Genomic DNA, 72089 nt, shown 5'->3' with positions numbered 1-72089 from the left:
GATGATTTACATAATCAATCCATATATTTAATTACTTATTTTTTGATCACTTAATTAATTCTAAATTAATTCTTGATCAAACTAATTAAATAATATTATTAATATATTAGAACTTATAATATATTAATAATCCCCAAGTGTTATTTCTCTCATTTAGTCCATCCAATTGCATGGTGCCATGCAACCCAAATGGACCATGCTGGTTCGGGTCAAGTACATACCAGAAATAGTTATGGACTTAGACACCTTATCCAACAGTCTCCCACTTGGATAAGTCTAATAACTATAACTACAATACTTCAGGAACCGAACGGCAATCGTAGTTCTTTCAAGGTCTCTCGGAACTGAGAAGATGATGATATGCCATTTAAGGTAAGTGATCGTATAATCCTCTGTTCGAGATATCAGCCGGACAAATACATGGAACAATGTCTTACTTATTGTCCAGCAGTTTGTTTCCCGATTTTCAATTTGTTTGACAAAGAACTTAATTGAACACATCAAATTAGTTTTGACCGGGCTCGGTACATAGGTAAAAAAAATCATCGAGGGGCCCATATATCAGCTTCTAATCCAAGAAGGAAAAGATAAATTCGACTCATATGCTTGTTTTACCGCTCATTGAATTATACACAAGAGCACGTTTTATAACATCGAGTTACCAATGCGTTTTCGTACAATCAATGCATAACCAACTCATAAGTAACAAATCATATCTCTAGGTTTGAAGACTTATATGATATTACCGTCTCACGATCACTCGAGATAAATTACATGAAGTGATTCCAGTGAGCGTGGGTTGAGTCCAATGCTCAGAACTTATGAGCACTCATGATTGTTGTAGCCATGTCTAACACCTTAGACCTCTGCAACCAATCATGACAGTCATGATTCATACCTACTTCCGACATATGACCGACAATGGAGGTTTGAATAATATGATATACTAAACATAATTATTCTGGAAGTCAAAACATGAAAAAGAAATATAGTAAACGATCGACAAGAGATAGCAACACTCTACTCATAAATAAAACACCTTTTATTCATCATCTAATGTCAATTACACTTTACAAATTTTAAGGTTATCTAACTACTAAATCTAATATCATCCTTCAGCCCTATGCTCCGAGCATGCTGGATATGCTTAACCCGAGTCAGTCCCTTCGAGAGGGGATCTGCTAGATTCTCATCCGATGATACCCTCTTCGCCACGAGGAGTCCTTCTTCTATTCGATGTCTAATGAAATGGTATTTTCTGTCGATGTATCTGGATCTCCCATGATCCCTTGGTTCCTTGGCTAAGGCAACTGCACTTTCACTATCATAGAAAATTTCCATTGGCTCCTTAATAGCTGGTACAACTCCAAGGTCTCCAATGAACTTCTTCAGCCATATTGCCTCCTTTACTGCCTCGCTAGCTGCAATATACTCTGATTCGCAAGTTGAATCAGCCACTGTCTCTTGCTTGGAAATCTTCCAAGAAATTGCTCCTCCGTTTAAGGTAAAGACCCAGCCTGATTGAGAGCGGAAATTATCCCTATCAGTCTGAAAGCTAGCATCACTATACCCTACAACTCTCAAGTCATCACTCTCACCGAGGGTAAGAACCCAATCCATAGTCCTCTGTAGGTACTTGAGGATATTCTTTACCGCAGTCCAGTGTGCCTTGCCAGGGTTCCCCTGATACCTACTAACCATGCTCAAGGCAAAGTCTACATCAAGTCGAGTGCACGTCATAGCATACATGATCGATCCTACAACCGAAGCATAAGGTATTCGACTCATTTCTGCTATCTCATCCTCAGTACTAGGGCTTTGTGTCTTACTCAATCTAGCGTTACTCTGGATGGGTAACTCTCCTTTCATGGAGTCCTGCATGCTGAATCTCTTCAGCACTTTATCCCTAGAATATAGGTAGCTTCTCCTAGGTCCTTCATAGAGAAACACTTCCCAAGCCAGGACATAACTTCCTGCAGAGTTGGGATGTCATTTCCTATGAGTAGTATGTCATCCACATACAATACCAAAAATCTAACTATACTCCCACTAGCTTTGACATATATACAAGATTCATCTTCACTCCTAGAAAAGCCAAATTCCTTGACTTTCTCATCAAAGCAAAGATTCCATCTGCGAGGTGCTTGCTTTAACCCATAAATGGATTTCTCAAGCTTACACACTCTATTAGGGTACTCTGTATTGACAAAACCCTCTGGCTGACTCATGTAAACATCCACAACCAACTTTCCATTAAGGAAAGCGGTTATGACATCCATTTGTCATATTTCATAGTCATGAAATGCGGCTATGGCTAACAGAACCCCAATAGACTTAATCTTGGCCACTGGAGAAAAGGTCTCATCATAATCAACTGCCGGAGTTTGTGAGAAACCCTTTGCAACCAGTCGTGCCTTATAAGTGTGTACCTTACCATCCATGTTATTCTTCTTCTTGAAGATCCATTTGCACCCTACAGTTTTACGACCTGGTACATTCTCAACCAAGTTCCAAACTTGATTGTCATACATGGACTGAATCTCGTTGTCCATTGCCTCTTTCCACTTGGCTGACTCAGGGCCTGCCATGGCTTCCGCGTAACTGTTAGGTTCATCCAGACCTATCAGTGTCTCATCACTGATAAGTGTATCACCTTCCGCAGTAATATGGAATCCATAGTAATGCTCAGGTGCATTCCTAACCCTTGTGGAACGCCTTAGAGGTACAAACTTGTCAATTGGCTCAACAGGAGTTTCCTCCTCAAGTTGAGTGCTTGGGTTTGAAGTTCCTTCACCACTTGACTCTTGAATTTCTTCAAGGTCAACTTGCCTCCCGCTGTTTCCTTGGCTTATAAACTCTCTCTCTCTCTCTCTCTCTCTCTCTCTCTCTCTCTCAAAAGAACGCCCTCCTAGCTACAAAGACCACATTTTCACTAGGTTTGTAGAAGAGGTAACCAAAGGATTGTTGTGGGTAGCCGATGAAAATACACCTCTCACTTCGAGGTTCGAGCTTATCATGAGTCTCGCATCTCACGAAAGCCTCACAACCCCAAATGTTGATGTGGTCTAGTTTGGGTACTTTACCAGTCCACATCTCATGAGGATTTTTGGCAACTTTCTTTGTAGGGACTAGATTAAGGATATGGGCGGCAGTCTCTAAGGCATACCCCCAAAATGAGATTGATAGCGAAGCTCGACTCATCATTGAACGAACCATATCCAACAAGGTTCGATTACGCCTCTCAGCCACACCATTCAAATGCGGTGTCTTAGGAGGTGTCAAATGTGAGACAATCCCACATTTCCTAAGATAGTCGAGGAACTCTGAACTAAGATACTCACCACCTCGATCAGATCGAAGCATCTTAATGTTACTGCCCAATTAATTCTCGACTTCCTGATTAAATTCTTTAAACCTTTCGAAAGTCTGTGACTTACGCTTGATTAAGTAGACATATCCATATCTACTGTAATCATCAGTAAAAGTCAAATAATAACGATTAGCATCCCTTGTGGCATGTTTGAAGGGCCCACACACATCCGTGTGTACAAGATCCAACAAACCTTCACCCCTCTCACAAGAACCTGTGAAGGGTGACTTTGTCGTTTTTCCAAGTAAGCATGATTCGCAACTATCATCTGACTTTAGGTCAAATGACTCGAAGACTCCACCCTTTTGGAGTTGGCATATGCGTTTCTTGCTTATATGTCCAAGACGACAATTCCATAATTATGCTTTAACCAAGTTATTATTATTAACAGAATCAATACACAATACATTATTTCCTAAGTTATCAACCACAAATAGAGTTTCATACACACCATCACAAGGTAATGCTTTAAAATAAAGAACATTATTAAAGAAAGCATTAATCGAACCAACTTCATTATCAAATGAAAAGGTGAAACCTTGTTTATACAATGTATGAAAGGAAATAATGTTTCCCCCATGATTATGTTTATTCTTCCTTGCTCCACATTCTCACTTCTTCTTAGTCCCTACAAATCAGAACATATATGAATACCACAACCGGTATCAAGGACCCAAGAGTTAGAATGGGGTGAGTTATTAGATAAGATAATGTAAATACCTGCATGGTTGGGTTTAACTTTCCCATCCTTCACATCTTGCTGGTATTTTGGGCAGTTCCGCTTCCAATGTGACTTTTCATGGCAATAGAAGCATTCAGCCTCTTTTGGATCAGAAGGAGTGACGAAACCTTTCTTGGTTCCACTTGAAGAAGATCCATAAAGGGTCCTAGCCTTGGTACCCTTCAAAGAGCTCTTTCTCTTCTTCCCTCGACTTTTCCCGATTGCCAAAACTGGGGAGGAGTCTGGAGTAGGAGTGTTAACAACCGACTTCCCCTTAAGACCTGTTTCTACGGTCTTGAGAAGTCCCTGAAGTTTGCTGAGTGTGACCTCTTCCTTATTCATGTGATATGTCATGCGGAATTGATCATAGCACGATGGTAAGGAGTGCAAAATGATATCTATTGCAAGCTCCTCAGGGAAGTTCACATTAAGCTTCAGCAACCGATCCACATACCTTTGCATTTTCTGCATGTGGCTCGTGACAGATTCCCCGTCCTTCATCATGGTTGTTATCATGGAGCAAATGATTTCATACCTCTCTTGTCGTGCACTTTGATGGTATCTTTCCATCAGATCTTGGTGCATTTCAAAAGGGTAGAAGTCCTCATAGGACTTTTAGAGTTCCGCTGTCATGGTGGCCATCATGATGCATGCCACTTTGGTAGCATCCCTTTCATGTGCCTGAAAGTCAGCAGTCTCCTGAGGAGTTGCAGTGGTCTCGTCAATCTCCTTAACCTCCTTATCAAGGACATATTATTTTTCCTCGTAGCGGGTAATCATCCTGATGTTTCTGAGCCATTCATTGAAGTTGGATCCATCAAAAGTGACTTTCCCACACAAGTTCATAAGGGTAAAGGAGCCATTAGGATTAGAGCCAGAAGCAACATTTTTTGAAGACATCTGAAAGAAGAGGACAAGAATTGTTTAGATATTAAGAGAGTCCTTAATAAAACACCCAAATGTAATATTAAGGCTAGGATCAAATCACAATATATTATAACTTAGAAAAGGTATGTCGTAATCCAAGCTATAACATATTTGAAAGGTAGGTGAATGACGATTCACCAAATTCCACCATGAAAAATGAAATATTAAATATTAGGATTTTGATTGGTTCTTAGAAATTCCTAGATTCTTTTGAGATTCAATGAACTTTTCAAAGGCATGTTTCAATCTCGAGTGTGCCCTCCAAGTTTTGTGACTGGGATACCGAGGATCACAAAACGAGGTGTAAAGTAACCATGCAAATCAGTTGGTACCCTTAAAGTTTATCACTCAATCGATGTGCCGGTAAACCACACACGCTCCACCGATACTATGAAAAACCTTAAGTCACCCTTTACCTACCTTGTTAAGTCCAAGTTAGTGTGCCGGTTAACCACACACGTTCCACCAACGACTTAAACAAAGTGTAAAGTGTAATTTCATGGATTAGCACCTTATTCACATTTTTCCTAAAGTAACTAAGATTGGGAATTTAATAAAAGCATTTAGTTACTTTATAATATTCATCATACTTTTAATGAGAATTTATAAGTCCTTGTCCTACCCGTTCGGCTAACGACCCTCCACCGGTCAAGGAAGCGGTGGGTGAGAGTGGACACCCATTAAGTTTCCATTTTATAGGCAACAACCTTATACCCCCCTTATAGACCGGCTTCGTGAATGAGGCGTACTAGCGGTAATACGACTTGATCTTATACATACATACATACATACATATATATATATATATATATATATATATATATATATATATATATATATATATATATATATATTAACTTATAATATTATAAAGTATAAGCGTTGAATTTTAACTTTTAAAATTCTAAGGGTTGGAACTAAAGTTTTAATCAAGACTTTACTTGTTCCAAAACTTGAGGGCAAGTTTTGTAAACTTTCCAAACTTTTTATTTCTTATAACTTATGAATTTAATTGAGTAATAAAAATGAAGACTCTTCATTTTTATAACTCTAGTGTTCTTTTAATGGCTTTAATAAAAGTGTGACTTTTGGTTTTCCATAACTTGAGGACAAGTTATGGACTCCATTAAAACACTTTATGATCATGAATTAAACTACCATGAAGGTGACAAGCAATTCTTATGATCATCTAATCTTCATAAGTTCAAGAACATGAATATGAACATTTTCAAGAATAAAAAATTACACTTAAAAACTTTGTAATTTTGATAATTGCCATTGCAAATGGATTAGCATAAACATTACACCATCTAAAACAAGTTTTCAAGTATCAAAACAGTTTAGGGTAATGTTTCTAGTCCATTTCCAGCAACAAAAGTCGAATTTCTGAAAACTGCAGCCTCTACTCGTCGAGTGCAAGAACAGACTCGATGAGTAGCTTGCATTTGTTCATGGACTCGTCGAGTCCCCCCATGGACTCGGCGAGTTCATACGAGCAGAAAACAGAAAAACAATTTTTTTCAATAGTTTGCACAAAAAATCAACAAACAAGCCTAGTCTCTGATACCACTGATGGGTTTTGAGCATTCTAACACTTCCTAAGTGTACATGCAACCCTAATAACCTTGGATCTATATTTGTCTAATTATCATGCAAAGTTGAATTCACTACTAGAAAAACAGCCTTTTACGATACTCATTGCGCGTCGTAAAAGGCTCAGACGACGCGCAAATGCGCGTCAAGGAAGGCCCTATCATAAAGAGAGACGACACGCTTGTGCGCGTCGTCTATAGACGACGCGTATTTACGATGCTCATTTATGACGCGCAATTACGATGCGCGTTTACGACACGCAATGCGTATCAAGGAAGGCCCTGTCATAAAGGAAGACGACACGGATTTGCGTGTCGTAACCTTACGACGCGCGTGTTAATGACACGCAATGCGTATCAAGAAAACCCCTGTCAAGAAAGGCCATGTCATAAATGAAGATGACACACATTTTTGCGTATCATAATTTTAAATGTTTAAAAAAATATATTATTGTAGAATTACTAATTTTCAAATTAAATTTGTATTTAATGTCTCATAATAGAAAATAAAATATCATATACAAAAAATACAATCCATTGCATAAAATTTAATGTCATACAAATAATCGTTCCATGGAAAGATAAAACAAATCAATAGTTGAAACAAAAATTTACAAACTAATTAGATACAAGAAATATAAAAAAAATATACCCTCAAATTCTTTTCAAAGTCTAATCTCCATGTCAGCTCTTCAACTCACTTCTCTGGTTTGTCCTTAGGTTCTCTAAGGGTTCCAGCATCTCTTGCAGTTTCAAAGGCACAAAGAAGAACAAAACGTGATATTATTTTGCCACCTAGATGTTCTTCAGTGATGTGATGAGAATCATACCCCTTCAAAGGCACAACAAGTAGCCAATAGCACTTGTTATGTCAAGCACAAGCACAGATAGAAATATGCCACTTTGAGTAAAATCAGTGTAAGTAAAGACTAGAAAGAAGATAACAACACATACCAAGTGATGAAGGCTTTGTTGCAAAGTGAACGACCAAGTCATCTACAAGAAACATGGCTAAAAGTTCCAAAATCTTCTGTGTACCCATATCCCTCTTCTTTTAAAGTTTCCAGAATGTTTAGAATGCTCTCCTTGCCCTGTTATTTCAAGTGTCAGGGGAAAAAAAGTCACAAAGTAGTAGAAAGTAACTATATTTATTGAAGAGTATCATGTAAACTTGTATCAAGTACATATAGTCATATATACATGCAAAATTCTAAACAGTACCTCTTTAACGGAATGGTGTTATTTTTGTAATCCAATAATACAAAATGAAACCTGAAATTCAATTGGCATTATTGTTCTTCCTTTCTTGGACAATTTATGCATCACACTGTATTTACAGGAATGGTGTTATTTTTGTAATCCAATAATACAAATTATATCATCCATGTGTTATGTCTAAGCCAAGAAACCTGGATATATGGAAAGTAGATATCCTTCAATTTGCATTTGAGTTGCCTTTATGAAACTACCACCTGGAGCTAACTGAAGTTCATCCTTCATAGGGTCTCGAAGGCTACCATATGTCTAGATTGCAATGTAGAATAAGGAAACAAACATCAGATAATATAAGTAGTGAAGGGTAGTTTAGACATTTACCTCCAAAAAATTATCTTGTTTACATAGTTGCATGTTATAACTTTCCCTAATAGGTAGGCTCTTGATCCAACTACACGTTTCACCATCTAATACCCCTCTTAAACAAAATTATCATTCAACATCACATATTTAAAAACCCTAGCCAAATATCAAAAAAGATAAAAATGAATACATCCACAGTGCTTGGAATCAATTTGAATCTTGAATCACGAAAAGTGTTTGTTCCATTAATAAATATTTCTAGCAAAGAGTCTTTGGCTATTGGCCTATCAGCAACAAAGTGGAGAAATAGGTTGTAATTCGGTTTAGCTAGCACCTGAAGAAAAACAAGAGTTTTCACCATTAGCAAACACTTAATATACAGACCTGGAGCAACTAACTGTCATAGTGTTCTTCTATATATATATTCTTTGCCATAACTCTAAAACAGCACAAATAGAATATAAGGGTTAGAAACTTCGAATAATTGGTTCTATAAAGAATTGCTTATGGAGATCGTATTTGAAAAAATGGAAAAACAATTGTTTAAAGAACTATTTTTTTTTTGTTAAAATAGAAATTTATTTACAAACATTAAGTTAAATAGGTTGCCTCATCTGGGCTGAGCTCCAAACTTACAAGACATCGAGTTTGCTGCTTATAGGGAAGTTAACCAATACATTTGCAAATGGTCTGAATACTTTAGGTGCTTGTAAAAGAGTTGAAAAGATATGCAGAAGCTGTGTATTGGATATCATGCATTCGAAAAGTTCTGGCATGCATAAGGAGAACATGTCCATCAGGTCTTGAGGCTCCTACTCTTCAACTTTTAATATATATATATATATATATATATATATATATATATATATATATATATATATATATATATATATATATATATATATTAAAAGTTGAAATGAGATTTTTGGGATAACTAAAGTCTTAGGAGTTAAAAATTGAAATGCGAAGAAATGCTATGTAAGTAATAAGATAAAAAGAAGTGGAAAGATATCCCAAATCGACCAAAAATAAAAAGTATGGAGGTGTTTTTCCATTATATAAACTTCTCAAGCCCTCTGCCCTTTGCATGGACGCACAACCCAAACAAAGGGGCCCACAGTAAATACATTGACATTTCTTACTTAGTGGCATCTAAAATTTGTAGCTTTTTTAAAGTTCAAAATTTTCAAATCCGGTTTTGTTCGGTTCAACCAAAACGGTTTTGACCGGTTTTTTTTTATTAAACCGGCGGTTTTTTACCGGTTCAGTAACAAGCGGTTTTTGAGGCCAATTAAACCAGTCTGATGTCCGGTTCCCGGTTTAACTAGTTGAACCGGCCGGTCTGGTCCGGTTTTCAAAACAGTGGATGTTTCAGTGTTGTCTTTGGGTGGACAATCACAGGTGTTGTTAATTGTTCCAAAGTCTTAGTATATATTAATAAATATATGAATATAAAATAAATAAAAGTTTGAAATATGATTAGATAAAGGGTAATATAGTATTTTTTACATGGAATATGGACCTCATTCATTAGAATACTTCAGACTAATGACTAAAAATATTAGTGAAAAAACATTAAATGATGACCAAAATTTGCCAAAGAAACCTTTTTTGGAAACAAAACAACAATGTAAGGTATCTAACTGATCTTGTTGCCTAAGAACACAAAACAAAACAGAACAGGAAGGAAGGAAAGAAGGGAAAAAACTGCACAACAAGGAACAAGAAACAGGGGCGATAACATGGAAAAAAACCGGGATTTGTGATTTTGCTTGGTTAAAAAGAAACTTTATTGCAGAAAAAACTTCATCCTAAACACCTATAAACGTAGCATATTTATACTAAAAGAAACATTTTGAGCCATACTCTAAAACCGGGAAACAAAAAAATAATAAAAGCAATTTTCCTGAAATGCCCCTGTGAGCTTTTTCCTGAATTACGCCAACATGCAATACTCAGGGACCATCTATGTAACTTAATCTTAATTGTATGAAAAAATGGATGTTTGAAAAATACTAGATGTGGCATAAAAACTAAAAGTAAATCTTTTTAATTTTGATGGAGAAATGCAGCTAAAGAGGATTACTTTTGTGGCACGTTCTTGATGCTTGCTTCTTCAAGTTCTTTTAAAGCTTTATCACCAGTCCAACTAAAATAGTAGTCATGCAATATACAAATCATATATATCGCTTATAAAACAAAATATATGATAACATGAAGAAAATTTCAAAAAAAATTATATATAAGAGAACTGACCATGATGCACTACGTTGAAAACTATGCTTCCCTAATGAATTTTCTTCCCCCTGATCCAACTAATAATGCCCTGTCATAACAAACAATTTAAAATAAATATTAAAAGAATAAATATAGTTGTAATATACGAGTATGAGGATTTAATCTAAGGAGTAGTACCTCTATCATTTCACATAAGGGCTTATAAATCTCTACTTGTTCATCTTGTGTAACTCGATTACTATGACAAAGATTTTCCAGTTCCATCTGTAATTCTTCCATATGTACAAACAAAATACAAAATCAACATATACATTAAAGTAAAGGGAGGGTAAAAATGGAATAAAAAGATGCTTACGAAGTAGAACAACTTCTTCAACATCTACACTACCAGCATCCCGAGCTATGTCTTCTATACTACTGAAAAGAGGTAAAAGAAAAAAACTATATAAACTGTCATGTGAGTGTAAAATATATATGTGGAAGTCCTAAACTTTTCATATATTCCAAAATTGCCCCTAATTTTAAGACTTTAGGGTCATTTAGGATTTCCAAATGGACATAAGAATCACAAAATTTTAACCTTTGAGTAAATTACGAAAATGGTTTGTTATTTTACTACGTTAGTTTCAAAATTGGAACTTTTTTTAGTTTTGGACATTATTTCAAGGTTTCATATCTATTTTGGTCCTTATTCCAAACATTATATGTTAACACCAACTCTTCCTTTTGCAATTGATTAATCATTTCCAGCTTCCTACTTCATCCATAACTGACTCCTACGACTTGAAGTCACAACAATTGGCTTAAACACACATCCAGACATCCCATATGTCATAATTCCAAATAGAATGTTGGTTTTCATAACTAACCTTGCATTACAACAAATTATAAAATGATTATCTGATACAACTATTAAGAAAAAGTGTGTTTCAATACAAAAGTTGTTATTTAAATCCATGATCCTGGAGGTATATGATCACAATTTCCCAAATTAAAAAAAATCCAGCAGTAGATCCTATAAGTTTGTTGTACGCTTGGTTAAGAGATTATAAACCCTAAGAAGTAGTTCCTATAATAGTTTTGAACAAAATCAAACTCAGTAGGCCAGATCAAAATTAGAAAAGGTGAAAAACATAACCACAATTCATATGGTGAAATCTACATAAACAGAGAAAAATTACCTGACAGTGATTCGTGATTACTCTTGAGGGATAGTGGCAAAGTGGAGCATCATCTATGGAGGATAGATTGTCGTAAGGCGGTGAAAATCAGTAGGCGAAATAAAAATTAACAAAAGAAAAAAAAGTAACCACAATTAATTAGGTGATTGAGGGACTCGATGTACCAGATGTGGGTGAAGATCGAAGCTGGAAATCACCGACGGGAGACAGAGGAGCCGTTGATAATTAATTAATTAGACTAGGAAGACAACTTTCATCTTCGAGACCTTATGTTGACCTAATCATCATATCATAATAAAATTTCACCCGTAGAGGTGCGAATAGAGTTCTTGTATGCCAAAACCCTAAATAGATGTGACATTGAAGAAAAAAAGCGTACGTGAGGGAAGTGTTTTTGAAACTCTGGATGAAAATCACGACTCCATGTAAGGGGGAAATAAAAGCCCTAGTTGCTGGTCACCATTTTGTGACGTTCAAGAATGGACGTGCGTTTTTAAGAAAAAAAAATTATAAAACGATTATATGAGTTGTCGGATATGTATAGCAGAGATGGTATCTTGATTAGGGTTTGTAGAGAGAAGGGAAGAAGAGAACGAAGGAGATCTTCAAGCGGGGTATTTAAAAATTTTAGAATTTTAAGTGGATTTCATTTCCCCCTTTGAGAACGCGCGTTTTGAGTAAAAATTATAAGGCGATGTTTATTAAGGTCGCACAAGTGCCCTCCGTGTTTTTAATTTTCTTACATGAGACACTAATTTAAGGGCACGCAATAATGCATGACTAAAATCCTTAATTTTTTGAAGAGATGACACTTTTTTAATGTTACTCTCTTTTGCGTAACATAAATCAATAACTGTCGTGCTTTGCGCGTCGTAAAAGGGTTTTTTTCTTGTAGTGATTCCAAGGTTATATTTCTATCTAGCATACATGGGGAACAATTTTTAACTTGAATGAAAGATAGAATAACTTACCTTGTTGTTGCTTATGATCCTTGAAACCTTGTGAGCCTAGCACCCCAAGTGTGATGCCTCAAATGCTTCACACAACACCAAATTCTTTTGGAATGACTTTAGAGAGAATACACACTTCTAAAATCGACCTAGCCCTCATGTTTCTTATGTGTAGCCGATTTTGGTGGAGAATGGGTTTCTTATATAGTGTTGACACATCTAGGGTTACACCATGTAAACCCTAATGTGTCATGACTCTTCATTTCCATGACCCATGGGTTTCTAACTCCCATGGAGCATCTTATGGGTTTAACCCAACTTGATAATCCATGGAGCCTCTTAGCCCACTATACAAGTTATGGATGATTTACATAATCAACCCATATATTTAATTATTTATCTTTTGATCACTTAATTAATTCTTGATCAAACTAATTAAATAATATTATTAATATATTAGAACTTATAATATATTAATAATCCCCAAGTGTTATTTCTCTCATTTAGTCTATCCAATTGCATGGTGCCATGCAACCCAAATGGACCATGTCGGGTCGGGTCAAGTACATACCAGAAATAGTTAGGGACTTAGACACCTTATCCAACAATATACATTTTAAATTTTTAGTAATTATTCACGAAGTGAGACCATTATGTGTTTTTTAGCTTTTGTGTATTCACGGGTATTTAATTTTTTTATATATTTCAATCAACTTATGATTTTAACTTATGATTTTGACATATATAATTTCCCTAAAAATATTTCTATATGAATTACCGAATCCGAGTACTCCTCGAGTACTCCCGGGTACTTGTTACTCGGTAGTTGGCCGAACAGGTACCGAGTAACGAGTTCTACAACCTTGCCCCTGAGACTCCGCCTCCTCGGTCCTCCCTGGCCTGAGTCTCTAGCTCAATCTCCCTCTTCCGAGCATTTGCCTGAAGCTCGGAAAATGTCCGGTATGTCGAGTTTGCCACGAACTCGTGGATTTCTCTCCTCAAAATGCTCAAATATCTTCTCATGCATGCCTGCTCGGAAGACACGTGCTCAGGGAAGAACATCGCTCTCTCATGAAACATCCTGGTGATCACTGTAAAAGACTCGGTATCCTGCTTGAGGGTCAAGAACTCTTGGGCCAAACGTTCCCTTTCCACCGGGGGAACGTACTCATCACGAAACATAGCGGTGAACCTCTCCCAGGTCACCGCGGCAAGCTCTGCAGAAGAATAGTGTGCTGTCAGAAACTTCCACTAGTCCTTCGCCCCCAAGCGAAGCTGGTTCAGCGCGAACCGAACTCTTAGATGCTCCGGACAAGATTACATATAGAAGCATCCCTCAATATTCGAAATCCATCTCATCGCAGCGATCGGATCCTGCATCCCATCAAACTCTGGTGGCTTCGTGTTGTTGAACTCTCTGTACAGCAACGAGTCACCCCCTGTGGCCTCGCAGCAACAACGACTGCGGTGGCCGCAGCAACAGCAACATCAGTGAGAGCGGCGTAACGCTCGTCAAAAGTCTCGATCAGGGTGGTCTTGATAGACCCAAACATCTCTGGTATCTCAGCTCGGATGGCAGCAGCCACCTCCTCGTGAATCAATCTGCGGATCTCCTCATCGCTAACACAACTGCTCTCCGGTGTGTGGCGTGTCCCAACCATGACGTCTCTCTGAAATACAACATAAGATATCAGAGACTCGCTCGAGTGTACACACACTCGATATCCCATTCCTACTCGATCCCTGGTACCCTAAGGATTCTTACTTGGGCTACGCACTGATCCGGTGCCTTCGGTAGTATGGGCTCAATACTACCATCCACACCGCATCAATATTCACCCCAAGTCCTCCTCCTAGGATCCCAAGTCCCAAGTACTCTACTCTCTCTATGCATAGTCTACTCTCTAGCAGATCTCTCATAAGCTCCTCGTTGCTATCTATTCACTCTCAAGCATCTTCTAGCAACAAAACCCCTAGGCTAAGACATCACAAATCAAGCCACTCTAGTCCTAATAAGAATACCTAGCCTACTCTAGCATGCATATCATATCATAACATATCTCTTAACTCATAATGTAAGGGTATTTTTGGGAAATCACCGTTCGGGCGCTGCCTGATCGTACACACTGCTCTGCTCTGCTCTTTCAAAAACTTTTTACTCTTTGAGAAAAATTTTGTGAATTTTATTTTGAAAATCTCTCAAATCCTCAGTTTGAGTTCAGATACGCCCGAAGGTGCACCCGAATCCCTCAAACCAAGGCTCTGATACCAACTTGTAACACCCAAAATTTTCAAATAATTTTTCACATTTTAAAAACACACTTTCATTCATAATTGTTATAAAAATGTCATTGTATCACATAACAATCCATAACAACATATCTCAAGATCATAATATGTAAAAGCTCCTCATGTGTGTACTAATCATGCCGGCGCCTTCCCGCGATCCTCACTAGTACCTAAAACACATAACACAACACTATAAGCATAGATGCTTAGTGAGTTCCCCAAAATACCGCACACAAAACATATTAGCCACTCGAGGCTATAACTCTGTTTGACCCTCTGGTCAATGTGTCTTAGTGGGACCCTCCAGTCCCATAACTCTGTGGACCCTCTGGCCCTAACTCTGTGGACCTTCCGGTCCTAACTCTGTAAACTCTATAACATACATAGCATAAATCACATAGAAATCACATCATGCAAAAGCATACAAAATACTCAGTCACATAACTCTATTTACCACTCTAGGTAATGTATAGTGAGAAGACTCACCTCGGGTAACTCGGTAATCTCGAACTCGGTAAAAATCTGGTCTAGCCTCCGCCTAATCATATGAAATAAACACTCTTAATCAATACATCTCTCAAGGCTATACTATTCCCTCTCTTAGTACTATCAGAAGGGTAAAAGACCATTTTACCCCTCTCATGACTCAAAGACCCTAAAGTTGACAAAACCCTAAAAGTCAACAAAAGTCAACTCTTCGGGTTACGCTGCGCGTACCAAACATGTACGTTGGGCGTACCTAGAGACCTCACAGAAACGGGGAACGCAACCCCCTACGCCGCACGTATTGGGAGTACGCCCCGTGTAACTCCCAGTTTCAGACTCCTTTGCTCTTGGGGTCTTAAACAGTTAAGACACACGTCCAACTTCTAGATCTAGCCATTTCCAAGCCTCTTAATCCATAAAGTTGGTGACTTTAAGCATTTGCATGACTGGACAAGTCACTAACACCCATAACATTCCATTTCCAACCCTAAAAAGCTCATAACTCAAGCATTCCCTCATAACAACGACCAAGTTGGGATTTTTATGGATCTATAACACAAATACCACTGAAATGGGACAGATCTAGATCCATGGAGTCCATTACACTCATAAAGTCTCCACCTTTGGGACTTTTAACCCTAGAAATGGTCGATGCAACATCAGACCAAAATAAAGAGGAAAGTTTTGAACTTTATACCTCTAGATGAAGCTCCTTCCTCTAAGGATCTCAGATCCAAACTTGCACTTCAAGCTCTAGCCTCCACAAGCTCCTCTCCTTCTTCTTCACTAACACACCAAGGCACTTTTAGCTCAAAACACTCACACACACACACACACACACACACTTAGGGACGAAGGAAGGCTCTCTTAGGGTTTCACTCTCTGATATGGTGGCTGAGAAATGAGCCTTAGCATCCCTTATATAGTGCACAAGCCAAATATTAGGGTTTGCATCTGGACCCTGGGTACGCCCAGCATACCCAGGCGAGTCCACATCCAAAATAAGCGCATGAGTACGCGCAACCTACTCCCCAGTACGCCCCGCATACTCATTTGCCACAAAATTCACTCAAGGGCCAAACTTGACAACTTGACAAAAGAGAAGGGTTAAATAGCTTTACCTGAATTTCAGGATGTTACACCAGTCATGCTGAAGACTTTGTATGTGTTTGTGGATTTATGTGCGTGTATCGAGTATGCTGCTATGCTATATCAATCAGTAGGTATGTGCCCAAGTATTGAACATGTTGTTGGAATAGGCTGAAGACTCCAGTGTATTTTTGGTTTGATCGGAAGTTGTTATTAGAAATTGGGTGGAGTACAGAGGATCTTGGTGATCTCATCGGTTAGGTGTGTCTCATAGGATTAATCTTATTGGATCTGGTAATACTCCAGTTGGGGACCAGGAGTAGATCTGAATGGGTATTCGTCAACTTTGGGAACGCTTGGGGTTATACTGTTCAGTCGATTAGGTTCTGGGGATCGGATTAGACTTGGTTAAGCAAGTGATAAGACTGTATGAGTGCCACTACAGTCATGTAGCAATCACTTTTAACCATGGATTTGGTAACGACAAGATTTGATGTGTGGATCTGATCAGTTAGATCAGGAGGTTGTTAGAGTCGCAGTGGTATGATAACTAGTGGCAACTAGTTCTAGGGAAGGATTTCATGCGGAAGTCGTAAGAGGCAACCATGTGGGAGTCCTTTAGCTCCACGACTGGGCCGGGACCCGGTATGTTAGATGATTGGTGAACAGAATGAGGTCAGGGAGTTCACGGTGGATTTTGGAAAGCAGCTATGTGGCAACATACTGCTTCAGGCAGATCAGTGTCCAAACAATTTCCATGTTTAGGGTGGTATTTACGGAATGGGTCTTCAGGCATATGAGAAGTATCTAGATGTTGGAACCCTAAATATAAGGAGTTGAATAGTTAGATGAGAGACAAGCGATATAGGCTTTACGATAATGATTTGGTATAAGAAGTCTGTCAGGGAGCAAGACCATCTCGAGACTTCAGGTTTCGGATCGGGTAAATGTGATCATATTGTATTGGGTTCGTTATTTCAATTTTAGAACCTTGCGAGGGTTGGTTACGGTTTCCTTGGAAAGGCTAGGGTTATGCTCAGGATTGTAGTTCAGGATGTTGGGCGTGTAAAGAATGACAAGAAACGATTTCGAGGACGAAATCAAATTTAAGTGGGGGAGAGTTGTAACATCCTATTTAAAATAGGATAATTAAATAATAAACTCGGGACACCGAGGATATTTTTTACTATTATTTTATACTATTTTTGCCCCAAAATCAAATAATAATTAATGGGGTGTTGGTTTCGGGGTGCCAAATGTTATACTTTGGATTTCCAAGGGCTAAAGAGTAAATATCGGACTTATTCTGAGAAGGATTCTTGAAGCCAGGGTAGAAATGGTAATTTATGGATCTTAATTGAAAATAATTTACAGATGAGGGGTTGTTTTGTAATTGCTGGACTTATATTGAGAAGAATTATGGGAGCAAGGGTTTAAATGGTAAGTTAAGGATGTACTTTGAAAGAAATAGGAAAGGAGGGACCGGTTGTGTCAATATGGGTTAATGTCTCCATGAAGTGGGTATATAGCCTTAATTGGTTCATTGTCTCTAACCCTAAACCTAATGCTCCATTCGGCCACCACCTTTACCTCACGTCCCTCCAGCCTCCCCCTCATACCTCTGTTATTTCCGGCCACCACCTCCTAGCCATCGATGTCGCCCATCAAAGCCAACCGACGGTGAAATCCCATCAGCGATGAAGAACCTTCAACGACGTCGTTTTGGTGGGTCGTCAGACTGTATTGCGCCGCAACCTCCGTATCTTCCTCAGTTGGCACTGTTGCTGCTCTCGCTCCCGTTGCCAGCCACGATTGAGACCGCAAATGGATTCCGCTGTCGTGCCCTTGCTGCCATTGCTGCTCCGACCATCGTCTACCTCCCAAAGCGACTGGGATTGAGTGCATTCTCCGGTTGTTCGCGACATTTTTAGTGTTCGGTGGTTCGTGGTTTGTGAGGGAGTTTGTATGTGTGTGTGTGTTTTCTGTCGAGAGGGAGTCACGAAGGACCACCATGGCGGTCGGCCATGGTGGCTGCTGCTGATATCATTGTGTCTCCGATCGGCCGCCGTCTGCTGCTATGCTCTGCCACCACCAGCCGCTGTGGAAGGTGGTTGTGTGCGTGCTTTGTGTACTTAGTTCGGGAAGTTGTTAACCATCAGCTGGAGTTTTATTTGCGGGACTTCAATAGTGCCAGGTGAGTTATCCTCACTATATCAATAAGGTCTACGACCCTTTATGATTTACATCCTGGTTAAGGATGGTTGTTATGTTATTAATATGCTAGATTACATCCTGGCTTAGGATGGTTTCTATGTTATTGATATGCTAGATTACATCCTGGTTGTAACAGCCCGGATTCCCAGGTATTATTCATTTATTTATTTTGGTAAATTGTGAGGAGACTCGGCGAGTTGGAGCCTAGAGTTGTCGACTAGGATCGCGGATTTGGACGCGGGTTCGCGTCCGGACTCGGCGAGTCCATGCTGTTTAAAGAAACCCTAATTTCCCGGCCCTGAGCCCTATTTAAAGGGCCTTATAACCCTTCATCGCGGCTACCTTCGACCTTCAAAGCACCAGAGCAGCTGAGAGTCCTTGTGAGTGAGATAAGAGGCCATTATTCACCATTTTTGTGTGTATTTTCAAGAAAGGAAGAGGAAGGCCAAGCTAGGAGAGTTGGGGAGCTTGGATCTACTTCCATTTCGGCAGAGGAAGCTATTTGAGGTAACATTCAGAGCTTATTCTCGTGTTTTTCTTGATATGGTCAAATCTAGGGTTTCTTCATGCCTTGTTTGCCTTGTATTTGGAGTGTGAGAGGTCCCATGGGGAAATGGTACCTAGATCTGGACCTTAGTAGGTCCAGAGAGTCCCAAATGCTCTGCTTTATGCCTTTCCTTTTGAGTTGGGGGCTTAGGTTGCCATTTTAGATGTCATTTCACCAAAAGAAGCCTTGTAGGCGTTGCATGGTAGCCAAGATTGTGACTTTACGTGATGAATGTGCTTGGGAGGGCTAGATCTATGAGTTGTTGGAGCGGATCTGACCTCAGGAGCGAGATTGAGTTGATGCATGACATGGACTCGCCGGGTCCGAAGAACAGACTCGGCGAGTAGCATGAAGATTGTCCTTAACCACTCAGCGAGTGGTCTTGCCGAGTTAAGGGTTGACTCAGTGAGTCAGGGAGAGTTGGAGAGGGTTGATAGATGGACTGAGTCGAGCTGGAACTCGCCGAGTTGTTCTTGAGACTCGGCGAGTTGAGTCGTGGTGGCCCCGCGATTCATGCCAGGTGGAACTCGTCGAGTTAGGGGTGTACTCGACGTGTCAAGAGAGGATCCTAGGGAGTCAGTGAACACGTATAGACTCACCGAGTCGCTTTAGTGCACTCGCCGAGTCCGGTCAAAGTTGACCGTTGACCGTTGACCAGAGTTGACCAGTGTTGACTTGATAAGGGTAGTCAACCTTAGTGGTAAAAGTGTTAATTAGAGATATATGATGTTATAGGAGGATTATAGCTCGGAGGATCGAGCACGAGTGATTTCCGGGATTCGCGAGTTATCAAGATATACGAGGTGAGTCTTCTCACTATACTTTACCTTGAGTTGGTAATCAGAGTTATGTGATAGAGTATTTGTATGCTATATGTATGTTATGTGTTGTACCGCATTACTTCTATGTGATTTATGCTGTGCATGTTTATAGAGTTGGAACCGAAAGGTTCCTAGAGTTAGAACCAGTGGGTTCACAGAGTAGGGTCTACGGACCCACAGAGTTAAAGCCTCGAGTGGCTAATATGTGTTATGTGTGGTATTTTGGGGAACTCACTAAGCTTTGTGCTTACAGTGTTGGTGTTTATTGTTTCAGGTACTAGTGATGACCGTGGGAAGGCGCCGACTTGATCAGTACACACACATGGGATTTTTATGATATGTGATCTTGGGATTTATTGTATGATATTGATTGGAGTTTCAAATACTGATGTTTTATGAAAATTAAATGAATATGTTTTTAAATTATGCGAAAAATTGTTTTGAAATTCACGGTGTTACAAGTTGGTATCAGAGCCTTGGTTTGAGGGATTCGAGTACACCTTCGGGCGTATTTGAACTCACACTGAGGATTTGAGAAGTATTTCAAAAAGAATAAAAGATTTTTGGATGAACGCAGAGCAGAGTTGTGTGTACGATCAGTTCGCGCCCAAACGGTGATTTCCCAAAATACCCTCATGTTATGTGATATTGATATTGATATGATGTATTCTCATGCTAGAGTAGGCTAGGTACTCCTATTAGGACTAGAGTGGCCTGATTTGTGATGCCTTAGCCTAGGGAGAGGTGAGCTGCTATGAGATGCTTGAGAGTGAGTAGGTAGCAGCGAGGGGCTTATGAGAGATTTGTTAGAGAGTGGATTGTGCATGATAGAGTACTTGGAATTTGGGATCCGAAGAGGAGGACTTGGGGTGTATTCTGATACGGTGCGGACAGTAGTATTGGGCCCGTACTACTGAAAGCACCGAAGCGGTGTACAACCCAAGTAGGAATCTTTGGAATACCAAGGATCAAGGAGGGAAGAGTTGTCGAGTGTGAGTATGCTCGAATGGATTCTAATTTATCATATGTTGTATTTCAGAGGTAGATCATGGTGAGGACACGTCTGATGCCTGAGAGCAGTGAGACCAGTGATGAGGAGATCCGCCGGATCATCCATGAGGAGGTGGCTGCGGCCATCAGGGCAGAGATACCAGAGATGTTCGGGTCTATTAAGACCACGTTGATTGAGACCTTCGACGAGCGTTATGCCGCTCTTTCTGAGGCTACTGTTGCAGCGGCTACCGCAGCTATTGCTGCCGCGAGGCCGCAAGGTGGTGATGCGTTGCTGTTTCGAGAGTTCAGCAACACAAAACCACCAGAGTTTGATGGGACCCAGGACCCGGTGGCGGCTATGAGATGGATTTTTGATATAGAGGGGTGTTTCTTCACTTGCTCAACTCCTGAGCATTTGAAGGTTCGGTTCACGCTGAATCAGCTTCGCTTGGGAGCGAAGGACTGGTGGAAGTTTGTGACGGCGCACTTTACGCCTGCTGAGCTTGCGGCAGTGACCTGGGAGAGGTTCACTGCCATGTTCTGAGATGAGTACGTCCCCAAGGTGGAGAGGGAGCGTTTGGCCCAAGAGTTTCTGACCCTCAAGCAGGGTACTGAGTCTGTTACGGTGATTACCAGGATGTTCCATGAGAGGGCGATGTTCTGCCTTGAGCACGTGTCCACGGAGCAGGCGCGTATGAGCCGATATTTGAGTATCTTGAGGCGAGAAATTCGGGAGTTCGCGGCAAACTCCTCGTACCAGACATTTGCCGAGCTTCAGGCAAATGCCTGGAAGTGGGAGATTGAGCTAGAGACTCAGGCCAGGGAGGAGGTGGAGTCTCAGGGGAGGGATCGGCGACCGGCACAGTCTCAACCGGCAGCCAAGCGGGCCAAGCCCGCTGATCCCAAACCAGGGAGCCAGAAGGGCCACACTTGTGGGAAGTGTGGCAAGGGTCACGATGGAGTCTGTAGAGCGGGATCTTGCTACAAGTGTGGCAAGGAGGGGCACATGGCCAAGGACTGCCCCAAGGGGTTTGCGGTGTGCTTTCACTGCAACCAGACCGGACACCGGAAGGCAGAGTGTCCGCAATTGCGAGGGTCATCTCAGGGAGCACCTCAGGGATCTGCCCCTGCCGCCATTAGAGCTACCGAGAGTCGGCCAGTGAAGGCCGAGGCGCCGAGAGCGCGAGGGAGAGCTTTTCAGCTGACCGCGGAGGAGGTCCGTGCAACACCCGATGTCGTGGCTGGTATGTATTCTTTCGTGTATTTATTTTGATGTTGTGATATTATGCTTATATTATGTTTTGCGTAGGTACTTTTCTTGTGAATTAAGTACCTTCCTTGGTGTTATTTGACTCGGGTGCGAGTCGGTCTTTTGTATCTTTGGCTTTTAGTCAGCATATCAACGTTAGTCGTGAGGCGTTGAGTCGGCCTCTGAGAGTTTCCATAGCTGAAGAAAGGGTGATATATGCCACGGAGGTTCTCCGAGGGTGCGTAGTCGAGATTTTCGGTGTTGAGTTCCCGATTGATCTGGTTCCTATTGCGATGGGTGATGTCTGTGTCATTGTGGGCATGGACTGGTTGAGCAGATTCGGTGCGGTTATCGACTGCGAGTGACAGCTGGTGACCATGCGAGACCCTAATGGGGGAGTTCTTATCGTGTACGGCGAGGGTACACGTTCGGGATCAGCGTTTTGTTCGGCCGCTAGGGCGAGGCAGTGTCTACAGCAGGGCTGTAAGGGTTTTGTGGCGTATGTGATGGATACGCGGGTGGATTCCGAGAGACCGAGGTCAGTTGAGGAGGTTCCGGTAGTGCGTGAGTTCCCGGATGTATTTCCCGAGGAGTTGTCGGGTGTGCCTCCTGTGAGGCAAGTGGAGTTCAGTATCGATTTGGTTCCGGGGGCCGCGCCTATCGCTAAGGTGCCTTATCGCCTTGCACCTCCAGAGATGCAAGAGTTATCCTCGCAGCTTCAGGAGCTGCTGGGGAAGGGGTTTATTCGGCCGAGCAGCTCGCCGTGGGGAGCGCCTATCCTGTTCGTCAAGAAGAAGGATGGTTCACACCGGATGTGCATTGATTACTCGGAGTTGAACAAGCTGACGGTCAAGAACCGTTACTCGTTGCCGAGGATCGACGATTTATTCGATCAGTTGCAGGGAGCATCTTGGTTCTCCAAGATCGATTTGAGGTCTGGATATCATCAGGTGAGGGTGCGGGATGAGGACGTCCAGAAGACAGCGTTCAGGACGCGTTATGGGCATTATGAGTTTGTGGTGATGCCTTTCGGGCTCACCAATGCCTCAGCAGTGTTCATGGATCTCATGAACCGAGTGTGTAGGTCGATGTTGGATCGGTCGGTGATTGTATTTATCGACGACATTTTGGTATATTCGAGATCTAGAGAGCAGCATGAGGAGCATTTGAGAGAGGTTCTCGGAGTTCTGAGATCGGAGAGGCTTTATGCCAAATTCTCCAAGTGTGATTTCTGGTTGCGGGAGGTCCAGTTCTTAGGACATCTCGTTAACCAGGAAGGGATATTGGTCGACCCGGCCAAAGTTGAGGCGGTGATGAGTTGGGAGGTGCCGAGGTCACCCTCCGAGATCAGGAGTTTCCTAGGGTTGGCAGGGTATTATCGGAGATTTATCAAGGATTTCTCTAAAATCGCAGTGCCACTCACCAGGTTGACCCAAAAGGGGGTTGCTTTTTCATAGGGCCCCGAGCAGCAGGCCTCCTTTGAGACACTTCGCCAAAGGTTATACGAAGCCCCGGTGTTAGCCCTCCCAGAAGGGATGGAGGACTTTGTGGTATACTGTGATGCATCAATTTTGGGATTGGGGGCAGTGCTGATGCAGAGAGGGCATGTGATAGCATCTGCATCGAGGCAGCTAAAGCCTCATGAGATGAGATATCCCACCCATGATCTAGAGTTGGGGGCAGTGGTGTTCGCCCTCAAGATTTGGCGTCACTACCTGTATGGGGTTCGGTGTACGATATACACGGACCATAAGAGTTTGAAATATTTTATGGATCAGCCCAACCTAAATATGCGACAGAGAAGGTGGTTGGATGTGGTCAATGATTATGATTGTGAGATCCTGTACCACCCAGGCAAGGCTAATGTTGTAGCCGATGCACTGAGCCGCAGGGCGGAAAGCACCCCGCTGCGGGATGTATGTTTGAGATTGACCGTGATCGCTCCAGTGTTGGACGCCATTCGTGGGGCACAGGCCGAGGCTGTGCAACCTGAGATGCAGAAGAAAGAGCAGGTTGTTGGTTTGGTTTTAGAGTTCGTTACCGATGGTCGGGGGCTTATGACATTTCAGGGGCGTATCTGGGTGCCGTACGTGGGAGGAACGCATGCAATTTTGATGGAAGAGGCTCATCGGTCGAAATTTTCGATCCATCCTGGGGCTACTAAGATGTATTTGGACCTGAGGAAGGAGTATCGGTGGCCCTGTATGAAGAGGGATGTTGCGTGGTTTGTTGAGAGGTGCTTGACCTGACGTAGGGTTAAGGCCGAGCACCAGAGGCCGCATGGTAAGTTGCAGCCGTTCGAGGTTCCCGAATGGAAGTGGGAACAGATCACCATGGATTTTATCACCAAATTGCCAAGGAATGCTAGGGGAGTTGATGCAATATTTTGGGTGATTGTGGACAGGTTGACGAAGAGCGCTCACTTTCTTGCTATCAACGAGAGTTCTTCAGCAAAGAAATTGGCAAAGGTGTACGTGAGGGAAGTGGTATCTCGGCATGGGGTGCCGATCTCGATTGCTTCAGACCGAGATGTGCGTTTCACTTCCAGGTTCTGGAAGAAGTTTCATGAGGAGTTGGGTACTAGGCTGCATTTTAGTACCGCTTATCATCCCAGACAGACGGTCAGAGTGAGCGGACGATTCAGACGCTCGAGGACATGCTCCGGGCATGTGTATTGGATTTCGGGGGTAGTTGGGATGCATACTTGCCCTTGGCAGAGTTTTCCTACAACAACAGCCATCATTCGAGCATTGGTATGCCGCCCTTTGAGCTGTTGTATGGGAGGAGGTGTCGGACCCCCATTTGTTGGGGAGAGGTTGGTCAGCGTGTGATGGGCAGTACAGAGATCGTGCTTCAGACAACAGAGCAGATCCAGCAGGTCAGACAGAGGTTGTTGACCGCTCAGAGTTGTTAGAAGAGTTATGCAGACAGACGCCGGTCCGAGCTTGAGTTTGAGGTCGGCGACCTTGTGCTCCTGAAGGTCTCTCCTTGGAAAGGAGTGATTCGATTCAGGAAGAGGGGCAAGTTGGGACCCCGATATATTGGTCCTTTCCGAGTGATCGCAAGGGTAGGCCGGGTAGCCTATCGTTTGGATTTGCCAGCAGAGTTGGGGCAAATTCACGACACTTTTCATGTGTTGAAGCTGAGGAAGTGTATAGCCGATGAGTCGGCAGTGGTTCCATTAGCAATCAGAGATCGGAAAATCAAGGTTCTGAGGAACAAGGAGGTACCCCTGGTTTTGGTTCAATGGCAGCATCGGAAGGGGTCCGAGATGACTTGGGAACCGGAGCGTGAGATGCGTGAGCAGCATCCAGAGTTATTTGCAGAGCGAGACTTCGAGGGCGAAGTCTAGTTCTAGTGGGGGAGAATTGTAACAGCCCGGATTCCCAGGTATTATTCATTTATTTATTTTGGTAAATTGTGAGGAGACTCGGCGAGTTGGAGCCTAGAGTTGCCGAGTAGGATCGTGGATTTGGACGCGGGTTCGCGTCCGGACTAGGTGAGTCCAAGAGTGGACTCGGCGAGTCCACGCTGTTTAAAGAAACCCTAATTTCCCGGCCTTGAGCCCTATTTAAAGGGCCTTATAACCCTTCATTACGGCTACCTTCGACCTTCAGAGCACCAGAGCAGCTGAGAGTCCTTGTGAGTGAGATAAGAGGCCATTATTCACCATTTTTGTGTGTATTTTCAAGAAAGGAAGAGGAAGGCCAAGCTAGGAGAGTTGGGGAGCTTGGATCTACTTCCATTTCGGCAGAGGAAGCTATTTGAGGTAACATTCAGAGCTTATTCTCGTGTTTTTCTTGATATGGTCAAATCTAGGGTTTCTTCATGCCTTGTTTGCCTTGTATTTGGAGTGTGAGAGGTCCCATGGGGAAATGGTACCTAGATCTGGACCTTAGTAGGTCCAGAGAGTCCCAAATGCTCTGCTTTATGCCTTTCCTTTTGAGTTGGGGGCTTAGGTTGCCATTTTAGATGTCATTTCACCAAAAGAAGCCTTGTAGGCGTTGCATGGTATCCAAGATTGTGACTTTACGTGATGAATATGCTTGGGAGGGCTAGATCTATGAGTTGTTGGAGCATATCTGACCTCAGGAGCGAGATTGAGTTTATGCATGGCATGGACTCGCCGAGTCCGAAGAACAGACTCGGCGAGTAGCATGAAGATTGTCCTTAACCACTCAGCGAGTGGTCTTGCCGAGTTAAGGGTTGACTCAGTGAGTCAGGGAGAGTTGGAGAGGGTTGACAGATGGACTGAGTCGAGCTGGAACTCGCCGAGTTGTTCTTGAGACTCGGCGAGTTGAGTCGTGGTGGCCCCGCGATTCATGCCAGGTGGAACTCGTCGAGTTAGGGGTGTACTCGACGTGTCAAGAGAGGATCCTAGGGAGTCAGTGAACACATATAGACTCGCCGAGTCGCTTTAGTGCACTCGCCGAGTCCGGTCAAAGTTGACCGTTGACCGTTGACCAGAGTTGACCAGTGTTGACTTGATAAGGGTAGTCAACCTTAGTGGTAAAAGTGTTAATTAGAGATATATGATGTTATAGGAGGATTATAGCTCGGAGGATCGAGCACGAGTGATTTCCGGGATTCGCGAGTTATCGAGATATACGAGGTGAGTCTTCTCACTATACTTTACCTTGAGTTGGTAATCAGAGTTATGTGATAGAGTATTTGTATGCTATATGTATGTTATGTGTGGTACCGCATTACTTCTATGTGATTTATGATGTGCATGTTTATAGAGTTGGAACTGAAAGGTTCCCAGAGTTAGAACCAGTGGGTTCACAGAGTAGGGTCTACGGACCCACAGAGTTAAAGCCTCGAGTGGCTAATATGTGTTATGTGTGGTATTTTGGGGAACTCACTAAGCTTTGTGCTTACAGTGTTGGTGTTTATTGTTTCAGGTACTAGTGATGACCGTGGGAAGGCGCCGACTTGATCAGTACACACACATGAGATTTTTATGATATGTGATCTTGGGATTTATTGTATGATATTGATTGGAGTTTCAAATACTGATGTTTTATGAAAATTAAATGAATATTTTTTTAAATTATGCGAAAAATTGTTTTGAAATTCACGGTGTTACACTAGTTTAGGATGGTTGCTATGTTATTGATATGCTAGATTACAACTTGGTTTAGGATGGTTGCTATGTTATTGATATGCTAGATTACATCCTGGTTTAGGATGGTTGCTATGTTATTGATATGCTAGACTTCATCCTGGTTTAGGATGTTTGTTATCTTAGATTTCGGATAGATTGGTATCCTGGTTATAGTATGCTTGTATGCTGTTATGATCTGTTAGATTGGTATCCTGGTAGATAGGATGTTGTTATGCTATTATGATTGTTATATCGGTATCTTGGTATATAGGATGATGCTATGTTAGTGACCTGGTTAGGTCGGTATCCTGGTTATAGGATGTTGCTATGATTGGTGATCTGTTAGATTGGTATGGCTGTTATATATATGCAAGTGTATGATATTTATGTACACATGCTTGTTTGATTTGGGGTTGGGTTGAGGCAGTCCTGCTTTGTGCTGGAGGCCAACATACCCAGGGCGGTCCGGATAACCTGAAGGCCATGCAAATGGATTCAGTCAGACCGAAGGCCCGACGAGCGGTACGGATAGGTTGTAGCCCCTACGAGGCCGTCCAGAGGTGCCGAAGGCTCGGAGAACATTCCATATAGATTGAAGGCTTGTGAGGCGGTCCAGTCAGGCTGACGACTCATTATGCATGCTATTATGTATTGGTTATATGATATGGTTATGTTTGTATGGTGTTGGTATTTTGGGGTAACTCACTAAGCTCTCGGGCTTACAGTTTCAGTTTATTGTTTCAGGCACATCAGATGATCGCAAGAAGGCAAAGGCGTGATCGTACAACTCCTTATATTTTATGGTTTTATGAGTTGATTATGGGGATACTCTGATGTCTAAACTATTTTGAAAACAAACTATAATAACTTGATGGTTTTAAAATGTATTAAAAAGTTTTAATTTGGCTAAAATTTTATGGGTGTTACATGTACCCGGCGGGGCCCGATGACGGGCGAGGCCTAATGAATGACAAATCTGTAACCCGAGCGCGGCTCGATGTCTGGTGGGGCCCGAGGCCGAGTGGGACTCGATGTCGGGCGGGGGCCATGTATGTGTTTATTTATGTATGATGTGTAATATTTTGGGGAACTCACTAAGTTTTGTGTTTACGGTTTCTAGTTTATTATTCAGGTACTTCATGATCGAAAGGGAAGAGTCCTAGATGATTGCAGAGCACACACCAACTTTTTCCGTATTTTGAGATTTACTCTGATATGATATGATGTAGTGACATACTTTGGTCTATTTGGGTTGCATGACAATGTTTTGAAATATCGTTTTATTTAAATTAAAAATAAAATTTTTGGGTCTTATTTTTGGGACGTTACACATTTACTCTTGCCTACACCATTAAATATGCAAAAAGAAAGCAAGAGAATGACATTTATATTAGGTGCAATTAGGAATAAGAAGCAAAAACAGATTACCAAATAAGGAAATATAAGACATTTATTACTAACCTGGGCAATCGAATGATAACACCAGTAACTAATTTCAAGCTTTCCAAATTGGGCTCATATGACATAAATAAAGCCAACACCACCTCATGGAAAAGGACCTTTTTATACAGTAACAAGAAAATAAAGGAAGATACCTACACAAGTCTGCATTCAACATAACCTCTTTGTCCAAATTAGGCAAAGGTCCAAGAACGTTTGGGACATAAATGCTACTTAAAGTCCACAGTTAATGAACCTTTTTAGTGCTATTTTTTACCCTTCAAATTGGGGAGCTTAATGGTGTACCCTGACCGACCCACCAGACCAACACCGACCCTACCATGATAGATCAATTTATAAACGACAAAGTGCAACTATCCAAAGTAATCGATCCACAAGGCAACACCAATACACAATGAGCAAAAGATGGGATATAAGACATATCCCAAAAGTTGCACACAAGTACAAGATCCTGACAATAGTAAAATATAAAACATAACACACAACCTAGCTGTCTTTACCCGGGTAACACAAGCTACCGGGTAAAACCTTATACCAAGGAATATAGAGATGCCTATAAAAGCCCTCAAAGACACAATGATAAGGTAACGTTCTCAGAACGAAGAACTCTTGCAATTTTGTTCATGACTTCAATCGACATCTAACCTAGGCATCATAAAACAATATCAGGGTCCAACATTCAGTATGACTTTCTAACCTAACATTTGTCTTATTTTTGCAACATTTCTTTTTGATTGCTCGTTAGGAAAGATTGCTGACAATCGTCTACCACGTATACGGAAGACCACATTGCAACACAACCCTAGGTGGGATGGGAGAGTGTGACACACTTAATTATTAATTTTATTATAAATGTTATATAAAAATTAAGTGTGCCAAACAAAATTAAGTGTGGCATACTTAATTTTTGCCACACTTAATTTTTATATAACGTTATTAAAAACTAAATAACAGAAAAGCTAAATGATGACAAAATAACCATTTTACTAAGAAAAAACATTTGAACAATTTGAGCGAAAAATAACTTTCCCATAAACACGTCCATGAATGATGAATGTAAATTAGCATAAACTATAGTCAAAGCAACATAAAATATATATTCTTAGTTTCCTCGTATCTTACACTTTTCATCTAATTTGTCGGAATCTATATGTAAAACCTGTAGTCGACAAGGTTTAGGATTTTCCGCGGAGATAATTCAAGAACTGTATACGGGTCACGGCCTTTTTTCCACTTTCATCTTCTTACCGACTTTCAGATCTCTCTCTATCCACACGACAACATGTATACATTTAGACGCCTCCAAACTTTTCAATATCTGAATCTTTGTGTATTTTCCTCTCATTAAATTAAAAAAACGCAAGTAAAAAACAAATTTTCATCTACATATCAACATTTTATGTCCTTTTAGAGTACAATAATTTCTTGTGTGAATATGGCTCTTCACTGATAAAGAACGGAGCTTCCGTTTTCAGAAGATTCAAGTTTTTTTTGGGAGGTTTTGGAGTGATGGGTTGTTGTAGTTCGTGTTTTTCGAAAGAACCCACATCAGAAAAAGATAATATTCACAAGAGTACTCAGCGTCACTCGCCATCGAACGGAAAAGGTGCTGCTTTCGCCGGAGATGGTGGCGGCGTGCCTGTGTTTTCTGAGTACTCACTGGCGGACTTGAAGGCTGCAACTAATAACTTCAGTTCAGAGTTTATCGTTTCTGAAAGTGGCGAAAAAGCTCCGAATGTTGTTTATAAGGGCCGGCTTCAGAATCGGAGGTGGATTGCTGTGAAGAAGTTTTCAAAAATGGCGTGGCCTGATCCGAAACAGTTTGCGGTATCGATTTCTATTTATTATTATTGCTTTGATTCGGGCATTAGGGTTTACTGTTTATTTGAAAGGTTAGGGTTTACAGTTATTTGGCTCTCCTTTAGAATGACATTATGTGGTTGAGAAAGCTTGCGTAACTGGTTCTTGCTATTACGAATGAGTTCGCATTTGGGTGATTGAAATTTTCAGCTTACTTGAAATTTTAGGGTTTTTAGAGTATAGTTTGTTTGTTCATTGCAAGTATATATAGCTTAGAGTGTGTTAGGATGCAGTTATATGATATTGAATAATCAAAATGAGCTAATTTGATATTTTCATGATGTTAATTGTTGGGCAAATACTGGTTATTTAAGGAAGTAATAGACGAGATTAGGGTATATAAGTAATTTACTTTTTGATAATCAGTTTTCTGTAGTTATTATTGAACTAGGTACCTTATAAGTGATGACTTGATATCGGTTCTATGTAATATGTCAATTTATATGGCAATTAGGTCACTAAACTACCATTTTTAGCATTTGTTGACCAAATATTCAAAATCACTGTTGCCAAATGACCCAATTAACCAGTTTTCCCAAGTTTAATAAACCTAATTGGAAAATAGAATAATTTGTTACCCAAATTAGTAAAAGTGAGATAGTTCATTGTTGGTTGCTATAACAGTCAATTAACCCTAATAATTATAAATAGAAGTAGGTTACCCAAACATCATTGCAACTCAAACTTGTTAAATTCTTTTTATTTGATGTTCCTCATTTTCTTGAATAATTTTTAATGACACATGTATTAGTTGAGAATAATAATTGTGAATTGTTTTTTTCTTGAAAGGATGAAGCATGGGGAGTTGGAAAGTTGAGGCATAATCGGGTGGCTAATTTGATTGGATATTGCTGTGATGGAGACGAAAGGCTACTTGTTGCAGAGTATATGCCTAATGATACTCTAGCAAAACATCTATTTCACTGTATGTTTTCATAACTATAATTCTATCTTACAATTCACATTTCCATTCTCAAAATAATGTCGGATTTTTAAATTTGAATTCATTTGTCATAGGCTTATCCGCTTATTAATAATCATAATCAGATGAAATAAAATATGTTGCAGGAAGCTGTGTTGAATGTTTGGTGAATTCTGTTTATTAGAAAGTAATACTATAGATACTACAAGGGCATATAAGTAATTTAACCTTTCTGTTTGTCTTTGTCTTCAACAGGGGAGAATCAAACGATCGAATGGGCAATGCGTTTACGTGTCGCTCTTTGTATTGCTGAGGCATTGGATTATTGCAGTACTGAAGGTCGTCCATTGTATCATGACTTGAATGCTTATAGAGTTCTCTTTGATGAGGTACTGTATTTTTATTTTATTTTATAAAAAAAAGATTTCTATATTTTGTTTGAATTAAATTGATAATTTGATTGGAAAATGTTGCAGAATGGTGATCCGAGGCTTTCATGTTTTGGGTTGATGAAAAATAGCAGGGATGGAAAAAGTTACAGCACAAATCTTGCTTACACTCCTCCCGAATATCTTAGAAACGGTATTACCCCCCCACCCCACCCCACCCCACCCCACACACATCACCAAAATTTTTCAGTGAATTTTGGCTTTGAAGATTAAATTGACCTTTTCTTTTGTAGGGAGAGTTACGCCTGAGAGTGTTAGTTTTAGCTTTGGGACTGTACTTTTGGATCTTCTGAGCGGAAAGCATATTCCACCAAGTCATGTAAGTAATTCCAATTCCGATTCCGATCCTACACGATTCCATTACTTCCTCAAGTTTCCATTAGTGAATGAGATATGATATTGTTGTAGGCACTTGAAATGATACGAGGAAAAAACATTCTTCTTTTGATGGATTCACATTTAGAGGGTAACTTTTCAACTGAAGAAGCAACGGTTGTGTTTGATCTTGCTTCACGATGTTTGCAGTATGAACCAAGGGAACGACCAAATACCAAAGATTTGGTTGCCACACTTGCTCCATTGCAAAACAAACCAGATGTGAGTTCCTACTTTTCTCTTTATGTCTTACTAGAGAAATAGCGACGTACTTCCATGTATTTTTTATTATAGAAACCTATTTCAGTTTTCTTTCTTATTAAAGCATTGTACTTTGAAAAACCATCCAACTATAAAAGTGAAAATTACTTTTTTATTTGGATGACGTTGCTATAGTTGGATAGATTTTTCAATGTATATTGTTGTAATAGGAAGAATTAAAATTAGGATGCTAAAAGGAAATGGGTCAAATGGGTTCCGTGGTTACACCCTTCTTGATTGTTCTACTAGATAAAATCATATAATTTAGGGCTAAATGCAAGAAATAGCAATCTCATTTCATTGATTTGTTATTATAGTTTCACTTTTTTTAGCCTGGAGTAAATTACACAAATGGTCCCTATGGTTTGGGATAATTTGCACGTTTGGTCCCTAACTTATTTTTTTTAACTCGGAAAGTCCCTACTATTTGTTTTTGTTACGCTCTTGGTCCCTGTCTTACCTAAAAAGACTATTATTCAAATAGGGAAAAATGGTGGGGTAGGTAAGGTAAGGTGAGGGGGTGGGGTACTGGGGTCGGGGTGTGTTTATTTAAATAAATTAAAAAAATCAAGGGAAAAATAGTATTTTTAGGTAAGACGGGGACCAAACACGTAACAAAGACAAACAGTAGGGACCTTCCGAGTTAAAAAAATAAGTTAGGGACCAAACTAGCAAATTACCTCAAACCAAGGTTATCGATAGCGATAGGGAGGAAATAGCGACAACCCACATATACGCTACGTAGCGATAGCGATGAAATAGCGACAGCTATTTCATGTTTTGTGATTTCTTATAAAATTAAACACTATATTTACTTGCACCTATGCAGCAATCAAAAATAACATAGAACTAACAAGTACCAGTTCTATTAAGCTAACATTAAGTTCCAAAAGATGTTTACCACAAAAGATTGGTTAGTTTTAGACTCTAAAGTCTAAAACTATGTTTCAATACCACAAATCGATTTTGGTGAGGTGTGCTATTGTCGCTATTGTCGCAGAAGTGAGAAATAACCCGCCAAAATCGATTTTGGTGATTTTGGCGTCGGTCGTACAATCTTAGTTCGTTAGAGGGGAAGACATGAAATTGATTGTACGATTGCCCGCCTAAACCTGTTTCGAGCCTAATTGCTACGTTTCTTACTGATTTAAACAAATTTTTTTTTTTGCTACACACGCTATTGCCTCGCTACAGGCATCGTAGCGACCCATCACAGCTACGCTATGCTATTCGCTATAGCGAGTGTAGCGATCGCTATTAACAACCTTGCCTCAAACCATAGGGACCATTCATGTAATTTACTCTTTTGCCTATTAGAGTGCTGTACTTTGAAGAATCTAACCTAATTATAGCAATATCATCCAAATACAAAGAAATTTTCAGTCCTATAATTAAAAAAAAACTATAAGTGCAATTCTATTATGAGCTAGATTTTTGAATTACAATTTATAAATAAAAAAAACTTGGAACTACAGTATTTAATGGAAAGAAATAGAAGAGGATGCTATAATACACAAACAAAAGAAACAATTTAGCTATTTATTGTAATGATATTTTTTTTGAAAAAAAAATATATTTATAGGTTCCTTCTTATCAAATGCTGGGGATACCAAAACATGAAGAAGCACCTGCAACCCCTCCACACCCTCTTTCTCCAATGGGTGATGCATGCTCAAGAATGGATCTGACAGCCATTCATCAGATATTAGTGATGACACATTATAAAGATGATGAAGGCACCAATGAGGTGATCATCTATAATATTTTAACTTTAGTTTGATAGAAATTCAACTTATTGATTTTGTGAAATTAATATATATATATTTTTTTTTGTTTCAGCTGTCTTTTCAAGAGTGGACACAACAAATGAGGGATATGCTGGAGGCAAGAAAGCGTGGGGATCTTGCTTTTCGTGATAAAGATTTTAGAACAGCCATCGATTGCTATTCCCAGGTATTTATTTTTGCTTTATTTCTAGTGATAAATTCAAGAAATAGCAACATACATTAATTTGTTTGTTTGTTATAGATTTATAGCATTCTTCTTTCACTTTTTCTATAATAACATCATGCTTTCAACTTTTTTGTCAAGGTTTTGTACTTTGACAAATCTACCCAATTATAGTGAAATTTGTGTTTATTCGGATGACACTACTATGATTGGGTTAAATCTTTTAAGCACAATGTTGTATCCAGGAAAAAAATGAAAGACACTATTATAAGCAAATTAACCAAACTTTTTGCATGTAACACTTTGTTTCCACCACTTTTGGGTTTTCTCTTATCAAAGCTTTGTACTTCAAAAAATTTATATAGATTTAGCATTGTACTTTAAATTTTTTCTTATGACTTGGTATTTTGAAAAATCAACTTAATTATAATATTGCCATTTATTTTGTATTTAGGTGACATGGCAGTGATTGGATAGAATTTTCAAAGTAAAATGTTATAAATATTAAAAAATAAAAGAGATATTCTATAATAAGGAAAAGAAAAATAAAAGTATGTTGTTATTTCTTCCATTTAACCTTTGTTGATACCATAAAATTCATCCCCACTTTTAGTTTCGTTAACACTCAACTACAGGAGATGCAAAATGTCTTGCTACTAATCTCCCACAAAATCACAATTTTAACCCCTTGAAAAACGTTGGAACAAGTGTTACACGGGTTTGCTCTCTTGTCTATGCAAAATATGTCATCGAAAATAGCCTTAGAAAGTCTGTCTAATACTATCTAATACGCTTATGTGTTCAAATAATTGTTACATTACATGATTTTAAATCGTTATGTTTGTATATGTAGTTCATCGATGTGGGCACAATGATATCCCCAACCGTTTACGCAAGACGCAGTCTATGCCACCTCATGTGCGATCAACCCGATGCCGCCCTCCGAGACGCCATGCAAGCACAGTGTGTCTTACCCGATTGGTCGACCGCCTTCTACATGCAAGCCGTCGCGCTCGCCAAACTCGACATGCACAAAGACGCAGTCGATATGCTAAACGAAGCTGCCACTCTTGAAGACAAAAAACGTGCCAAATAATCTCAATCCAAAAAAAAAAAAGAAGAAATCAAATATTGTTGTCGTAAAATAGTCGTGCTATAATGAGATAAGATTTTATTTAAATCCCGTCTATTTTATTTTACTTTTTTTTTTAATCCCGAATGTGTGAAGGAAATGTACATCGATTTATCAAACTTAAGTTTTTACATATAAATTGCACAATTTTTCCTACTTGAAGACAAAAAATGCGCCAAATAATCTCAATCCAAAAAAAAAATCAAATATTGTTTTCGCAAAATAGTCGTGCTATAATGAGATAAGATTATTTAAATCCCGTCTATTTTATTTTACTTTTTTTTAATCCCGAATGTGAAGGAAATGTACATTGATTTGTCAAACTTATGTTTTTACATATAAATTGCGCAAATTTTCCTAATCTAGGATGTAGAGTTCGGCTTTCCCATCGATGAAAAGGCTCATGAATTCTTCACCATCGACTGTTTCTTTCTCCATTAGAAGTTGGGCGAGTTTATGCAAGATGTCGATTTGTGTTGTGATGATTGTGGTTGCCCTAATGTATGCTTTCTCAACAAGCTCACGTACTTCTGCGTCTACAATATCCGCTGTTGCCATGGAATAATCTTTTTGGGATGACATCTATAAAAAAAGAGAAAGTCCGACTTCAATAACATTAATATCTTTAAAAGTTATGTTTATTTAAGTGTACAATGGATGGATTGTTTGATACCTGTTGACCCAAGAAGGGATTTCCACCACCACCTCCAATTGCTATTTGACCAATCTTCTTGCTGAATCCAAATCTCTCAACCATTTGCCTTGCTACACGAGAAACTTGCATGAAGTCGTTTGATGCTCCGGTTGTAACATTGTCTTTTCCAAAAATAACCTCTTCCGCAACCCTATACAATATGGTTGATGGTGTCATATGTTATCCTAATTAGGCTTAAAAACTAACCAGAAACATATACTGCTGGTTTTGATTTAGGTTTGTTGGTCAAAATGTTATGTCCATGAAAAGACTGTTTTGCCCCTATGATCGCTATGGAATGTGTATGGGACAATGACAGGGGCAAAACTGTCTTTTTCAGAACTACATAAGTATGTATTGTACCTTCCACCAAGTGCAACAGCCATTTGGTTTTCAAGGTAACTTCTGCTATATAAACCAGATTCGAGTCTTTCTTCACTTGGGGCAAAAAATGTAAGACCACCTGCTTGACCACGAGGAATGATGGATATCTTTGCTACAGGGTCATATTCGGGCATTAGGGCACCAACTAGAGCATGTCCAGCCTCTGCAAATTCAACACAATTAATTAGAATTTGAATTGACAAATGTGTTTTGTTCTTAGTAAAATGAGTTAATGACTACGATACCCTTGAGGACCAAAATCAGTGTTACAAGGAAGGTGTTATATCTCACAATAAGCAAAAAGTTCTAAACTACCTTTCTTCGTTAAAAGGAATGTAATGGGCAAATAGGTAATTTAGCTTGAATTCTTTTTTCAAAGAATGGAACAACGCAATTCTCACAAGATAGGGGGCGTAAAAGGTAAAACATGTTCTCGATACAATGATATTTTCCTCTTAGCAAAATGTCTAAATTATCCTTGTTTTTCTAATGTCAGAAGATCATAGTCATAGACTTATAGTGAAAAAAGGTAATAGACAAATAGGTACTTTTGGGCTTTTGGCTATACTACTTTCTAGAGAATAAAACAATGGAGTTTCAGGAGAGAACATAGGGTGTAAAAGTAAAAAATGTCCAGCCACCATGTTACGCAAAAAGGTCTAAAATACCCTTTTGTAGATCATAAGCATAAGATCAACAGGTACTGTGATAATGGGCACTCAACAAAAGGAAAATTCCGTTTGAACTTTATCCAAACCGCGGAACATGACTTTTCACAAGCATGTTTCTCATCAAAATGTCTAAACTACCCTTTCTGGTTTTCACGGGAAGGGGAAAAGGAGAGACAGGTACATATGTGTGGTTACGGTGATATGATATGTCAAAAATACCCTTTTCTGGTTTTCATGGGACGGGAGAAGTAGAGAGATAGGTATATATAATTTTTTTGGTTACCATGATATGAAATGTCTAAAATACCCTTTAGTTGTTTATCATGGGAAGAGAAGAGTAGAAAGACAGGAGTATTAAGTTTAGTTACCATGATATGCAACGAGCTTCTTTTTCTCTTCTGAAACAACTGCATTTTTCTTCTCAGGGCCAGCAATGATTCTCTCAAGAGCATCTGATATCTCATCTTTGCTTATTTCCTTAAGGTCACGTCTAGCAGCAAGAATGGCTGCTTCATTCATCAGGTTTTGCAAATCAGCTCCTGTGAAACCTGGTGTTCTCCTAGCAACCTTATCAAAATCCACATCTTTTGCAAGTGATTTTCCCCTTGAATGCACCTAGAAACATATAAGAAACTTTAGATACTTTTTTTTCTTTTTGACTAATTTCATGACACAATAAAAAGGATATGATCGAACCTGAAGGATCCTGACTCTACCAGCAACATCAGGCCGGTCAACTGTCACCTGTCGGTCAAACCGCCCAGGTCTCAACAAAGCAGAATCAAGAACATCGGGTCTGTTAGTAGCAGCCAAAACAATGACACCAGAATTACCAGAAAAACCATCCATTTCTGTCAACAATTGATTAATAGTTTGTTCCCTTTCATCATTCCCACCACCAAGACCTGCACCTCTTTGTCTTCCGACTGCATCTATTTCATCAATGAACACAATGCAAGGTGCTTTTGATTTCGCCTTTTCAAACAAATCCCTAACTCTAGATGCACCAACACCCACAAATAACTCAACGAATTCTGATGCAGCACATGAGAAAAATGGCACACCAGCTTCTCCGGCCACCGCCCTAGCCAAAAGGGTCTTCCCGGTTCCTGGTGGTCCCACGAGGAGACACCCTTTTGGGATTTTAGCTCCGAGGGCTGTGTACTTATCTGGGTTTTTCAAGAAATCAACGACTTCTTGGAGCTCTAGTTTAGCTTGATCTGCTCCGGCGACGTCTGCAAAGGAAACGCCGGTTTCTGGGACTTCCTGGAACTTGGATTTTGACCTTCCGAAATCCATAGGTCCGCCGAGGCCGCCTGGTCCACCGCCGCCTCCTTGGGATCGGCGGAATAAGAAGAACAGACCACCGAAGGCTAACAATGGGAACAATAGGTTGCCAATGAACCCGAGAAGGCCGTTACTGGCTTCACCTTCTGACACTGATATATCAACACCGTTCATTGCTAAGATGTCGATAAGATCAGGGTCGTTTGGAACGACTACGGAGGCTCTACGGCCGTCCACGGCGGTGAGCTGTAAAACGCCACCGTCTTTGTTGAATCTAACCCTTTCGACTTTCCCTTTCTTGACTGCATTTAAGAACTCGCTGTATCTCCATTGGCTACCTTCAGGAAGGTCGGAACTGGCCTGGGGTTTTGGTGCAGTGAGAACATTTGATTGTGAAAACGGTAAAGAATTTGTTGATGGGTTTTGTTTAACTAATTCAGCTTGAAGTGGGGCTTGTGGCGGTGGTGGTGGTGGATTGGTGTCTGCTAAGGCTTGTGGTGTTGTGATTGAAGAGAATAGCAGAGCAGCTAAAGTGGCTTTCGATTGAAAATTGAAATCATTTGAGGAATTGGGTTTTTTGCTAAGAATTGATTGCGGGATTACGAATCTATTCCTTAAGGTTTTGTGGGTTTTAGGCGTTGGGGTTGAGAGCAAGACATTTGAGCCAAAGAAATTGGAAGAAAGAACAGTATTGGTGGCGGAAGCCATTAATGAAGCTTTTGAGCTTTTTTTTTTGGTAGAGGTTTTCTTGAATTCGATCAATCAAGTGTATAAATATTGGGGAATCGTGTGAAAAGCGATTGAATTTGAGGGAAATGGGTTTGATTTTTATGTGAAGGAAATAGGGGTTTCATGCATCAACCAAAGCCATAGGTTTTTGAGTGTTGGATTGGATTGCATCTACGTGTTCTTATAATCATCCTGTTATCTATAACTCTATTTTTTTTTTTTTAAACTTTTTTATATATTTTTTTATTTTTATAGTTCAAAGTACACCATGGGTTGTTTCGGATTTGCTTATTTAAAATTTTTTATTTTTAAAATGTTTATGCATAATAAAATGAAATCTTGTAAAAATGATTAAATTAGTTTATGTGATAGGTAATAAATTTTATAATTGTAAAATGACTACAATGGATATAGAAAGAGAGAATGGAAGGGAAATGGAATGAGAGAGTTCATTAAGTTTTTTATCTCAAAAAATATTGTAAGAAGTTTCAAAAAGTTATGATGATTTTTTGAAAGCTGCAGTAAAAAATTATTTATAAAAACACTTTCACGTTACCAAATATTTATTTTAACATTTAAAATTAAAAAAAAAAACTAATAAGTTAATAAGGTAGTTGAGTTTAGTAATTATTTTAAGATTTAAAATTTTAAAAAACTAATAAGTTAATAAGTTGTTGGGTTTTAGTTCAAAAATAGTTTCATAAACTAGAAAAATTATAGCAACCGAAGACTTTAATTTTGAAATAACATAAACATTTTATACCCACCAATGATCTTCTTGCATATTAGAGAAATATTTAAATACCAACCAAAGAAGAGGTGGAGGAATAACAACATTTGTAGTTCTTTGGGTTCTTTTGGGAGGCTTGGAAGTTGATGAAAAATGTGAAACCTTTAAGATACCAACAATGACTCAACTTGACGTGGATGCTTGTCTAAAAATCTTAAACCCTCAAGCTTATAGTTCATAACCAAAGTATGAACTTCAAGAGAGTATTAATGCAAGTAATCTTCAAGTGTTCTCAACAAAACAAGAAAGAATGAGGGAGAAGAAAGGACTTTCGGCCACAAGCTTCAAAGGAAGAGAATGAGCAACTAGCCAAGTGAAAGCCCTCTTATATATATGCAAAAAGTGAAGGTATTAACTATTAGTCATTAGCACTTTAAGCAAACTTGTCCTCATTGTCACAAGCATGTATCACATGTCTTTAAAGCATGATTAAACAAGTCATAAACTTCTTCTTTTTATGCAAATCTCGAAAATTGCATAAAGAAGAAGAATGTTAGTTTAAATTTTATAAACTCAAGGTTTATAAAATATAAACTTTGTCTTTTAAGTAAAAGAAAAAAGGTTTTCAGCTAGTCCAAAATTTTGTGCATGACTTATTAATTCATACCATATGAAATAATATAATGTTACTTGCTAATGAAAATTATTATTTCCATGAAACAAATAATTTCCAATTTAATTATAAAAGTTTTCTTGAATATTTATTAAAATCAATTTCTAATAAATAATCAATTGTATCAAGTTGTTGTTAGTGTGACCCATTAGTATCATATGTTATTTAGCAATATCACTTTAATATGACTCGTGAGAATACTAGATCTTTCAATCTCCCACTTGCACAATACTCATATTAGACTGATATAGACAGTGGTGAACATCTAGCAAAATTTAACTACCCTAAAACCATACGACTGTTTGTGCCATTCTATCAACGCCCAATTCCTAAAAAGCTCAAAGCTACAATTGGTGTATAAGGTAAGTTTATCAGTTATCCCTTTGCTACAGACATCATGTTGAACATGAGATTCGGATCGCGATCAATCTCATTAGATGTTCAACTTTTGGTAAGGCGTGATGTGTGAAAACTCACTTAGTTTTAAACCTACTTTTAATTATAAAATAAACACACAAAGGCAGTGGACCTATCAATTGTGGTATAGTTAAATAAGCAGAGTATCGAACACAAGGAACGGCAAATTAAAACTAAAAACTAATTCTATCTAAATTAATTAATAAGTAGGGGGTTTTCTTCTAGTTTTACAAGACTAGAAACTTACTAATTATTACTTAATCTAAAAACTAGAAAAACAAAGAATTAACTAGATTCAATAATGGGAAGGAACTTCTGTTTAGTTCAACTCAATTGATCCTATGGTTGATTTCAAGGTAATGGTGCAATGGATTAATTCTTTTGTTGGTTACTGATTCAAGTGACTAGATTCACATTCACTACACTAATCCTTAGCAAATAAACTAACTTAAACAGTGGCCAGTTGTCTAATTTAATTCAATTCACTAGATTAATTATTCGGGTTAATTTAGACTTGCAATAGTTAACTAATTTGGTCTTTTAATTAACTTCTTGTTGATGGTCATCACACAAGCTTGCACATGAATTTACTCAATTTTCTTATTAACTCTAGTTTCATGTTCATTAATCCTAGACATATGATAAAGTGGTCACATAGCATATGAGGTTGATAATCAATAGATGTTCATGCTAATCAATTATCTTCCTATTAACAAAAAATTAATTATTATTCACACACAAGGTTCTTTAGCAAGCTAAAATAACAAAAAGCACCAACTTAGAATTAATCCTACCAATAATCAAACCATAGTATCAATTTTGTATCCCCAAACAGAAGTCTAAAGGTTTTAGCTCATAATTGAAGTAAATAACAGCAAACAAACAGAGTCTAAATGTTTAACCATAATGACAAAACAAAAGATTAAGTAGAATGATGAAATTTGCCTCAATTCTTCCTTCAGAATTGAATTCTAGCTTATAACTTCGTCTTCTAGGGTTTTTCTGACTTCTTAATCGCAGCTAAACTCTCCAGAATCGTTCCAGAATTCCTTCCCATCGTTCCGAGGAGTTATCTTTATATATACGAATCGACTCGCCGAGTCAGGTGCCGACTCGTCGAGTTCATCTCTCAGTCCCCGTATTGTGATAAGTCTCTGGGATTGATTGCCTTGATAATTTGTTAAGACTTTTACTGTTATGCTTGATGTTTGATTGCCTTGATAATTTTCAGAATTGGATTAGGAGTGCTTGCATAGAAGGGTTTAGAGTCGTAGAGTCAAGAGAGTAATAACGAGTGAAAGAGAGTCAAGAAAGGGAAGTGTTAGAGTCAAAGTGTCGAGTCCGGTCCCTAGGGACATGAGCGAGTGAGTCTATAAGTGAGGAGAAATTTTGAAGATTTATTAGAGGCTGGAACAAATGTAGAATACCATTTTTTTTCGTCCAACGGTCTACTCGTCAAGTGCACTAAACTGACTCGACGAGTCGCCTTGTATTCTCGCATATTTGAAGATGTCCGCGCTTTTACTCGACGAGTCATTCATTTATATACCAAAAGGACTGCTGATTTGATGCTGCTAAGTGTGCCACTTGACCACTTATTCCTCCATATCGATTCTTGAAGATCTTATAGTGTTTTCCCTGCATATTTGGAGCTGCCACATGAGATTTTGACACCCAAGTCATGGATGAGCTGTTCACATGGCTGAAGTCAAGTGAAGATGGAGCTGAAGAGAAGAGTATCGACCTATCGACTGCTACCCCAGGGGAGTTTGTTCCAATTCTCTCTATATTTGCATTTTTATTTTTTTGCATAATATGCAATGAGGACATTGCATAAAATAAGTGTGGGGTAGGGGGTTGGTCACATATTAGAAAATTTAGAATCTTAATTTAGGCTAATTTTAAAATGCACTTGTTTTATTCCTACTTTTTATTAATAAATTTAGCACACAAAGGCAGTGAGCATGTCTTTTAGTGGTATAGTTGAATAAGTAGGGTATCGAACTCTAGGAACGGAAAATTAAACTAATGGCTAATTTTAACTAAACAATTAATGAAAGTAAAAAGGTTTTTCTCTAGTTTTGCAAGGCTAGAAACTTAAACATACCATAAAACACTTAATTAACTAAGTAACTAAAGCAAACAACTAATTCACCAAATTTGATAAAGATGTTTCTATTTAGGTTCAACCAATTCACTCCTATGGTTATTTTGTATTTATGATAGCTTAATTGCTATTGGCTACCAACTATAGTGGTTAGGTTCATGTTCATTACTCCTAACCCTTAGAGAATCAATTAATTTAAGCGGTGATCAAGTGTTTAAACTAATTAATTCCCTAGATTAATGATTTAGATTAAATAAGATTTGTAGTGGTTAATCAAATTAGTGGTTCAATTAACCTCTTGTTTGTTGGTTTCTCAAACAAGCTTATACATTAATCTACCCATTACCTTGTTAATCTTAGTTTCATTTTCATTATTCCTAAGCATATGATTAAGTGTTCACATAGACATATGAGGTTAACAAATAAGAGATGTTCATGCAGCTTAATTGTCTTCCAATTAACAGAAAATAGTTGTGATTAATGCATAAGGCTCTTTAACAAACTTAATTTAATAAATCACCAATAAAAAATCAACCAAAAGCTAAGAATTAAACCGTAGGAGTTCCTTGGTATTCCCCAAACAGAAACAAAAACGTATTTAGCTCATAGTTGCAGTAAAAACAAACACAAAAACAAGTTTAACTAGATTAAACACACTTAATTCCGAAAGCTAAGTGGAATGATTAACCTAGTTGCTTTAATTCTTCAAAAGGTTGAAGATTAGAGTTCCTCAGCGCCTTCAAGGGTTCCCAATTGCAGATGGATCTTCAAAAAACGCCAGAAAAGTATTCTCATCGGATAAAGGCTCGGTTTTTATAACTATCTCAAAACAGGGTGTACTCGGGGAGTAGCAGACCCAACTCGCCGAGTAGGTTCTTAGTTATCCGTCTCAGATCAGGAGTCGTGGCTTATCTTCTGGAATATTCTAAAGAACTCTCCGAGTAAGCTCGTGTACTCGCCGAGTATGTAAGCTTTTGTCCCTCAATCTTCATTCTTTGGTCTCTAATTGCTTTCCCTTGTTCCCTTTCACTCCCAAGCATGTCTTTTGGACTGAAAACAAAATTTAAACAATATTAAGTACCTTTTGTCCACATTACACACATAATTAGTTAAAAATGAATAAAAGTGTATGCTAAATAATTAACTAATTATGCACATATCAAAATACCCCACACTTGACTTTTGCTTGCCCCCAAGCAAAACTGAATTTTAAACATATTAGAATCACATATGACAACTCCAATCTAAACCAACCATTATGCCAAGACTGCAACGCATGCATTTGTGTCTAAAATTGTCCTAAATACCCCCATACTCCAAATACTCATAATCCTCATAAACATTTGCCCACTCACCCCGAACTATGCTCATTTTATGCATCCCTCCGAATCCATCCGTAGAAAACCTCTTACCCTCAAGGTATTTTTAGTTGAGCAACCCAAGCATACATAATCTAGAATTACAATTTATGATACCACTATGGAGCTCTTTTTGAATTCTTCACTTTCTTGATGATTTCATCTTTGATATCTTTGAATTCACCACCTTGTTGTTTGATTTTTGGTATCTTCAACTTTTTGAATTTATTGGAATTTTGATCTTTTGATCTTCACTTTATTTGCTCCAAAATTCTTCAACTTTTCTTGCATTTTTTTTACGTGTACCTCTTTTTTTTTCACTAAAAAACCTACATGCTTAAGCAGGGGCGCTCAACCTCAACCTTTATTGGCTAACGATAATAATTTTCCTGGATACATTTCAGGTTTAGGCTGCTAAACATATTGCATCCCTCAGGCTGAGCAGGGTCGTGTTTTTGTCCCATGATTTCACTGGAATAAGGAAGCCACAAATGCACTAGAACGTGTATAGGCTCAACTAACCATTTGGGTTTTCATGCAATTATCAACACAATTCTAACATGGAATCCTAATTTGTTTTTACCAAAATTTTCTAAATTAAGTCCCTAAGTAATATTTTTGGTATGCAATTTTTTTTAAAATTAGCCTAAATTAAGATTCTAAATTTTCTAATATGTGACCAACCCCCTACCCCACACTTATTTTATGCAATGCCCTCATTGCATATTATGCATAAAATAAAAATGCAAATATAGAGAGAATTGGAACAAACTCCCCTGGGGTAGCAGTCGATAGGTTGATACTCTTCTCTTCAGCTCCATCTTCACTTGACTTCAGCCATGTGAACAGCTCATCCATGACTTGGGTGTCAAAATCTCATGTGGCAGCTCCAAATATGCAGGGAAAACAGTGTAAGATCTTCAAAAATCGATATGGAGGAATAAATGGTCAAGTGGCACACTTAGCAGCATCAAATCAGCAGTCCTTTTGGTATATAAATGAATGACTCGTCGAGTCATATATGCGACTCGTCGAGTAAAAGCGCGGACATCTTCAAATATGCTAGAATACAAGGCGACTCGTCGAGTCAGTTTAGTGCACTCAACGAGTAGACCGCTGGACAAAAAAATGGTATTCTGCATTTGTTCCAGCCTCTAATAAATCTTCAAAATTTCTCCTCACTTATAAACTCACTTGCTCATGTCCCTAGGGACCGGACTTGACACTTTGACTCTAACGCTTCCCTTTCTTGACTCTCTTTCACTCGTTATTACTCTCTTGACTCTACGACTCTAAACCCTTCTATGCAAGCACTCCTAATCCAATTCTGAAAATTATCAAGGCAATCAAACATCAAGCATAACAGTAAAAGTCTTAACAAATTCCAAAACACACCAAATAAGAACAAAAAAAAAACAAAATAGAAATTGTTTAATAAACACAAAGAACTAATCCTCATCCTCATCGTCATGATCCTGCGCCGCTCCACTCCCACTACCGCCACTCCTTCTTGCGTTGATCCCCTCTTCCCAAGACGGAATATATGGGAAGTTACCACCATCGATATGCGGAATGTTGAAGTGGTCAAAAAGTCGAATGTGGGATTGATTGCTAAAGTTTATACCCCGCGCCATTTGATCTTGTAACCGCCTCATCTCAACATTGTACCAATCCATTGGTACTTCATCATTGTCTACCAGAATCACCGACGGTTCCTCCTCTACATCACGCTCTCGCCTCGATCGGACCCTCCTTCCCGGTGCCTCGGGACCAACAACAGGATCATCATGCGGGATAGCATAATGACCTACACCATAGTCCTCAATGATCCTAGTCATCCTAAAAAGAATGGGATTGAATGGAGGGGTAGGAATCATTGTCATCAAATTCCACGCGCCACGGGTCATCAACCCAAACGAATTGGCGAGCCGTGTGACAAACATACCACCATTAATCTTCGATGTCTTGCGGTCTTTGACCGCACCCTCCGCCAAATATGAAGCTAAACACCAAGGAATATTGCAAAAAATGTCCGGTGTGATAATGCTCCATAAGTAAAAGACATCAAGGTTAGAAACCTTGTCATCATCCTTTCTTTGGTTAATGGTGGTGGAAATAAGGCGATGAACAAGGCGGTGTGTAGGCGACTGAATGCTTCCCTCCTAGGCTGACTTTGGAATGTACACTTTGTTGGCAATCGTATTCCACCAACCCGTGCTCGTCACTCCATCGGGGAACACTTTGTGAGAGCGTTCCATAAATGCTCGGAAAATGGCGGTCGAGACCAATGACCGGTCATAAATACCCATCCGACAAGCAAGATCCACAACGGAGCACTGATGAAACTCGCCCCAAGGCAGAAACTAACACTCGTCGGGTGATAGCAATCATCTCCTCCACGAAAAGATACCGTGGAGAAAAATTCCAGGCAAAGCTCCTGGTACACCGGCTCTTGAATACAAAAGACCCGGCTCCACCCATCGCAAACCATCGTCTCCCCTTCGTAAGTAAACTCCTTTAAAAGATAAGGAGCCAGCTCCTCTTCATAACGTACATTTTGCAACCAACCCCAATCAATTCTGTTGGGCACGTAAATTTCTTTCTTTCTGACTTTGGCTAATTTCTTCTTCCACCTCGTCATGGTTGAAGCATATTCGATTTGAGGGAAATTTAACCAAGGAAAATCTCCTTGGCGTCCACTAGAACCTTGACTTCTATGAAACATTTTCCTGCAACACAAAGAACACAAATCCCAGAAAACACAGAAAATTATCAAAACAGATCACACTTGGGTCCCCGACTCGACTCGTCGAGTCCATAAACGACTCGGCGAGTCGCAAGAACTGCGCGAGTCAGTCGGCGAGTCGGTCAAAATCCGGCCATGAAAACTCAAAATTAACTTAAGGGTTTTGTCCAGGGACATGTTTATAAGGTATTAGGGTAAGAATAATCATGCAAAACAACATAATTCATGAAAAATCGAAACCCTAGAAATTCACTAAACTTCAAAATCGGGTATTATATGAAATTGTTACCCTAGATCATCTAAAAACCATGCTTTTAACAGAAATTAGGAAGAAATTCAGTACCTTTTGTGATGGAAATTGAAAAACTTGAAGAACAATTGAAGAAGATGATGAATGCTTGAGAGAAAAAGTTGGGAGGGAGGCGCACGGCGAGTGAAGTGTGAAAAACTGATTTCATTAGGGTTAAAACCCTAGTTACCGGTTGTAAAAGTAATTTCAATTTTTTTTTCTGTAAATAAAACTGACTCGTCGAGTCATGGTCAGACTCGGCGAGTCTGGTCGCGATTTTATCATTCTTTTGAAATCTGAATGGACTCGTCGAGTCATGGTCAGACTCGGCGAGTCTATTGCAAACTATTTAAAAATTATAAATTTTTTCCCTTTATTTAGAAAAGAAAATTTACTCCACCTCACACTTAGTCCATACGCACTCTCAAGCAGACATGTCCGACGAATTGGAAGATTAGATTCTAAAAAACTAAAATTAAAAAAAAACGTAAAAAGATAAAAGAAAGCAAACTCTAAATAACGGGTTGCCTCCCGCCAAGCGCTTCTTTTTAAGGAGTCTTAGCTGGACTCCTTCCCATCTACGTCTCGTCATCTTCCAGCATCGGGAATGCACGCCTAATCTTTTGTGGTTTGTACTTTGTCTTGTAAGCGTGAATCTTCTTTTTGTAAGCCTGTTTTAATTCCTCCCTTTTCTTCTTTACAGCATCATCCTCAGCTGCTTGGGCTTCCCTTCTCCTCTTTTTCTTCTTCACCCCACTCTTTTTCACCTTCTCTTACACCTCCTTTTCCTTAAACTTAATTACTTCAAAGCTTGTGAAAGTTCGTGCTCTAGGTTTGGTAATGAAAGGTTGACCAGCATCAACTCTCCTATCATTTGCCTTCTCCTCTTTTTCTGTGCTTACTTCATCTTCAAGCGGAATTGCATCAAGACATGCTATATGGACGTGTTGAACTTCCGTGTCCATTTCTCCTTCTGCTGTTTGTTCTTCTAAAGAATGATGAAAAATATCCAAGTCTAGCATATGCAGAGAACTAGCAACAAGCAGATCTAAGTCATCCAAGTTGTTGGCAATTTCGATTGGACTCGTCGAGTCCAGTAAAGTGACTCGGCGAGTCGGATCGTATTTCACCATTTCCACTGTGTTTTCCGAGTCGGCTCCTTCTATTAGCTTTTCTATCTCCTCCAAGTCCTTGTTAATATCTCCATCCTCTCCAGAAGGTAGCAAAAACTTGCTTGGATCTTCTTCTTGCAAAAATGCAAGTTCTTTTTGTAGTATCTCATCATCTAAACCGATAAATGAGATCTCTTCTTTTCCTTCCTCTTCTTTCTTGGCTTCTGGTACAGCTCTAAATATTGTGGACTCGTCACCTACCCTTAACGTTAGTGTAGACTCACATATATCGATTAAAGCACATGCGGTGTTTAAAAATGACCTCCCCAAAATAATCGGAATTTCGGGGTATTCTTCCATGTCAAGCACCACAAAGTCTACTGGAAATATGAACTTGTCGACTTTATAAGAAGATCCTCACAAACGCCTCGTGGATGAATTGTTGTTTTGTCTGCCAAATGGATCTTCATGTTTACCGGCCATGGCTTCGGTAAATTCAGCTTCTTAAAGAAAGAGAAAGGCATCAGATTGATGCTTGCACCCGAGTCGGTCAACGCTTGAGTGACAAATGCGTTTCCAAATTGGCACGAAATTATGATACTGCCCGGATCGCCCTTTTTTTTGGGTAGCTCACTCAATATTATCTCCGCGACTTCAGCCAAGTCTTTCCTAGCAACAAAGAGACCTTTTAGTAAGTTGAAGTACTTGGGTGTTTTGAGCATCGGTTCTACAAATGGCACATTGACTTGTAGGGCTTTAACATGCTTCATAAAGGCTCTATAAGCTTCAACTTTTTCCACAGGCATGGCTTTGATTGGGAATGGCAAAGGGGGATTATATGGCTTTAAGGGAATGACAGTTTTGTCATTTATGCATGGACTCGTTGAGTCCATTAGAGGAACTCGACGAGTCTGGTCGGGCTTAGCTGGAGCCGACTCTTCTGCCTTTTCTGTCTTCCTATTGTAGATCCTCTGTGCATGTGTGAAATTTTTTTCACTTCTGGAAGTCACTGCACTCATATTATCCATTCTCGGATTGGTTTCGGTATTACTTGGAAGTTGACCCGGTCTTCTTTCGTTCACTTGGTGTGCAAGCTGTCTCAGCTGTTTCTCAATGTTGAGAATGGATGCCTGCTGATTCCTTAGCATATTTCTGGTCTCGTGTATTGCAGCATCATGATCATTGTGTCTCTTTTCAGACGCGGCTATGAATCTAGTGAACAATTCTTCTAAATCGGCTTTCTTTTCCATCACCGGTTCTTCCTTTTGATAAAATCCCCTCTCTTTCTGCTTGTATTTCTCCTCCTTAGCCTTCTTGTATTCTTCGTATGGGAGCCATTCCTTCTTCGGTTTCCGCCAATTCTCGTCGTATCGATCGCCACTTGAATAGAATACTTGAGCCTTCTTGTTTCCATTCTCATCCAATTCACAATCCTTTGTGAGATGGGGCCCTCTACAATTTTCACATCCAACCCGAATAGCATGCATTGTTTGATCCATTTTTGTCATTCTTCTATCTAGACTATCGAGCTTAGCTATCACCACCGCCATGCTATCATTTGCCGAGTTCACTACCCCCCGACTTACTTCATTTCTTGGATTGTGGTATTCTCTAGAGTGCTTAGAGAATTCTTCAATTAACTCCTTGATTACCGGGGGCGCCTTCTTCGTGAGCGGGACTTGAGAATCGAGCAATTGCCTTGTGGTAACATTGACTCTATCATAGAAAATGGAGACCTCTGGTTGGCTATTAAGGTCATGGTGTGGGCAATTTCTAAGCAAGCTCTTGTACCTTTGCCAAGCTTCATAAAGAGATTCTCCGGGTTGTTGCTCGAAGTTGGCAATGACTTTCTTTAACTTGGCTATTTTGGAGGGTGGGCAAAATTGGTCGATGAACTCTTCTTTCATCTTGGCCCATGTGGTGACCGATCCGGGAGGAAGTGACTTTAGCCAATCCTTTGCAGCACCTTTGAACGTGACTGAGAGCATGCAAAGAAGCTGGGTCTCGCGTGGAACATTCGGTACATTGAAGTAGTCAGACACATCATTCACTTCGTCCAAGTGCTTGTAGGCGTCTTCGTGATCCTTCCCATAAAAAGGAATCTCCTTGATTAGAGCGAGAATATGGCCTTTTAGTTCGAAAGTAGCGGTTACGGGAATTGCGGGCTGCACAAGTCCCGGGCCGGTGTCATCGCGCATCCTCTTCTTCCATTCCCCCATGGGGACTTCATCGATATTAGCCATAGTGATAGCTAAATCGTCTTCAAACTCGGATTCGTGCTCGTATGTGGGTTCTTCTTCTTCCTAGGTCTCGTACTCGGTGTCTTCTTGAATTGGGTCTCCGATTGTCAAAGAGGCACTGGATGCTCCTGTTTTGCTGCTCCTCTTCTTGCTGAAAATGGATTTGAGGTTTATGAGTGGTGAGTTCTTTGAAGAAGCAGTTTCTCCAACGGTTTTGCCTTTGCTCCTCGTTAGTGCGGATTCCGGGTCTTCAAGAGGAGGCACCAGAGGTGTATCGGATCCTCGGGTCATGAAACAACTGTAAACAAAACAGAAAACGCGTAAAAAGAACAAAAATAAAATAAAAAATTAAATCTGTAAACAGCGATGTACTCGCCGAGTCGACACGAGTGCACTCGGCGAGTTCAAGGCAAAAATAGAAAAAAAATTTCTAGTTACTTTAAAAACGGATTTTTATTAAAACTTATACTACTTACTGAATTACCTTTTAATTAACTTTGTGTAAGATAAACCCCACACAAAGGATCGATTAAATTAGAATTTAATGTTAATTTTAGAACCGTTTCCCGGCAACGGCGCCAAAAACTTGATGTGTGCAAACTCACTTAGTTTTAAACCTACTTTTAATTATAAAATAAACACACAAAGGCAGTGGACCTATCAATTGTGGTATAGTTAAATAAGCAGGGTATCGAACACACGGAACAGCAAATTAAAACTAAAAACTAATTCTGTCTAAATTAATTAATAAGTAGGGGGTTTTCTTCTAGTTTTACAAGACTAGAAACTTACTAATTATTACTTAATCTAAAAACTAGAAAAACAAAGAATTAACTAGATTCAATAATGGGAAGGAACTTCTGTTTAGTTCAACTCAATTGATCCTATGGTTGATTTCAAGGTAATGGTGCAATGGATTAATTCTTTTGTTGGTTACTGATTCAAGTGACTAGATTCGCATTCACTACACTAATCCTTAGCAAATAAACTAACTTAAACAGTGGCCAGTTGTCTAATTTAATTCAATTCACTAGATTAATTATTCGGGTTAATTTAGACTTGCAATAGTTAACTAATTTGGTCTTTTAATTAACTTCTTGTTGATGGTCATCACACAAGCTTGCACATGAATTTACTCAATTTTCTTATTAACTCTAGTTTCATGTTCATTAATCCTAGACATATGATAAAGTGGTCACATAGCATATGAGGTTGATAATCAATAGATGTTCATGCTAATCAATTATCTTCCTATTAACAGAAAATTAATTATTATTCACACACAAGGTTCTTTAGCAAGCTAAAATAACAAAAATCACCAACTTAGAATTAATCCTACCAATAATCAAACCATAGTATCAATTTTGTATCCCCAAATAGAAGTCTAAAGGTTTTAGCTCATAATTGAAGTAAATAACAGCAAACAAACAGAGTCTAAATGTTTAACCATAATGACAAAACAAAAGATTAAGTAGAATGATGAAATTTGCCTCACTTCTTCCTTCGGAATTGAATTCTAGCTTATAACTTCATCTTCTAGGGTTTTTTCTGACTTCTTAATCGCAGCTAAACTCTCCAGAATCATTCTAGAATTCCTTCCCATCGTTCTGAGGAGTTATCTTTATATATACGAATCAACTCGTCGAGTCAGGTGCCGACTCGTCGAGTCCATCTCTCAATCCCCGTATTGTGATAAGTCTCTGGGTTTTCGAGTCTTTATCTTCTCGAATCTTCGCTTGGACTTGCCGAGTAGTCGACCCTACTCGCCGAGTAGGTGTTATTTTTAGTGTTTTTCTTCTTTGTTCCATTCTCGAGCTCTCAACCGCTTCTCCTGCTTCCTTCTGCTTCCGAGCTTCACTTTTGGACTGAAAACGCAATTCAAACACTTTTAAGTGCCTTTTTTTTTCCATGAAATGCAATAATTTAGCTAATAAATGAATAAAAATCTATACTTAATATGAACTAAATATGCACATATCAAGGCGCCTTAGATGTCTAACTCTCAACACATAAGAGGAACAAATCCCATCTTGACTACATAAGCCTTTTGTATAGTTCACACCATACCTGAAAATGACTTTTATAATTGCTCGGTTAAGGAACAACATTTGACAATTATCAAAGCATAGTACTCTTACACTTAAGTCCCACTATGTATCTCAGGTGTTAAGGATACAAAGATAGTACCTTTTAATCAAGTATCATTCACGATAACGATCCATGAGATGATCTTGATGCAGGTCAGTTCAATACTAGTTCTCTGACAAGTACCTATGAAACTTGGTTACAACCACTTGCCTACTTTCATCTAGTGAGAGTCAACCAATCCAATTCATATTAGTCTTACTTCATAATTGCTCCCATAACTATAACCGACTATGAACCTTTAGAATAATAACATTATTCATGGATTAAACATGTTAATATAAAACACAACAAGTATTAATGTCATGACTATATCCCAATATATCATAACATTATCTAATAGTTATTGTTATAATGTTCCAATATCCAAATACTAAATCCAAATCAAAAAACCATTTCTAGAATAATAAAGTCGTATAGCTGAAGTGTGACCATTCATACTTAGCTCAAAAGAATGACTTTATCAATGGATTTAACAAAATTTAATTTGTATGAATTATGTGAATACTATCATCTCCATACTTAACTGTACTCTAAGTGCAGTTAAATGTATTGGAGAATATGATTGGTGTTCTTTCGTGACATATAGTCACTTAGCTTGATTAAGTATACTCTCGAAGTCACAAAGATTTCTATGTGATCCTTGAATGGCAGAAATCAACATAGTTTTTTCAATGATCCAATCATATTTGAATTCAACTTCTAAAGTAGTATATTCTTATTTTGTAGTAGATTGTGTCATTATGTTTTGCTTGGACCTCATTCTAACAAAACTTACCTTTCATTCCATAATGATGTCTGTAACATTCTGTTTATTTAATAAATAAATAGATAAAACTGATGAACGAATAGTCGCACTAAATCCATATTATTTAGTGGATTGTTGGTTTGGGGGAGCCGAATGTTATAATTTGGATTATTTAGGGGGGGGGGGGGGGGTTAAAGTGTAATTTTGGGACTTGTTTCGCAAAGGATTTTAGAAGTCAGGGGGTGTTTGGTATTATTGGTACGTATTATGTAAAGATTTATGGATGCAGGGGCTGATTGGTAACATTTTGGACTTGATTTGTAAAGGGTTTCAGGAAGTAGGGTTAAAAGGTTAAATTGTGGCCTTGTTTTGAAAGGAATAATACAAGGAGGGACTGAATGTGTAAAAATCATATGGAGGTTGGATGGGATATGGGTATTAAACACGTCACCTTATTACATATGCGAAACCCTAACCCTAGCGGTAATAAGCAGCCACCATCCTCTCCATCTTCAACCACTGCCACCTTTTCTAGTGAAGTCGGAAACCACCGGAGCAATCCCCTCGTGTCCATCCTAACACTGGGGAAGTGAACTACACGTGTTTTTGTCGTCGTTTGCTCATGGATTGCCCTCCAGCGTTCACCGCCACCTCCTTCCATGGACGCCGACGAAGCTTACTGCCAAGCTGTTGAAGATGGAGCTGCCGATGGGGGACTCGAGTACGCGCCTCATCTTCCTCTTATTTTCATTTTATTCACCATCAAGCACATCGCAGGTGTCAAGTAACAACCGCCAAGGAATCAAGCCGACCGTCGCCGCCCCGTGGGGCTCGTTCTTGCTGCTCCAGTCAACGTCCACTACCCCGAGGGAGAATGTAGCGTGCGTTCCAGCTTCCATGTCGCATGTATGTGTGGGTAACATGGTCTTTTGTTCATTTTGTGGGTGTATCTCGCCTTGGAAATCAAGAAACGACATTACCACCGCCGTGAGGCGGCGGTTTCCACCTCCTGCCACCTTGTATCACCACCGGCCACCACAAGGGTGGTTGTGTGTGTATGTTTAGCTTAGCTTAGCTTAGTGTGTGTGTTATTGGAAATGGTGTTGTGAATTGTAATTGTGATGGTATAATGGAAAGAAAACCCGTAACCACCACCACCGCGAGCCGCCATTGACCAACACTACCCGAGGAGGTAGTGAGTGGTGCCCGATTAATGAAACCCTAGTGGGCCTAATGGAACAGTGGGCCCAATGAAGCTCTAATGGGCCTAAGGACTTAGCTTTTGGGCCTAGTCAGATTGTAATGGGTTGGGAACCTAATTAGGGTTTGGAAAACCTTAATTTTGGGATTATTGGTTTGGACTTATATATATATATATATATATATATATATATATATATATATATATATATATATATATATATATATATAATAAACAAAACCAAATTATGCCACTTGTCCATTTTCTATACCATTATTTTAACACGTGGCATTTTCTCATAAATCTCAGAAATTACTTCCCTCATAGTTCTAAATTGTGTTCCTAATAATCAACAATTTAAACAAGAAACAATGATATTATCCCTAGAAATCAGCTAAAAGTTAATCTAATAATTGACCAGTATTAGGCAATAAATAGGCAAAATAATCTTATCAATATATTAGAAACGATGCCTAGTAACTTCCTTTCTAATATACCTTAATCATCCCCTGATTTTAACATTCTTCTCTGTTCGCTTTTCTCGCATCGCTAAGATAGCAGCCTTCGTTGTCTTCATGCCATATGTTCTAAGCTTCTTTTTTAAATATGTTCAAATAGAATTGAAGATGCCAACACATCAGGGCTATCCAACTAAACGTTCATTTGTTTCGAAGGATGGCCTATCAAATACCGTGAATTTTGTGATCTTTCTTCGATCTTGCCTTCTTCCTAAATTGAAAAGCATTTTTTGAAATTTGAATTCCTCCCCTCGGTCTATGGTTAATATGCCATCCACAAATTGCATCTTAAAGTGCTACCGGACTGTGGCTGAAGATGATGGTGACAAGTGGTTTTTGTAAATTCGGAATTTTTCTCAACCGAGCTCAAGGTACGCAATAAGTTTTGATTAAAGGTACATTTTTCCTCAAAGTCTTTTATCTTATAACTCATATCTTCTACTCCTCACCGACGAGCGGCGATCTACAACTCATATATTTTCCCTCATTTTGTTGTTTTTTGTTTACTACTTTTAACCAGAGAAAAGTAGAACGAACCAGGAGCAAGAAAATGCTTCTGAAGGCTTTAAGAACAAGGTTTTGTTTTTTTAGTACTTGGATGAAGTCGATACAAAAGATTTTTAGGGGTCCGGTGAGATCTGACTATGATTAGGGCTGACAATTCTCGACACGACACGCGACACGACCCGCGATACGACACGAAATAAATGGGTTTGGGTTGAGTTTTTCAACCTACCAACCCGCTAATCTACCAACCCGCCAACCTGTTTATTAAACGGGTCATATATGGGTTTCTCAAAAAATAAACGGGTTGACCCGCCAACCCGTTTATATTCTTAATAAAAAAAATTATTTTATTTTTAAATGTATTTATGTATCAAGTATTAATATTTAATAAGTATTACAAAAATATACCATTTATTTTTAGACCATTTGACTGTTTTGACATTATGACTCGTGGTGAATGGTCTAATGTCATAAGTCATAACCTATAAGACTAAGTTTGTAACATGTTTCTATGAATGTTTTTAATTTTCATTTGGATGTTTAAGACTTAAATATGTAAAATTCGGACCTATGAACCCAAATCTGACCCACGAACCCGCCAACTTGTGAACCCGTTTAAATAAATGGGTTGGTGAGTCATATATAGGTTTATGTTCCAAACCCGCCAACTCGTGACCTGTATATTTAAATGGGTTGTGTTTGGGTTGACATATTTTGACACGCCAACCCGCAAACTCGCGACACGCCAACCCGAACACGACACGATTGCCAGACCTAACTAAGATTCCGACAATTAAGATCTACAACCTTTGACTAATCTGTTGACAACCTTTAAGGTTTCAATTTTCCCAGCTCTATAACTTTTTAACGATAGTTGTTTAAATGGTATTGCAGGGTCTGTATCCATGTTCACGGTTACCTGAAGTTTATCTTGATTGGTACAAATAAAAGCACATGAAAAACGTGATGACTATTTGTTGCTAGTGTTCTAGAGTTCAGATTACATTGAAGGTATAAATATAATTAACATATATTGTAATTTGTTGGACAAAAATAGCTCTGGAAATGGGACACCTCATTACCTATCGGTGTTTATGTGATTGTATATATGTGATTTTGTGTATGTGCATGTATGAGAATGAGACTATGTGACTATGTGAGTGTGTGTGCGTGAATGGTTGTTTATGTGAATTGTTGTGAAATGCCGGTTAAAGGAACTAAGAAGTGGAATAATTTATATCTATGCTTCTTTTGCAGGTTGCAAAATCTTATGCCGCCTGATGAGCAAAAGAAGAAGCCAAGACCTAAAGATGTTTTTAATTGTGTCCTACCTATCAGATGACAACTTGAAGCCTTTAAAACTAGCCTGTTGATATCATGCTCTTTTATATTGTTATAATCATATTAAATTTTCAACATTTTTAATATAAATGATGACATTTTTAGGCAACTTGAAGCCGCTTAAGTAATTTCATTTGAAACCTCTTATGTAATTCCATCTACGTCTGTTTTTTTCTCATGATCTTACCATGTTCCACCATAAAAACCCTAAGTATTCAACTACCCACTGTTTGCTCTTCCTCCCAAAATCAGCTTCTGTAAAACACACATCTCTTGATTTTTGTTCTACTTCTTTTCGCTATAAAAGACACCCCCTTTCTCTCGATCTTTGAAAATCTTTTCTTTATTTGAAGGAACCAACAAACTCTTACTAATGAACTTTTTTTTTTTATTTTTACCCATATGTAAGATTTTTACTTAATTTTTGTGATTTTCATGTGAACACAGGTTAATTTTACCTTGCCAAGGTGCTGATAAGTAGGTAGGTTGTGATACGTATCTATTTCTAGCATCAGGTATGCATCACCATTTTTATTATTGCAAATGTATTTGCTTAACAATTAATATGTATCACCTGTGCTAATTCGAATCAGAGTACTTTGGTTTTGCGATTTTGTGAAGACAAGGGGATTGGTCTAAATATATCTATAGGCAGATGCAAAAACCTAAACTATTTATGATGAAAGATAAGGCATAAGATAGAGGTTAAATTAATTATTACTAAAAACCTAAACAATTTATAATGAAAGATAAGCAATATTATAAGTTGACTTTATAAAGTATTAATTTCATCCTCAGAATTCATAAGTGAATATTTGTTTATGCAGGGGATTTGATTTAAAAATATCTATAAGTAGATGCTATAGACTTGGAATTGGAACTAAAAGATTAGTTTTCCCAAAAGTGTTTAGTACATTGTTATCAGTTTTTGAGTTTTTTTGTTAGTAGGTTGTTAACAGATATTAGTTTGTTATCATCTTCAAAACATCAAGAAAAGACATATATATATGCTTTTAATATGTTAAATTGATGTTTGATAGTTTTAAAAACCATATGTTTGACATTGATATCAATTCATGATTTTTAAAGGGCTCATTCACATCAATAACTTTTATTTTGAAGTGTAAGGGTATTATGGTCAAAATATGGTCACACCTTTAAGGTTGTTTTAAGTTTCAATGAATTATATTTTAAATGACCATTATTTTAAACGGCTCATTCACATCAACGACTTCTATTATTAATTATTATGTCTATCAAGTTTCAAAATTGTTTTACATTGCAGACCCGTGTAATACACGAGTTATAACCTAGTGTATATATATATATATATATATATATATATATATATATATATATATATATATATATATATTGATATGGTATGATCGATGAGATAGTTTTTGTTTGTATGCATTGTATGTATGGTGGAATATATTGTATACTGGAGATTTCACGAAGCTTATACCTACGATGTTAATTTAAATGTTTTTTAGGTTGATTGAGAGAAGTGCACGACATAACTATATATTCGCATCGAAGTTTTATTATTATTTGACGTTCGTTGGCTTTGTAATTCAACTCTATTTAAACCTTATTCTTTTAAGGTAGAAGGATGTTATATTATTATTTTAGAAAAGTTTTTTTTTTTTTTTTTTTTTTTTTTTTTTTTTTTTTTTAACATTTGACCTAGTTTTGAATGAAAATTTTGGTTTTAAATTTGTGACGTTTTACCTTTAGAGACAAAATTTTGTCCTTAATATTAATGACTTTCGGCAAAGACATCAATGTCACCTCAAAAGAAAGTATCAACGACACGATAAGAGGAAACTCATTTCAAAGGCACTCATTTCTATTTGTTTTTAGCAACAATGAAAATACTTTATGAGAAGACTGTTATCGCCCTATTGAACACCTCTCTTATATCTAATAAAGATTAAAATTTGATTTCTATTTGGAAACCCATATCACTTGGTAAGCACACTAGTAATCCAAATGAACATGAAAAAATTCATAGACTTCGAAGAAAATAGCAAGTTTGTATTTATTGGTAGCATTTAGAAAAAAATTATTTAATTTACACAAGTACTATGATTCTTAAACTTTACGAAAAGATTATAAAAGTACCTTTCACATGGAGCAAGGATCTCAATTTTTATTGAAAAATAATGAAACAAAGAAAACATGTTTTTCTAACCGATGACATATATAATGTCTAACGTGGCTGAAACTGATCCATAAATACTCTTGAAATATTAGTCATTAAGTGTTTAGTTCTCTAGTATATATATAGATCATAGATGGCATGATGCTACACATTTTCTTCATTTATATATTTTGGTCTTGATAACTATTCAAATATTTTCAAATGCTTCTTTTAGTTTCTAAGTTCATTCTCATTTCTCTATATGTGTTTCTTTGTTTATGCAACCTAAGCGATGGAAAAAATATGCAAGAAATTCTCTCAGTGCCAGCAATCCTAGTATTTGGGGATTCCTATGCTGATACTGGGAATAATAACTACATCGACACTATGTTCAAGGCCAACTTTCTTCCATATGGAAAAGATTTTATGGGCGGAGTGCCAACCGGAAGGTTCTCCAATGGGAAAATAATCTCTGACGTTTTTGGTACCTCTTTGTTCTTTGACATATTTTTTGGACACAAAGTTGTTTTAATTGATTATTTTGAAGTAGGTATTGTTGAAACTAATTAAAAACTTTCTTAAATACCAACATGTGGTTCCCATGAATGAACTGTCCTGTAACATGACAACGCTATCAATTTATTTATGGGAAAATCTATGAAACTAATTGAAAATTTATGTAATGTGTTTATATTAATATGGAGGACATGTTAAGTGGTTTACTAGGTTTTATATGTGTGGATAAAATACAAATTAAATCGCTAGTGCTTATTGCTTTAAGACGTTTTAGCGAAAAACATCATGCTCATGTTTTTTTGGAAATTTCTTCAAAATATATAATAAAGCAAAAATATAGAATTGCATTAGCAAGTATTTAGAGGCTTGAATATATGTGTTTATATAGCAACACGATTGTTAAGATCCGTTAAAAGAATGGTTAATTTTTGGATTCTCAAAAATCTAAAAATATTAAAAGGAGTTTTAACAATAAAACACAATTAATCATTGTTTATATAGATTCATCGTAAATGTTCGACAACAAAAGAAAAATCCATTCTCGAACTTTCATAATATTTTGTAAATGTTGTGACCCTTCATAATAGTCAACAAAGGATTTGTTTTTTGCTTTTTCAATGTCACATGTCATAATTGTCATATGAATAAACATAATGTCCTTTTGAAAAGTCATGAAAAGGGTCATTGTGGCGTCCATTTATATGATCACAACGTTCTTTTGCAGCATATGCAATCGTTATGATCCACCAAAAACAAATTTTTTAATTTTCTAGTATCCAAACCGACTAGTCTTATATTATTTTGTAAACTCTCAATCAGTTTTCCTTAAAATCCTTTCTATGAGAGGGCATTGTCATGTTCTTAATCGACTGTAAGAAGCTCATGAATATTAAACTATATGCACCTTATTAAACTATCACTAAAATTATCATTTTAGATTGGATTATATGCCCTCGATTGTGTAGCCGCACTATTACAATTCACAAATTCACATATATTGGTGGAAATGGATTTGTGCATTAGGGTAAATATATTAGCAAGTCCTTTAGGGCATTATGCTTGTATACAATAATATGCTAGTCCAACAATCCTTGTTAATTGCCATAATGAAATATGTAATAAAAGTTTGTTTCTTTAATCCAACATGTACAATACAACCCACTAAGTATGAAACTCCAACCAAATGTTCATGCTCATTAGTCCAATAGTCATGAATATATCCTTTAAATACTATAGGATATCAGTTGTATAAAAAACAATAAACAAGGGCTTTTTTAAAGTGTTTTGCTATTTGCTTTACATCATCAACAACAATAGTTTACAACAACACTATGACATTGAAGATTAAAAAATAGATAAACAAAAAGTATAAATATATATATAATTCAATAAGAATTATATTCTAACATGCATATTTTTATCTTGTTCGTATGTCGATATCGCGTAATCTTTTGCAACATAAATTTTGCTTTTGGCCACTTAATTTTCTTTATATTCATGTTCCATCCTGGCTACCGATAACACTAGCAACTCATTTTTTTGTCTATATTTTGATTATTAATAATTAAACGTTTTTAAAAAAAATAAATCAAAAGCTCATCAATCAAATTTAAATAAACATTTTAAAACTCTTTTCAATACAGTGAGTATCGTATATAATTAACTTATTGCTATCTATGAGGGTTATTATTTCTAGATCATTGGTCCTCATAAGAGGTTAGTAGTTGAGGAGTGAGATTCTATACCCAAAATATTGTTAGTGTTATGTAATTGACCTCTCATATGAGCCTTGGGACGGATTGACATATCAAAAATATTATTAGTGTTAGGCTATTGACCTCTCATATGAGCCTTGGGGCGGATTGACACGTGACACTAAGATGGCATGGTTTACTATTTTTAGAATTACATTGAAATCTCACAAATCTTTAAAATCATGATTTTTAGTTAAAACTTAATATGTCATTTGTACTAGTTCTAAGTCAGTTTCATTGAGCAACATATCTTCTACATAAAAGAAAATGAGAACCCATTTTCCTTTCACAAATCACGTATACACATATTTGCTTGTTTCCTTAATCCAAAATTGTCAAATTAACATGATCAAACATTTAATGCCCTTGTTTGGGAGCTTGTTTAATCATTCAAGGACTGAATAACTTTACAAAATTTGTTTCATTCTACTCAAACTATGAAACCATCATGCCATTATATATATATATATATATATATATATATATATATATATATATATATATATATATATATATATATATATTTCCTTATTTATTGACTCTATTCACCGTTTACGAAAGAAATCTTGAAATCCACAGGGTGATCTATGAGTTTGTTAATCACTTAAGCCTATGTACCAAAGTAATCAAGCCTTTTTTTGTGGAATCCTTAGCAAATTATCAAGCCATAAACTTTTCGATAGTGCCATCAATTCTTAATTTGTTCTTGAAAATATGTTTACTATTGCTAGCTTCTGAACCATGGGTAAATTGATTTGAATCTATTAGGGATAATAACAATGATCATACACATTGTCTTAAAGATTAGATTTATTTGTTTCCTAGTTTGTTACTCTTGTACATATCTTTTGTAATATATATATATATATATATATATATATATATATATATATATATATATATATATATATATATATATATATATATTTCTTACCTCTTTGTATAATTGTGTATATATACAAAGTCTCATTCCTTCAATTGAGGCATGGATTATTAACCTCATATGATATCAGACGACCCCTAGGTTTTATCCTAAGAAAAACCATTATCGATCCCCATTGCTCCTGCGACACTAGCTTCATCATCCACCACTCCCTCTTCAAAATCAAATGATTTTGTTACTTTCAATAGTATGGTTCATCTTTTCAGTACTCATAAACTTGACTAAACCAACTATTTGATCTGGTTCAATCAAGTTGAACCCATCCTGATATGTTTTGATCTATATGAACTTTGTGATGGTAGTACCAATCCACCACCCATAACTGTATCATCTCCTTCTGATGTTGTTGTGTCCATTGCCAATCGTACCTATAAGGAATGGGTCCGATTTGATCATATGGTTGGAACCCTCTTATAAGCTTCTCTTACTCTTGAAGAAGTTGTTGTTGTTGTTGGCTACCAGACTTCTTAGAAAATATGGTCTACCTTCAAGCCACCTTCAATCATCAATCCAAAACACAAGAGATTCAACTCAAAGATGAGCTTCAATACCTTCGTCAAGGTGATCAATATGTGGTTGATAACTCTAAAATGTTCAAAACTCTATGCGACCAATAGCCTCCATTTGTCGCTCTATTTATAAGATTGACAAAATCCATTGGTTCTAAAGAGGCTTCGGTGAGTCCTTTACTCAATTCGCCTTCACTCATCTGTCATTAACCCTGCTGCCTAGTTTGGAAGAAATGGTTTCTAAGGCCATTAGCTTCGAGATATTTCATTCATCGATGGCACATCGGTCTTTTCCACAAGTGGCATTTTATTATTTATGTTTGAAATAAACAAGGTCACTTATCTTTGTCTAAGCCATTTCCAAATCATAAAATCTGTGAACCTTGTCAATTAGGAAAGAGTCCTCGACTACCTTTTATAGGTAATGAGAAACGTTATGCATTTGTTCTTGATTTGATATATTGCGATCTTTAGGGACCAGCTCCTATTACATCTGTACATGGTTTTCGATACTATTTGTTATTTCTTGATGGTTATGGGTTCTCTTGGATCTATCCACTGAAGTGGAAATCATAAATTTTTAATACTTTCAATCATTTTCAGGCCTTGTTCGAAAATCAATTCTCTAGAAAAATCAAGGTCTGTCAAAGTTATGGTGGTGGTGAATTTACAAATGCTTCTCTTAAAGATCTCTTTCATGCTCACATAATTCATTATCGATTCTCAAGTCCGTATACACTATCTCAAAATAGTTGCACCGAACGAAAACATTGTCACATCATTGAAATGGGTTTGACTGTAACATCCATAAAAATCACAAGAAATTTAAACTTTTTAAAACAACCCCAAATCATAGAATGTTTACAAAATCATTGTTTTCAAGTATTGTTCAATATCAGAGTATCCCATAGTTCAAAAGTACATAAAAAAGAGGATGTGTACGGTCACGCCTTCGCCTTCTTGTGATCATCCGAAGTCCCTGAAACCACATCTAAAAACCATAAACCAAATCTTAGTGAGTTTCCCCTAAAGTAGGAACACATAAACAGATAACATATACAATAACAACGTGTAATGGGTCCATAGCTAAAAAAATGGATTACCCTTAAGCCCTTAGCATAAGTCTTGGTTGCCCTCGGGGCCCAAAACTTATGTCCCGCTTGGTCTCTGACCCAATCAATCATTTGACTGAAATACCCTCAAGCCCTCAATACAAGTCTGGCATACCCCCGGTCCTCAGCTTGTATCTGGAATGCTCTACGGTTCGTCGGCTAGAGCCTTGCCCAACCCTCAGCTTATATTTGGAATGCTCCAGGGTTCGTTGGCTAGAGCACGAAGTAGTAAAACCTCAATCCAACACAATACGTCGACATATAACATATAACAAACATATACAGAGAATCATGCAGACATAATCGTAGGTAGTCCTACAGATCTACCAGACTAGCATATCGACAAATAATGTATAATAATGAAGACCTATTCCATACTCAACATATTAGTGTATAGCAGGATATCAATCCAATGGGCCGACCTTGGTGCCTTCGACTCGTAAGTACTGTGAGGAAAACTCATCTCACAGACTGGACAAGTCCTGATGATGTCTCGACTCCGAATCTCAGTTCTAACTTTCACCTATCCAACCAAATGACCAATCTCAATCAAAATCCAAAAAATACCCAAAATATCCTTAAGTCAAACTTGGTCAAATCAAAGTCAAACTAGTCAAATCAACTGAGTCAACCTAGCCGAGTCAATTAAGTCGAGTCAACATATAGTGAGTATGCGGGGTGTACTCCAAATATACGATGGGTGTTCTCGAGCGTTGACCACCATTGGGGTGGTTGACCTCGTACGCGGTGCGTACTCCATGTACGCGGGGCCTACTCTTAGATTCTTAATTTCACATTAAGAGCTTAATGGCTTAAGCTCTCACATCCATCTTTCAGATCCATCGCTAAATTGCCCTCAAGTGTCATAAATTTTCCAACTTTATGACTTTGGATGCCCATTAAGTTCTTAACTAAACTTCTTAATCCATTAAGGCCTTCTAAATGATGCATGGAGCAAAACCAACCATATGAAACCCATCTTTAGGACTCAAGACCCTTTCAAAGGTCTGAAAGGACAACTTAATGAGTCAAGAACATGCTATGTTCATGAATCTCCATATTTGGGACGAAAAGGACCAAAAATCATTCCAACACAAGATCTAAATGAAACTTCACGAAGTTCAAAACTTTATACCTCAAAATGGTGCAAAAAGGTGTTGTGATCCTGGATCTAAAGAGCTTCACTCCTCCAAGGTGTTCTCTCCTTCCTTTCTTCATCTTCAAAAGCTTAAAACACACACACACACACACACACACTCAAGCTTAGAAATGCTTCACAAGATGAATTAGGATTGCAAAAACATTTGAAGGGTATGGAGGCTGATGAAGTAAGGGGAAATGAGGCTATAATTGGGTTTAAATATGATCCAAACCGTAAAAATTAGGGTTTTCATGGATGGCACGTACGTCTTGTATACATATGTACGCCCTGCATACTAGGGCGCGCACTAGTACGCTCAGTGTACACACGTATGCATGGCATACTCCCCCAACACCTAATTTATGAAAATGCCACTAGGGCCTTCATTGAATTCTTTCTTTTACTTAGGGTCTAAATTGCAATATAATAAAATTATAGGGTTAAAATTAGAAGTACCTTATTATCACGATGTCACACTAACAATGCGCTTTCACTCAAACTTGAATGCAGAATACTTATTTGATGCTTTTGTTGCTACAATTTTCACTATAAATCGCATGCCTACTCTGTTGCTTGATCACAATTTGATGCGAAATACTTATTTGTGAGCTTATTCCCCATCCTTTGTGTGTCAATGTTGTCAGATCTAAATGGGCCCACCGCACCAAGTGTAATGGAAATGGGTCAGCTGACCTTCATAAAGCACGACTTGTTGCTCAAGGCACTCAATTCCCTGGTTTTGACTTTAACTCTACCTCCAGTCTGTTAATTAAAGCATCCACAGTTCGTATTGTTTTGAGCTTGGTGGTCATGCGCAAATGGACCTTGCATCAGCTGGACGTAAAAAATGCATTTCTCAATGGTGTTTTGTCTGAAACAATTTTCATGGAGCAACCACCAGGATACTTCGATAGTTCTGATCCAAACCATGTATGTCGTCTTTGTAAAGCCATGTATGGTATAAAACAAGCACCTCGTGCATGGTTTCAAAGGTTCAATGATTTTGTTACTCGTCTTGGTTTGAAATACCATTTTGTATTTACTTGTTTATGTTGACAATATAACCTTGACAGGGAACAATGCACCTTTGATCACATCCTTAATCGAAAAGATGCATTCTGCATTTGCTATTAAGGATCTAGGAAAGCTTCATTACATTCTGGGTTTAGAGGTTAGTTACACTACTGACGGTCTATCTCTCCGGCAAGCAAAGTATGCTTCAGATATTCTCCTGCATGCTCAACTTCATGAAAGCAAACCTGTAGCATCACCCATGGTCTCTGGTCTAAAATTACAATGTGCTTGAAATCCTTTCAATAACCCTACCTTACATCGCTCCTTGGTGGGTGCTCTCTGGTATTTGACCATCACTCGTAATGACATTTCATTTGTAGTCAATCATGTCAATCAGTTCTTACAGAATACTACTGATGAACATTTTCTTGTTGTTAAGCATATTCTACGCTATCTTAAGGGTACCTTGCATTTTAGATTGACATACTCTTGCTCCAATCCTTGTCTTCTCGCCTATTCAGATGCTGATTGGGCATCATGTCCTGACACGCGAAGATCAACTTCTCGCTATTCCTTTTTTCTTGGTTCTATTATTTTTTTGTGGAGTTCCATGAAACAACCTACGATCTCATGTTGAAGTTGCGAGTCTGAGTATCGCTCCCTTGCTAATGTTGTAGCAGACATTATTAGGGTCACACATCTCCTGGCAGATTGACACGTTTCTCTTACTACTTGTCCACTCGTTCAATGTGATAACAAGGGCACAATGTTCATTAGTGACATCCTAGTCCCTCATAAACATGAAAAACATATTGAACTCGACTATCATTTCACTAGTGAACTTGTCTAATCAGGGAAGCTGAAGACTCAATTCATTCCATCCCACTTTAACATTGTTGATGTCTTCACTAAATGTCTTCCTCGACCCTTGTTCTCTACATTTCGTTCCAAGCTTGGCATTGGATCAAATCCTACGATTCGCTTGAGGGAGGGTATTAAGGATAATAACAACGATCATATAAATCCTCTATAAGATTAGATTTATTTGTTTCCAAGTTTATTATTCTTGTACATACCTTTTGTAATGTCTGTATTTCTTACTTCTTTGTACAATTACGTATACATACAAAGTCTGTTGCCTTCAATTGTGGCATATATTATTATGCTCATAGAATCGATGTATTATTATCTAAGATGAAATTCATTTAACCATTAATGCCATCTTTCACAATGGAAGCATCATGATAGCGTAATAATATTTCATTGCTTCCATGGGATCTTCATAAAGGTTTTAAATCATTATATATATTCTATTATTAATCTATCCCTGACCCTTTAGCACATATATTTAAAATCTCATCGAAATGTTCTTGGTTTTTGTCAATTTCTCTTATGTATTAATCTGTTTATTAGTTTATTTATTTAATTATTAATTCTTATATATTTTTAGATGCATAAGTTTAAATAATTCGTGCAATCCTCTCATAATAAAAATTATATTTTATAAAAGTAAACATAGTCTCTTATTTTGAAATTATTATTTCTATTCATTTATATTTGAGATTACAAGTTATTATTTTTCAACATCATGAAAATATCAATTAATATAAAATAAAAATAAATTTTACATTCTTTATTTTATATTGTAAATTTAAAAAATGGTTCTCACATCAAATTCGTTTCGTTTGAACAAGATTTTCAATTTAACTCCACCTAACTTCGCATTCCATTAATTACACCCTCATTTCACTCCATGCCAACAAAAACTATGAGGAACAGTTTCAAAATTAAAGGAAATAATATTTGACAGTTAAATCGATAAGAAAACAATTAATTTTATGGATATACATAATAATGTGCTCATTTTACACATGACCCTTTCAATAGTCAGCAACGATGCTAGGCTTTGGTAATTGCTTGTTATAAAAAATTCTCAGAACCAGTAAGAAAATAGGATATCATTAGCGTTTATTAAGCATTAAATAGATTTTCTGAAGATTTTATATACATTAGGATGTATAGAGTTAGCAAAAGATTTTAGGAAATTTGTTACTATATAGAGTACACTCATTGTTGTAGTTTCTTGTATTTTTACTAATAAAACTGCAACGACTTGATAACAAAATCCCAGCCGAAGGATTGGGAGTGAAGGAGTATCTTCCACCATATCTTGACCCTTCGATACAAATTAATGATCTTTTGACGGGTGTATGTTTTGCTTCTGCTGGTAGTGGGTATGATCCACAAACAACCAATCAAACGGTATGAATGCATATATCTTTAATATTACTATTTCCTTCTTAGCATTCTCACTATTAGTTAAAACAACTGCTATGTACGTGTGTAAGTAAATCTTATTTTTGTTTAATTGTTTCGTTTGTTTTGTCGCCTTACTATATCTATTAGAGGGCTATCCCAATGCTGGATCAATTGGATTTGTTTAAAGAATATCTTGGGAAGCTTGAGACCAACATTGGGGAAGAAGCTGCAAAAGAAATAATCACAAACAACGTATTTTTGGTAGTCGCAAGCACCAACGATATGCTTTTTTCCCTTCCTGCAAGTGGATTACCGGATGATGTTTATGATAGCATGCTAGTAAACTTGACGTTGAGTTTTGTGCAGGTATAAATACTTCTATCAAATGAAGCTTTTGATGAACATTCACACGCTTCTATATAATGAAATAACTACACAGTTTGAGAAAAAACACAAAACGATGGACTTTTATTATATGGATATGCAGAGTTGTCTTAAATGATGTTACTTATAATTGTTCTTCAAATTTGTTGAAGGAACTATACAAACTGGGAGCACGAAAGATAGGGGTCTTTAGTGCACCACCTGTCGGTTGTCTTCCTGTAGAGAGAACATTAGAAGGAGGTTTACTTAGGATGTGCGCCGAAAATCAAAATCAACAAGCACAAATTTTCAACAATATGCTAAAAGGACAACTCCCAATTCTTGAAAGCAATCTTCCTCAGTCCAGGATTGCCTTTGTTGATTTCTACAATCCCCTAATAAGCATCATCAATAACCCTGAGCAATATGGTATTCACTATATCCAATACATAATTTATATAATTAATTATTCATTAGATAGTGTTTTCCAACGAATTTTATTTTTTAATAGTTTTCATTTATGTTTCCAGCACCAAATATATTTTATCATATATTATAGGATTTTTGGCCGTAGATTTAGCACATTCCCATTTGAACAAGGTCTTGCTTGTAATTCTGTTCTTCTTTGCCCTAGGGTTGGAAGTTACAAACAGAGGTTGTTGTGGAACCGGATTAATAGAATTTAGTTATACATGCAATCAACTCGTCGGAACATGCCCGGATGACTCTAAATACTTATTTTTCGATAGTGGCCACCTCTCAGAGATTGGTTGTTACATCTTTGCAAATCTAACTCTACCTGGTTTGGTGGAGAATTTGTTCTAATATAATCGAGATTTCACTGGTGAGGGAAATTGCTAGGATCAAGATGATTCACCTGGTTTATGTTTGTAATATAAAGCAATGCCGATGTATTCCCTATGATTTATGAATCCAAAGAATGGAACCTTATAGCCTTTGTTGGATGGAAAATATATTTATGTTTGTAATTTGATCATTGTTCGTTAGTATCTTTCTATATATTGGATTTCTCTAAACTTATGATGTATTTTATTAATAATAAAAAACTATACATAGAAGAAAAAAACATGACAAAAATTTACAGGTGGATAAAAGTGACACAACTCACTGACCCCGAACGAAAACGATACAAGCTCGGGATGAAACATGATACAAACAAATAGGTAAGGTTAAGGTCGAGAAAAATTAAACCGTTTAGTGTTTCAATTTTACATGACATGATACGTTTTATAATCTTATGATATCAACCATTGACCAACATTATTGTGTGGACTATATATTTATTGTAACATCCTGTTTTAATAAGTTTCTATTTCGGGATTGTGGACAATAAATGGATCGAGTAAAGAATTTGGCTTCAAAGGAATAAGGTTTAGACCTTATTGGATGTTGGTAATATTGGTTATGTGATTTAAGTCCTTTGTTTTTGTTTTGGTGTCAAAGGGTAAAATGGGAAAAGTGATGTTTCAGACTTATTACATGAATTAGTGATTTAGTTCGGTATGTTTTAAGTCAAAGTAAACTAGATAGGGTTGTGGGGCTCTGCAACACATTTCCGTAGATATAAAGATCGCCAAAAATGGCGTTGAAATGAAGAAGTTATTGTTGTTTGAGGCTGAGGTGGATTTGGGTGAAAACTCGTTACCACGACACGACAAATAATTGCCATGACACGACAAGCTTTCAGGCCCAAGCCCATAATTTTTAGGGTTTCAACGTATTTAAGCATAAGGTTTCGTATTTTTGGGCATTTTAGCAGTCTCTATCATATCTAGAACCCCTTGGGAGAAACCCTAGCCTCCACCTTCCGGATTTGAGCTAGTCCTTTCTCATCTCTCCTCTTTTGGATGCCTTTGGTGATGTTTTATTGAAGCATGAAGATCAAGAAGATTTTTTTGGTTGCATGGATTGATGTTTCAAGTTTGGATCCATCAAAGGCATTGCATTTTCGGACAATTGTGAGTATAAAATTCTAATCTTGCTGTTTAGTTCTTTAGATCTCTTCATTTGTGGTTTTTGGCATTTTTTGTCCATTTTATGAGTGATCTTGGATTTGAGTAGACTTCAACATCTTTTGATCAGTTTGGGATGCTCCCTAGACCTCATGGATTAGGAAAGATATGATAATTTGCCTTTCCTTTTAGCCATGCAAGTTATCTTGGTCATTTAGGTCATTTTGGTGTATTAAGGATTGTGACATTATTATAGATAAAGTTGGAAACTTTATCCATCTACACATCTTGTTGATTCAGATCTGAAAGTAGGAGAGTTTGACTTAAGGTATTAAGTTGAGAAAGATGCATTTTTGGGTCCCTTTGAGACTTAAAGCCTAGATCTTGGTGATTGGGACCATCCTAATAGATAAAGTTGGAAACTTTATCCATTATGAAGCTATTAGGAACCAAATATGTTAATTTTAGCTTTGTTCCTTATGGATTAAGCTCTTATTGATGAAAAAACCTTTTAGACTAAAGAGCACGGTGTGACCAAGGAAACCCATGGCCTAGTGGCAGGATTTATCACGTCTGTTTTGTCCGGGCTTGTCCAAAGAGTGGCATGATGCTCGTCACAGCGTGGCGACGAGTTTGTTTGTGAATGTTTTGCCTGGATTCTGCCATGGTGTTGTGGCATGTTTGTCTCAACATGGTAGTA

The 72089-nt window shown here is 37.9% G+C and overlaps 3 protein-coding genes and 1 non-coding gene across 4 annotated transcripts; 3 read left to right on the top strand and 1 right to left on the bottom strand.

Annotated features, from left to right (window-relative positions):
* Positions 1–30003: 30003 nt before the first annotated feature.
* Positions 30004–35759, top strand: LOC111889528 (serine/threonine-protein kinase BSK1). The gene is made up of 9 exons (XM_023885678.3): positions 30004–30640; positions 31463–31598; positions 31851–31984; positions 32072–32177; positions 32278–32363; positions 32453–32641; positions 34263–34427; positions 34520–34633; positions 35484–35759. Exons 1-9 carry the CDS (start codon positions 30323–30325, stop codon positions 35724–35726), a joined length of 1491 nt encoding a protein of 496 aa, XP_023741446.1. The 5' UTR covers positions 30004–30322; the 3' UTR covers positions 35727–35759.
* Positions 35760–36009: 250 nt separating this feature from the next.
* Positions 36010–39683, bottom strand: LOC111889527 (ATP-dependent zinc metalloprotease FTSH, chloroplastic). The gene is made up of 5 exons (XM_023885676.3): positions 38208–39683; positions 37880–38126; positions 36820–37003; positions 36436–36607; positions 36010–36344 (listed from the first exon to the last, which is right to left on the bottom strand). The coding sequence occupies exons 1-5, from the start codon at positions 39504–39506 to the stop codon at positions 36120–36122; spliced, it is 2127 nt and encodes a 708-aa protein (XP_023741444.1). The 5' UTR covers positions 39507–39683; the 3' UTR covers positions 36010–36119.
* An 11028-nt stretch (positions 39684–50711) lies between these two features.
* Positions 50712–50818, top strand: LOC111889539 (small nucleolar RNA R71). Its single transcript, XR_002849568.2, has one exon. It is a non-coding gene; the product is annotated as a small nucleolar RNA R71 (small nucleolar RNA).
* A 9169-nt stretch (positions 50819–59987) lies between these two features.
* LOC111889508 (GDSL esterase/lipase At3g14820) lies at positions 59988–70406 on the top strand. Its single transcript, XM_023885657.3, has 5 exons — positions 59988–60289; positions 68926–69056; positions 69201–69419; positions 69590–69845; positions 70051–70406. Exons 1-5 carry the CDS (start codon positions 60028–60030, stop codon positions 70239–70241), a joined length of 1059 nt encoding a protein of 352 aa, XP_023741425.1. The 5' UTR covers positions 59988–60027; the 3' UTR covers positions 70242–70406.
* The last annotated feature ends 1683 nt before the right edge of the window (positions 70407–72089 follow it).

The sequence above is a fragment of the Lactuca sativa genome, chromosome 2 (genome assembly GCF_002870075.4).
Source record: "Lactuca sativa cultivar Salinas chromosome 2, Lsat_Salinas_v11, whole genome shotgun sequence".
Classification (NCBI taxonomy): domain Eukaryota; kingdom Viridiplantae; phylum Streptophyta; class Magnoliopsida; order Asterales; family Asteraceae; genus Lactuca; species Lactuca sativa.
This window is presented reverse-complemented; position numbering and strand designations above follow the sequence as displayed.

Bases quoted from the DNA above. Each gene is read 5' to 3' on its own strand.
- LOC111889527 (XM_023885676.3), bottom strand. From the start codon at position 39,506: ATGGCTTCCGCCACCAATACTGTTCTTTCTTCCAATTTCTTTGGCTCA. The intron at 38,127-38,207 runs GTTCGATCATAT...ATATGTTTCTAG, and splicing joins GTAGAGTCAGGATCCTTCAG to GTGCATTCAAGGGGAAAATC. The intron at 36,608-36,819 runs GTACAATACATA...CATATTGTATAG, and splicing joins GCTGTTGCACTTGGTGGAAG to GGTTGCGGAAGAGGTTATTT.
- LOC111889528 (XM_023885678.3), top strand. From the start codon at position 30,323: ATGGGTTGTTGTAGTTCGTGTTTTTCGAAAGAACCCACATCAGAAAAA. The intron at 31,985-32,071 runs GTACTGTATTTT...AAAATGTTGCAG, and splicing joins ATAGAGTTCTCTTTGATGAG to AATGGTGATCCGAGGCTTTC. The intron at 32,642-34,262 runs GTGAGTTCCTAC...ATATATTTATAG, and splicing joins CATTGCAAAACAAACCAGAT to GTTCCTTCTTATCAAATGCT.
- LOC111889508 (XM_023885657.3), top strand. From the start codon at position 60,028: ATGCTTCTTTTAGTTTCTAAGTTCATTCTCATTTCTCTATATGTGTTT. The intron at 69,057-69,200 runs GTATGAATGCAT...TATATCTATTAG, and splicing joins CACAAACAACCAATCAAACG to AGGGCTATCCCAATGCTGGA. The intron at 69,420-69,589 runs GTATAAATACTT...AATTTGTTGAAG, and splicing joins TGACGTTGAGTTTTGTGCAG to GAACTATACAAACTGGGAGC.